Source organism: Hemiscyllium ocellatum, chromosome 32 (assembly GCF_020745735.1).
Source record: "Hemiscyllium ocellatum isolate sHemOce1 chromosome 32, sHemOce1.pat.X.cur, whole genome shotgun sequence".
NCBI lineage: Eukaryota > Metazoa > Chordata > Chondrichthyes > Orectolobiformes > Hemiscylliidae > Hemiscyllium > Hemiscyllium ocellatum.
In genome coordinates, this window is record NC_083432.1 from 51,038,569 (window position 1) to 51,110,657 (window position 72,089).

At 43.4% G+C, this 72,089-nt stretch overlaps 2 protein-coding genes across 5 annotated transcripts; both read right to left on the reverse strand.

Moving 5' to 3' along the window:
• Window positions 1-922: 922 nt before the first annotated feature.
• Window positions 923-11,119, reverse strand: mreg (melanoregulin). The gene is made up of 6 exons (XM_060848924.1): window positions 11,037-11,119; window positions 9,139-9,141; window positions 5,911-6,070; window positions 2,495-2,585; window positions 2,011-2,171; window positions 923-1,194 (listed from the first exon to the last, which is right to left on the reverse strand). Exons 1-6 carry the CDS (start codon window positions 11,117-11,119, stop codon window positions 985-987), a joined length of 708 nt encoding a protein of 235 aa, XP_060704907.1. The 3' UTR covers window positions 923-984.
• A 6,635-nt stretch (window positions 11,120-17,754) lies between these two features.
• Window positions 17,755-51,819, reverse strand: stard3 (StAR related lipid transfer domain containing 3). 4 transcript variants are annotated; one of them, XM_060848762.1, is made up of 15 exons: window positions 51,764-51,819; window positions 45,357-45,601; window positions 40,443-40,520; window positions 40,271-40,348; window positions 38,977-39,033; window positions 37,660-37,777; window positions 36,882-36,980; window positions 36,428-36,483; window positions 34,034-34,126; window positions 33,094-33,156; window positions 25,491-25,586; window positions 23,384-23,463; window positions 22,323-22,427; window positions 19,786-19,879; window positions 17,755-18,593 (listed from the first exon to the last, which is right to left on the reverse strand). In XM_060848762.1, exons 2-15 carry the CDS (start codon window positions 45,549-45,551, stop codon window positions 18,483-18,485), a joined length of 1,323 nt encoding a protein of 440 aa, XP_060704745.1. In that variant the 5' UTR covers window positions 45,552-45,601; window positions 51,764-51,819; the 3' UTR covers window positions 17,755-18,482. The 4 variants fall into 4 exon arrangements, with proteins under 4 accessions (XP_060704745.1, XP_060704744.1, XP_060704746.1 ...); XM_060848761.1 differs by lacking the exon at window positions 51,764-51,819 and adding an exon at window positions 51,610-51,755; XM_060848763.1 differs by lacking the exon at window positions 51,764-51,819 and adding an exon at window positions 51,596-51,755.
• Window positions 51,820-72,089: the final 20,270 nt, after the last annotated feature.

Genomic DNA, 72,089 nt, shown 5'->3' on the forward strand with positions numbered 1-72,089 from the left:
CTTATTTTTCTAAACAACCTTCATCTTCCCTATAATCCGAATTGTCCTGGTAAGTACAAGACAAAAAACTTCAACAAAAATACATTTCCCTCTTGCTCTATACTTCCTCTCTCAGTTCTAATCTGATAACACACGGTGCTTTCACTGGGATCTGAAACTTGCTTGTTCTAACCTAGCAACTTCCAAACTGTGTCCCACAAAGACTGAGAAAGAATCAAAGTCGTCATTAATCATGCAGGAATCTCTCACCTCACGGAACATCAAATACTAGGGAAATGATTCTCTCTTCTCACTCTCACAAATATGAAACCCCTTCATCTCCCAGTGACACACAAAATTCACAGTATTATTTTCCTTGTAGTTGGTTCCACTCATGTTAAAGACAAAAAAGACGAGGTTTACATTTTTTAATGTATTTTATTTACAGCCAGGGGTTAATGGCTTCGAAAAAAAGCAAACAGGACATGATATAAAACCAATCCTGTGAAACTCTCACTTTCTCTCTCTCTCTCATTCTCCCTCACTCTCTCACACACAGTACCTCATCCAACTCAGCAACCTGCATTTAAAGAGCATCTTGAACTCTTACTTTACCAGATCTGTTGTCATTATTACGGAGTTCAATTGACCCTCCCACTTTTCTTCTGGGGTCAGGGCAAAGATCAGTGACATTGATTTGGAAACAGAGCAGAAAGAGTTCCTCCAGTACCCTGCTTAAATTTTATCCCCAATTAACATTTAAAATAGATGATCTCATTACTCTTTGTGGGACCTTGTTACATATAAATTGGCTGCTGTGTTTCTAACACTATTCTTTAAACTGTCCTTCACTGGTTGTAAAAGCACTTTGGAATATACTGAGGTTGAGAAAGAAATGCAATTTCTTTCCATTTTTACCTTACATAAATACCAATAGGGCAGATGAAGAATTATTGCTGCAATCTTTGGAAAACATGAATCAGAAATTCTGAGGTGCACTTATGATCACAATTCCAATGATCTTGAGAGTAGAGCATCTTCATCGATTTCTTCCAGTTCCTCATCGGTTACCAAGTTGATTTCATTTGATTTTTTAATGAGAACAGCAGCTGAATCCTCCCCCTCAGTCTCCAGCTCAGGGCTCTGATCTCGAGGATAATAAGTTTTGGCCTTTGCCAGAAAGTCTTCTGCAGCATCCAGTGTGATCAGTCTGTCCTGTGTACACACAAATCATCAATGTCCTCTATTTCAGACAATCATAACTCCATACTCATACTGGCTACAGTTTGACCCACTACCTGAAGGAGCTTTCTCTTCACCTGCCTTTGTTGATCTGACCCTAGCTCTGTCTGAATATCCACAGTCACAGGAGTCATAGAGACATACAGCACAGAAACAGACCCTTCGGCCCAACCAGTCCACACTGACCATAATCCCAAACTAATCTAGTCCCATATGCCCATATCCCTGCAAACCTTTCCTATTCAGGAACAAATCCAAATGTCTTTTAAATGTTTTAACTGTACTTGCATCCACCACTTTCTCTAGCAGTTCATTCCACAGCTGAACCACTCTCTGTGTAAAAAGGTTGCCTCATGTTATTTTTAGATCTTTCGCCTCTCCAAATCATCACCAACTCACTGTCTGTCCAGTTACTGCATATAAGGGAGATTCTCTGCTACTGAACACAGGATCCTGGCACTGTTGACATTTAAAAGAGGCAGAATGAACTGATTTGAACATGTCTGAGGAAAGAGCCAGCAGACCCAATGTGCTGAATGGCCTCCTAGTCATAAAAATTAATGTTTTTAAGTTTGGAATGTGCCAAAAAAACTTGACTTGATCTGGTTTGAATTACACAATGTCACCTCCAAAACTGAATCTATTGGATGCTCTCTGCCTCCTCTACCCTTCCCCCATCATTCCACATTTTCCATCCCCTCCACTCACCACCATCCCTCACCCGCCCATTTCCTTTCATTCCATCTTCCACCCATTCCCATCACCCACATTTCCCTCACCTTCACCTACCAGAACAAAGATGTACCTTTCCGCTGGAATTTTGTTTTCAAATATTGAGGTTTGTTGAGCCAAGTCGTCCAGCAGTTTTTTCGCCTGAGGCGCGTTTCGCATGCTGCTGTATAAGGTTGCAGATGTCACATTCAAAAGCATGTCAGACTCTGCATGAAAACCTGAAGAGAAAACATTCACCAAGATTGGGATTGTAACAGCATTGCAGCATGTAACCCATTTTGACTGGACGGATAGGAATCTAGACCAGATTCAGGGTCTGAGGGAGTACAGGGAAACAAAGAAATGTGAGATTATAGAGAAAGCAGGAAAGGACAATGACAGAGAAAGAGAGAGGTTGGAGGAGAACGGTTCAGGGGGAAGAGGAGAGCGCGGCTGGAAGAAGGGAGGGAGAGAGCAGGCAGGAGAGTGATGGAAGGAGCTGCAAAGGATTTATGGGGAAGGTAGAGGAATTCTCTCTTCAGGTAAGCGCTCTTTTATTTACCCAGGTTTTCTAAAAGCATTTTCCATTTCCCCAGAACATCTCTGCGTTCCTGGCGGACTGCGTGAATGTCAAAACTGAGGCGGCGGTAACCCTAGGAGAGATGATTCAGGGTTTTAACTGCATTCTGCTCTGCGGTTATTTACCATGGCTAGATCATTCTGCTGATACTCTCTGTTTTACTATATCAAAAGAAATAAACAAAATGTCCTCAAGACCTTGCGGGAAAAGGAGACAGTGGATCCAATCAAGTTGTTCCCTGAGCAGACTGTCAAAGTCATCTGGCAGAATGCCTCATTGCCAGAACTTTCCAACAAGCACATAGACATTACAGAGGAACTTTGATTATCCGGCATTTGATTAACTGAATGAAATACTCCCCGCCCGTGAATGTGGATAATCCAGGTTCCTCTGTACTTGGCTGTTGGTGAGAATGGCACTGCCCATCAGCTCCTTCATGTAATCTAGAGGAGATACTTGTTAGGAAGGAAGATGTGTTGGACATTTTGAACAACTTGAGGATAGACAAGTCCCCCGGGCCTGACGGGATATATCCTAGGATTATGTGGGAAGCAAGAGAGGAAATTGCAGTACCGTTGGCAATGATCTTTTCGTCTTCACTGTCAACGGGGGTGGTACCAGGGGACTGGAGAGTAGCGAATGTTGTGCCCCTGTTCAAAAAAGGGAATAGGGATAACCCCGGGAATTACAGGCCAGTTAGTCTTACTTCTGTGGTAGGCAAAGTAATGGAAAGGGTACTGAGGGATAGGATTTATGAGTATCTGGAAAGACACTGCTTGATTAGGGACAGCCAGCACGGATTTGTGAAGGGTAGGTCTTGCCTTACAAGTCTTATTGAATTCTTTGAGGAGGTGACCAAGCATGTGGATGAGGGTAGAGCAATGGATGTAGTGTACATGGATTTTAGTAAGGCATTTGATAAGGTTCCCCATGGTAGGCTTATGCGGAAAGTCAGGAGGCATGGGATAGAGGGAAATTTGGCCAATTGGATAGAAAACTGGCTAACCGGTTGAAGTCAGAGTGTGGTGGTAGATGGTAAATATTCAGCCTGGAGCCCAGTTAAAAGTGGAGTTCCACAGGGATCAGTTCTGGGTCCTCTGCTGTTTGTAATTTTTATTAATGACTTGGATGAGGGAGTCGAAGGGTGGGTCAATAAATTTTCAGATGATACGAAGATTGGTGGAGTTGTGGACAGTGAGGAGGGCTGTTGTCGGCTGCAAAGGGACTTAGATATGATGCAGAGCTGGGCTGAGGAGTGGCAGATGGAGTTCAACCCTGCCAAGTGTGAGGTTGTCCATTTTGGAAGAACAAATAAGAATGCGGAATACAGGGTTAACAGTAGGGTTCTTAGTCAGGTGGAGGAGCAGAGGGATCTTGGGGTCTATGTACATAGATCTTTGAAAGTTGCCACTCAGGTGGATAGAGCTTGTAAGAAGGCCTATGGTGTATTAGAGTTCATTAGCAGAGGGATTGAATTCAAGAGTTGTGAAGTAATGTTGCAGCTGTACAGGACTTTGGTTAGGCCACATTTGGAGTACTGTGTGCAGTTCTGGTCGCCTCACTTTAGGAAAGATGTGGAAGCTTTGGAGAGGGTGCAGAGAAGATTTACCAGGATGTTGCCTGGAATGGAGAATAGGTCGTACGAGGATAGGTTGAGAGTTCTCGGCCTTTTCTCGTTGGAACGGCAAAGGATGAGGGGTGACTTGATAGAGGTTTATAAGATGATCAGAGGAATAGATAGAGTAGACAGTCAGAAACTTTTTCCCCGGGTACAACAGAGTGTTACAAGGGGACATAAATTTAAGGTGAAGGGTGGAAGGTATAGGGGAGATGTCAAGGGTGGGTTCTTTACCCAGACAGTGGTGGGGGCATGGAATGCGCTGCCCGTGGGAGTGGTAGAGTCAGAATCATTGGCGACCTTTAAGCGGCAATTGGATAGGTACATGGATGGGTGCTTAATCTAGGATAGATGTTCGGCACAACATCGTGGGCCAAAGGGCCTGTTCTGTGCTGTATTGTTCTATGTTCTATGTTCTATGTACGCCCAGACTCTCTGCGCCACTGCACACTGCCTTCAAAGTGGCTGCGCTGAGGAAGAGACCGTCGCTCATCTCCTTCTGGAATGTGTCTTTGCAAAGAAAGTCTGGAGAGAGATGGAATGATTTTTGTTGAAATTTGTCCCGAGCAGCTCCATGACATAAGACTCCGGCCTTTGGTCTATTCCCCAGGACGCACACTGAGACAAACATCAACTGTGCCTGGAGGACCATCAATTCAGTCAAAGGTGCTCTCTGGTCTGCCCAAAACTTGTTGGTCTTCCAGAGCAAGGAGTTGACCTAATCTGAGTTGCAGACTGTCAGGACTATGACAAGGTCCAGGACTATGTGCTGAGGGACACACTAAAGCTCGGGCCAACTTCTGCCATGGCACAGTGAGGAAAGACCACCATCTGAGTTCTTTCTGCCAAAGTATAATGGGGGTCTGTTCATTGCGCTTGGTGCCTCAAAATGACTATAAATAGTTTCCTGCCTAAGTCGCAACATAGACAAACAGGAGGCTGGAAAAACACAGCAAGCCAGGCAGCTTCAGGAGGTGGAGAAGCCAACGTTTCGGGTACACCTCTTCTTCAGAAAAAAAACTCAGTAAGTCACAAGACTCTTGCTGCGTTAATATCCTGGAATTCCTTATCTAAGGTCTTTGTAGGTCAACCTACTGCTGGTGGACTGCAGCAGTTCACAAAGTCAGTTCTCTCCCACCTTCTCAAGTGCAATTAGGGATGGGCAATAAATGCTGGTCCAACCAGCAATGCCCATGTCTCACGAGTGAATAAAATAAAGTAGATAATGCCTTTGCTTTGCAACTGCAGAGAAGCTCTGAGAAATGTCAACATTTCAATTTTTGTTTGGGCTTTTCTCTCCAAAGACTGCACAGAACTGATTTGGAACCTTAGTATATACTTTTTTTGTGAATAAAGTATATTTTTGAAATTACAAAATGAAAGAAAATGAAAGAAAAGTAAATTACAGCTTGGACATATACAGATAAAGGGCAATCCATCACTTCCAACTTTACAGATCAATCCTAGTTCTATCGAACTTGTATTAAAAATTCTCATTTCAATTTTTAAATTCCTCCATGGCCTCACCCTAGCTTCACCAACCCAACAAACCCAAGCTCTCAACTCTCTGCTCTCCCATCTTCGACCTTTTGGATGGACAGCTTCCCTTTAACTCACCCCGTAGGACTGCACTTTGACCTATCTAAACCTTTACCTTCCTCTCTAACCCTTCCTCATGCCGTATTTGTGAAATGTCTTGGGACATTTGGGTTAAAATCATTCAATGAATGTATATCGGTGTCAGATGTAAAGGTGAAGTTAATTGAAACTCACAGCTCACCTGAGAGCCCCTCCGTGTCTTGGCTCTTTTCTGCAGCAAGTTATAAAGTTCCCGGTCATCATCTCTCTCCATGTGGGACGTATCATGGGGTTCACTCCACAAGTTTGCTTGTTCTGATCTCCTGCGCTGAGCCTCCTGGGCAAAGTAGAGCAATGTGTCGCTGTTCACACAAGAGACAAACCAGTTGGTCACTCTATTTACTTGTCAAAAGAACTACTGCATAAAACCACCCAATAGGGAGGCATCATTGAGTTGCTTCACTGATATGCAGTGATTTGACAAAGGGTCAGTTAGACTCCAAACATCAGCCCTTTTCTCTCCTTACAGATGCTGCCAGACCTGCTGAGATTTTCCAGCATTTTCTCTTTTGGTTTCAGATTCCAGCATCCGCAGTAATTTGCTTTTATACTGTATAGACTCAGTGGGCTGAATGGCTTCTGCCTGCACAGTAAGCATTCTGTGACTGAGAGCTCTCCATAACCTAGCGTCACTGTTTAGCAAAGACAGTTGCTGTAAAGAATCATTGTCAATCGCAATTTACAAAGAAGACCGGGATGTGAAGGTACATGTCAAAACTTGTGGATGCCACAAATGAGGAAGGAGGTTTGAAATGATCACAGAAGAGGACTATGATAAAATTCAGGAACGCATTTAATTAGCTTGTAGAATGTACAATTGTGTCAATGACAAATGAAGTTCATAAACTTAAATGTCTGGTAGTATATTTTGATAGAAAGATTAAGGAGACTGTGTATTTTTTGGAAATTAAGTACCTGTAGAGTAGTGAACCCATTTGTGACAGATTAATAAACAAAAAGCTGAGAGTGATTTCAATAAAGAAATTGAATTGACAAACAAAGAAGGTCCATTAAACCTGTACAGAACCTTAGTTTGATCTGAAGCACTGCAAACAGTCCTGGTCTCCATGTTGTGAGAAAGGATATCAACACACGGGAAAAGTTACAAACAGTAACTGACTGGAATTACACCAGAACAGAGAGGTTATAAGTACAGGGAAGATTGAATAGGTTGGGACTCATAGAACATAGAACAATACAGCACAGAACAGGCCCTTCGGCCCACGATGTTGAGCCGAACATTTGTCGTAGCTTAAGCACCTATCCATGTACCTATCCAATTGCCGCTTAAAGGTCACCAATAATTCTGACTCTGCCACTCCCACAGGCAGCGCATTCCATGCCCCCACCACTGTCTGGGTAAAGAACCTACCCCTGACATCCCCCCTATACCTTTCACCCTTCACCTTAAATTTATGTCTCTCTGTTGTACCTGGGGAAAAAGTCTCTGACTGTCTACTCTATCTATTCCCCTGATCATCTTATAAACCTCTATCAAGTCACCCCTCATCCTTCACCATTCCAATGAGAAAAGGCCTAGCACTCTCAACCTTTCCTTGTACGACCTATTCTCCATTCCAGGCAACATCCTGGTAAATCTCCTCTGCACCCTCTCCAAAGCTTCCACATCTTTCCTAAAGTGAGGCGACCAGAATTGCACACAGTACTCCAAATGTGGCCTTACCAAGGTCCTGTACAGCTGCAACATCACTTCACGACTCTTGAATTCAATCCCTCTGTTAATGAACGCTAATACATAGGCTTTCTTACAAGCTCTATCCACCTGAGTGGCAACTTTCAATGATCTATGAACATAGACTCCAAGATCCCTCTGCTCCTCCACCTTACTAAGAGCCCTACTGTCAACCCTGTATTCCGCATTCTTATTTGTCCTTCCAAAATGGACAACCTCACACTTGACAGGGTTGAACTCCATCTGCCACTCCTCAGCCCAGCTCTGCATCGTATCTAAGTCCCTTTGCAGCCGACAACAGCTCTCCTCACTATCCACAACACCACCAATCTTCGTATCGTCTGCAAATTTATTGACCCACCCTTTGACTCCCTCTTCCAAGTCATTAATAAAAATTACAAACAACAGAGGACCCAGAACTGATCCCTGTGGAACTCCATTTGTAACTGGGCTCCGGGCTAAATATTTACCATCTACCACCACTCTCTGACTTCGACCAGTTAGCCAGTTCTCTATCCATCTGGCCAAATTTCCCACTATCCCATGCCTCCTGACTTTCCGCATAAGCCTACCATGGGGAACCTTATCAAATGCCTTACTAAAATCCATGTACACTACATCCACTGCTCTACCATCATCCACATGATTGGTCACTTCTTCAAAGAATTCAATAAGACTTGTAAGGCAAGACCTACCCCTCACAAATCCGTGCGGCTGTCCCTAATCAAGCAGTGCCTTTCCAGATACTCATAAATCCTATCCCTCATTACCCTTTCTATTACTTTGCCTACCACAGAAGTAAGACTAACTGGCCTGTAATTCCCAGGGTTATCCCTATTCCCTTTTTTGAACAGGGGCACAACATTCGCCACTCTCCAGTCCCCTGGTACCACCCCCATTGACAGTGAAGATGAAAAGATCATTGCCAACGGTTCTGCAATTTCCTCTCTTGCTTCCCATAAAATCCTAGGATATATCCCGTCAGGCCCGGGGGACTTGTCTATCCTCAAGTTTTTCAAAATGCCCAACACATCTTCCTTCCTAACAAGTATCTCCTCTAGCTTACCAGTCCGTTTCATACTCTCCTCTTCAACAATACGGTCCCTTTCATTTATAAATACTGAAGAAAAGTACTCATTCAAGACCTCTCCTATCTCTTCTGACTCAATACACAGTCTCCCACTACTGTCCTTGATCGGACCTACCCTCGTTCTCGTCATTCTCATGTTTCTCACATACGTATAAAAGGCCTTGGGGTTATCCTTGATCCTACCCGCCAAAGATTTTTCATGCCCTCTCTTAGCTCTCCTAATCCCTTTCTTCAGCTCCCTCCTGGCTATCCTGTATCCCTCCAACGCTCTGTCTAAACCTTGTTTCCTCAACCTTATGTAAGCCTCCTTCTTCCTCTTTACGAGACATTCAAACTCCCTCGTCAACCAAGGTTCCCTCACATGACCATCTCTTTCCTGCCTGACAGGTACATACATATCAAGGACATGTCGTATCCACATTTCAACGACATCCTTCCCTGACAGCCTATGCTCCTCAGATCCTGTCTTGCAGCATTGTATTTACTCTTCCCCCAACTGTAAAACCTGCCCTGTTGCACGTACCTATCTCTCTCCATAACCAAGGTGAAAATCACAGAATTGTGGTCACCATCACCAAAATGCTCACCCACTAACAGGCCCATCACTTGTCCCAGTTCGTTGCCAAGTACCAAATCCAGTATGGCCTCCCCTCTGGTCGGACAATCTACATACTGAGTTAGAAAAGCTTCCTGGACACACTGCACAAACACCGCCCTGTCCAATCTACTTGATCTAAAGAGGTTCCAATCAATATCTGGGAAGTTGAAATCGCCCATGACTACTACCCTGTGGCTTCTGCACCTTTCCAAAATCTGTTTCCCAATCTGTTTCTCCACATCCCTGCTGTTACTGGGGGGCCTACAGTAAACACCCAACAAGGTGACTGCTCCTTTCCTATTTCTGACTTCAGCCCATACTACCTCCAAAGGCAGATCCCCCTCAAACTGCCTTTTTGCAGCCGTTATACCATTTCTAATTAGCAACACCACCCCTCCCCCCTCCTAATCTTACTGAAACATCTGTAACCAGGAACCTTCAACAACCATTCCTGTCCCTCTTCTATCCACGTTTCCGTGATGGCCACAACATCGTAGTCCCAGGTACCGATCCACGCTTTATGTTCACCCACCTTATTCCTGATACTCCTTGCGTTGAAGTAAACACACTTGAGCCCATCTCTGTGTCCGCAAGTCTTCCCTGTCAGTGCTACCTTCTCCACAACCTCCCTACATTCTTGGACATCCTGAAAAACAGCTAACCAACTTGCTGGACTACAAGTCCGGATCCCATCCCCCTGCCAAATTAGCTTAAACCGCCCCCCCACCCCGCCCCCCCGAAGAGCGCTAGCAAACCTACCTCCCAGGATATTGGTGTCCTTCCGGTTCAGGTACAACCTGTCCTGCTTGTACAGGTCCCACCTTCCCCAGAATGCAGTCCAATTGTCCCTTCTCTCGAAAAGAGATGGCTAAATGATTACCTGATTGCATTTATGATGAAAGACTTTTGCTTGGAGTAATTATTTTTTTTAAATTGTCACTTTCACACAAATCCAGGACCAGGGCCATAAAAATAAGTCATTCACTAATAAATCCAAATAGGAGTTCAGGTGAAACTTCTTTAAAAAGCAAGTGGTTGAGAATGTGGAGCTCACCCTCACAGCAAATAGTGAGGATGAATAATATAAATGCATTTTACAGGGAAGCTGCAGAAATAACTGAGGGAGAGAAGAATACTTAGAATAGAATAGAATAGAATATTCTTTATTATCATGGGGTGAGAGGTGGTAGGAGGTTCTCGTTGAGAGCTGCTCCTTCAACAATCACCTGATGAAGGAGCAGCGCTCCGAAAGCTAGTGCTTCCAAATAAACCTGTTGGACTATAACCTGGTGTTATGTGATTTTTAACTTTGTACACTCCACTCCAACACCGGCATCTCCAAATCATGTTGAGTATATTCACCAGTACAGACCTGCTGGGTCAATTGGTCTGTTTCTATGCAGTAAATAACTTGCAAGGCTTAATACTAAATTGCTGAACTTAACTGGAGCAGAAAAAGGAGCTCCAATTGATCTCATCATCTTGGACTGGGAGATGAAATCAAATAGCATTCCTTTTACTAAACACAATCTGACTTCACCCAATCTGATCTCACTTCAACCAAGCCAGTACAATCTATGTTACTCCGACCAATAAAACACAATGCAACCTCACCATTAAATTAATCTAATCTAATTTACACCAAGTAATTCAAAATAAATCTGGATAACTCCTGCCTCTCACTTGAGAGTGCATCTATCTCCTCCATAAGAAACCTTAAGAACCCATTTGCGTATCTGCTTTGTAATGAAACAATGGCTAGATACAAGCCACCAATTGTTAGGTACAGTTCTTTGTTGATTATTTATTTCACTTCAGCTTCCTTACCACAGCAAAGTTGTAGCTGGAAATCTTGCAAGTAAATCAGAATTTCTTTGTAATGTTTACCTGATGATTGGAGTCTTTTCTTCTGGTTCATCTCCTCCGCAGCATGAACAGCATATGCGATAAAATATATTCCTATCCCCCATTTCAGATAGTTAAATCTTAGTTAGAGCACACAAGCATAGAGATGCAGCCCTAGAAAACATACAGCAATTGGAGGCAAATCTACCACAAATGGGAACTCAACTGATTCATAAATTATCCTAAGATCGAGGCATTTGTCATTAGTGACACTCCTTACTGTCTAAAGAGGGTTTATATATTAAACAGATGGATTATACAATTATTTTCTGTTCAGAGAATCAAGTCATGGGTGGTCATGTGAAGACTGTGATGATTAACTCTCCCCTCCAGCCAAACAAAGAAACACAAAGCACATTGAGAGATTCAATAAAAACAAGCCCAATGTATGGCTCACCAACTTCAAAATTGCAGTAACACTGGTAGAACTTTTGAACATTAGAAAAACATTACTTGATAAAAATGTTTAAAATTAATCAGAAACAAAACTATTTATATTTGAGATTGGCAGTCAATATACTTGCGATACTAGAAAGCTGGACACTGCTTATGAGTACTGGCTCAATATTTGCCTCTTAGACCTTGGGTGTGGATAATGCTATCAGTTTATTTCTCTTGTCTTGTATTACTGAACAATTCAATACAATTGCTAGCCCACCATACAGGGCAACCCATGTTGGTGCAGTTTTGAAAGGACCTGCTGGGTCAATTGTTCTGCTTCTATGCAGTAAATAACTTGCAATGCTTAAAACTAAATTGTGGAATTATTTACAGAAAAAGGAGCACCAATTGATCCCATCATCTTGGACTGGGAGATGAAATCAAATAACATTCCTTTTGCTAAATACAATCTGATTTTACCCAATCTGATTTCACCTCAACCAAGTCAGTACAATCTATGCTACTCTGACTAATGAAACACAATGGAATCTCACCATGAAATTAATCTAATCCAATTTACACCCAGTAATTCAAAATAGCTATTTTGAATCCTGATGAAGGGCTTATGCTCGAAACGTCGAATTCTCTATTCCTGAGATGCTGCCTGGCCTGCGGTGCTTTGACCAGCAACACATTTGCAGCTATGTCTGAATAATACTTGAACTGCAAGCATTGCATTTTGGAGTATGGATTAGACAAATTTGCCTTGTATTCTTGGAATGTAAAAGGGGTGATATAGTCAAATTTTACAAACTATTAAGGGAAAAGATAGTGTTGATAAAAAATATTTAAACTGGTTGAGAATCTGTGATGCAAAACACATTCACAAGGAGTGGTAGAAATTTGGAACTATGTTCTGCAGAGTGCAATTAAAAATTGAAGTTATGTTAACTTTAAAAGTTAAATTGATAGATTTTGTTAACTGATTAAGCAATATTGAATATCACAGCATTCTGGTGTTCCCATTGTTCAGAAACTGAACTGCAACAGCCATTTAACCAAGTAGCTACAACATCAGGTCACACGTTAGGAAGTCTGCAGCAAGTGACTTACCTTCTGTCTCCCCAAAGCCTGTCCACCATCTACAAGGCACAAGTCAGGATTGTGATGGAACATGGCACGGTGGCACAGTGGTTAGCACTGCTGCCTCACAGTGCCAGAGACCTGGATTCAATTCCCGACTCAGGCGACTGTGTGGAGTTTGCACATTCTCCCCGTGTCTGCGTGGGTTTCCTCCGGGTGCTCCGGTTTCCTCCCACAGTCCAAAGATGTGCAGGTCAGGTGAATTGGCCACGCTAAATTGCCAGTAGTGTTGGGTAAATGTAGGGGTATGGGTGGGTTCCGCTTCGGCGGGTCGGCGTGGACTTGTTGGGCCGAAGGGCCTGTTTTCCACACTGTATCCAATCGAATCTAATCTAATCTAAAGTACTCCCCACTTGCCTGGATGCACCCAACGTCAGCAACATTCAAGAATCCCAAATCCATCCAGGACAAAGCAGTCCACTGCATTCACTCACTTCACCACCAATTCACAATGGCAACAGTGCATACGACATGCAAGACGCATTGCAGTAACTCACCAAGGCTTCTCAATCTGCATCTTCCAAAACCCCTCATCTCTACCACTTGAAAGGACAGGAGCAGCAGATAATGTACATGGGAACACCACCGCCCACAAGTTCTCCTCCAAGCCACTCACCATTCTGACTTGGGGCCATATTGCTGTTCCTTCAGTGTCACTGGGTCAAAATCCTGGCTCTCCCTTCCTAATATCATTAAAGGTGCTCTTACACCCAACAATTGCAGTGATTCAAGAAAGCAGCTCACCACCATCTTCTTTAGGGCAACTAGGGATTGAGAGAAAAGGTTGGACTGGCCAACAATGCCACATCCCCTTTAACGAACAACAAGAACAAAGTGGGTAAAGGTAGGTATACGGAGTTAGGTTACAGATCTACCATGATCGGATTGAATGGCAGAACAAGTTCGAGGGGCTGAATCACTTCCCCTTGTGGATCTAATAATTAGCTATGGTTTCAGCTGTGCACAACCCATTTTAAACATCCTTCTCTTTTAGTTGTGCTCCAGAATGGAGAAACCTGTAGACCAATAATCTAACTTTTTCGCTATCTTTAGCTAGCATTCCATATATAAATAATTCTATTATATCCTTTACCAGATTCTTGTATCTACAAATAATGTCCGGTTGTGACTCACTCATTTATTTGCCAATAACTTTGTCAGTTTCAATTCTCCCTTTCTTTCTTCACAATGATGAATCTTGACAGTGTTCTCCTGTTTCATAAAGACTTAACCGTAGGTAAATCCTTAAATATTTTGTATGTCAGGTATCAGTGGAACATTAACTAAGAGGGTAATGACATTCAGCTGTCTCCCAGGTGATCAGAACACAGATCAGTGTCTACGATGGACTACTTTGAGAGCACTGCTGCCAAGAAAACAATTGTTTTTTATATATAAACCAGAACAACTGCACTCTAGTCCCAACAATGTGGACTCTGTTCTGTCTGTCAGTGGAATGTTATTTAAAGGTCAGGTGGTTTGAAATGGAAGTATTTTAAGAGAATCGCCTGACTGTAACCACAATTTGTTGTGATTCTTAAATGACTTGCCTTTTGATCACAGTATTAAGTGCATGTTAGTGCTTCGATTTGCTTTACCAAGCCTTGGTTTAAAAGCTCACAGTTATTGTGTGTAAAGACCCCCATCTCCAGAAAAAGACCAGTCTGTTATTTTAAATATGAAGTTTTAACACAGATTTAAACAACAAATGACAGGAACTGGGAGGTTAAAAAGAGGAAGACAGGCCTAGATAGCAAGTCACCCAGCAGTAAATGGCAAATAGAGGGATGAGTGAACAATGGGCTCAGTGCTGCTAACACTCAGATTAACAAAATATTCAATTATCTGGGTAATGTGTGGGGTTAGTGGGTGCAAATCCTGTTTCCAATTATTTATCCGAGTGAACTGAGTCACCCTGCAAGTTACTGTTTGAATCAGAGCAGGAGACGGCAGCACTAGAGACTGACATAATGTTTCTGTTATACAAGCTACACTCACGTAGTTGTTTTTAAATCTTCTCTTCCACTTTAGCACCACTAAAAAGGGAGTTGGTGTCATAGTGGTAATGTCATTGGATTAGTAATGCAGAAACCCAGACTAATGTTCCAGTAACATGGCTTCAAATCCCATCATGGTGAAATTTGAATTCATTAAAATTCTGGAATCAAGCACTAGTCTAATTACAACAATCACTAATTGCAGCAAAACTCATTTGGTTTATTAATGTCCCTTTGGGAAGGAAATCTGCCCTCCTTACTTTACTCAGAAATAAATCTGTAGAAACTACGGCGAGAACCTGATCCTCTGGCATTTATCCATCACATGGGAAGCATTCTCCTCACATGGCCCTCCCCCTCACCAACACTCAACATCTCCTCCCCTCCACCCATTCTCCTAAAGGTCTGAAACACCAACTCTGTTTCTCTCTTCAAAGATGCTGCTTGACCTGCTGAATATTTACACTAGCATGCAGGTTTATTTCCTGGCCAACATGAGACTCCAGGCCCATTGCAATGTGGCTTTCTCAGAACAGTTCTCTGGGCAATGAATGCTGGACTAGCCAGCGATGTCAACACCCAATGAACGCAATACTGTTTTAAAAGTTAGCTGGCTGCACGTACTCTATATTTCAAGGTTACTCATTTCAACCTTGGATTCTGAGCACTCAATGTCAGCCAAGAATTTCTCAAAGGGGGATCTGATCAAATTATCTGCAACCCTCCACATAATTATTTCCTGGCAGCAAAAAATGCTGAACAGAAGTGGCTGGATCAGAAGAATGGTTAGGTTTGCTCTTTATCCTGTGCTCATTGTGACATTTATTCTTCCATAGAGTAATAATAACTGTGGAGCACAGGACATTTGCTCAGTGACTCTGGTGGTTCAAAGTCACATGGAAACAAATGACCTTTTTCATCAAATGGCTATTAGTTTACTCAGAAACATCTATCAGAATAAAGCTAGAATCCGATTATGCGGGCATTATTCAATCACACAAGAAGCATTTTCTTCCCATGTTCCCACCCACCTTTATTCTTCAGTCCTGATTAAAGATCTGAAACATTAATTCTGTTTCTCTCTTCAAAAATGCTGCCTGATCTGCTGAATATTTTTTTATTTCTATTTCAGATTTCACACATTTGCAAACATCTGGTTTGATTTCCTTTGTTTCAGCTCCTTGTTGCACTGTTCTTCAGTATTAAGCAGGACTCTGCTCCTGCATTCGGCAATTTCTACAGAGTTTCGAGTAAAACCACTTTTTCCAATTCTCTTCCCTAAATTTTAATCCAGAAGTGATGTGGAGACAAATTAAGTTCCTGTACTTTGTGAAATTCACTGTTTGATGCTTCTGGGATTTTTACTCTATAAATTATGGTAGAACAGGGTGAAGAAACATTGGTGGGAGAAAATTGAACTAAATTTAAAGCTTGCAGATGACACATAACTGAAAATTGCAATGAAAATAGTAACAAACTTCAGAATGATCAGCTGGGCCTGAGGAATAGGCAAATAGGTGGAAATGTCATGCAAAGAATTAGAATGCATGCATTTTGATGGGAAGACATCAATATAAACTAAATGCAACAATTTTAAAGGTGATGCAGAATAAGAAAGACCTGGGGGTGTAAGTACAGACTTATTCATAAGGTGCTATGATCAATTGAAAAGCGTATTAAAGAGGCTCATAGGATTCTTTGCTTTTCAAAAGAGAGGCATGGAGTATGAAAGCATAGAAGTTACAGTAAGCCACTATGAAACAATCAATGTCCAACTCTGGATGCTCTATGTTAAAAAAGATGTCAAGATCATAAAGATGAACTGAAAGGTACTGGAAACAACAGGCTTCAGTTACCTAGAGGCTTTCTAAAGGAGGTTAAGGGACGATTTCATAGAGGTGTTCAAAATCACATTGTAAAGAAATCAGTACCAGAGAGTGAGATTTAAGATATTTAGCAAAAATGACAGGTGAGATAATAAGAACAAGGATTGTTGAGATCTTAAACACACTTCCTGAAAGGGCAGTGGAAGCAGATGCAGTAATAACATTCAAAAAGGAGCTGAATAAATATTTGAAGGGAAAGTATTTGCAGGGTTATAGGCTATGTATGGAGACTAATTTGGTAACTCCTTTAAAGTGCTAGTATGGGCACAATGGACAGAATGGCCTCCTTTTGTGCTGTAGTATTCTCTGACTTTGTGATGGAGTTGAAACAGTTTAGTTTACAGCTCTGTTACGATGACTTTGAACAACCAAAAAGCATTTGTTTTTCCACTATCAGATTTTCCAAACAGTTTTCAGGCAGAAAATAAACACGCCATTTAACTATAACATTTTCTTAAAAATCAATTTTATGGTTTTATTCTGATTTAATACTTCCTTTTTTGCCTTTTAGAATACAGTCCAGTCCTAAGACAGGATGTTTTACCTTCATCAGATCTGTGCAGGAAACGTGAAACAAAACTGGAGTATGTCGCGATTCAGTGGTTGGCAACGCTGCCTCACAGTGCCAGGGACCCAGGTTCAATTCCTGCCTCGGGCACTGTCTGTGTGGAGTTTGTACATTCTCCCCGTGTCTGCATGGGTTTCCTCTGAGTGCTCCGGTTTCCTCCCAGAATCCAAAGATGTGTAGGTTAGGTGTTTTGGCCTTACCAAATTGCCAAGTCAGGGATAAATATAGGGTAGAGGAATGGGTCTGGGTGGGTTATTCTGCAGAGGGTTGATGTGGACATGGTGGGCCAAAGGGCCTGTTTCCATACTGTAGGGAGTGTAATCTAACCTAACCTATGTCAAGAATATGGGAAATAGGAATCAAGAAGAAGCTGAATGAGGAATTAACATGGTTAATCATGAGAAAACAATCACACATCTACTAAACAGTCCCTCATCTGCTCAATGCAACAGTTACATTTGTACATCCAGCTATGACTGCTAACAATGCTTTCCCAGCTAAAGTAGAGTAATAGTTGATCATATGATATCTCAACTTTCCTGAAGACAGAGACAATTGTCACATACAGACTTGATTCACAATAAACTTCCTCTAGTCCCTCATTCCAGTGAATGGCAGGAAGATATTCCTGCAAATGTGTTGCTGGTCAAAGCACAGCAGGTTAGGCAGCATCTCAGGAATAGAGAATTCTCTATTCCTGAGATGCTGCCTAACCTGCTGTGCTTTGACCAGCAACACATTTGCAGCTGTGATCTCCAGCATCTGCAGACCTCATTTTTTACAGGAAGATATTCCACCCTGAAGGACCTCATCGTTGATCCTTCAGCTGTAAACCACTCACTCAATGGACAGTTATCAACAACAGAATTCCAGCTGTTTCTCCAGCTCAGGCCCAGTGTAGAACATGCAATCAGCAGGACGCATGATCCTCCTGCCCCTGGGAGCTCAGATCCAGGCTGGATGGTGAAATAGCCCATTGAGCTAGGAGAGGCTGCTATCCACTATTAAAACAAATAGGAATAAACAATCCGTCACAAATGAATCTGCCGCTAAAGCAGCACCTAGTGGATGCAGCAAATATTTCAGCCTCGCAGCACTCAGTGACCCTTCTGTATCAGAGAACCGCAAAGCTGTTGTCAAACAGCTAATATTTGGTTCTAAGTGTAAAACTCCCATAGCAGCAGGATTGTACACAGAGTTAAACAACACAATACAAAAAAATGATATAATATAAAAAATAAAATCGTTCAGTATTATATCTCAATTCCTTTTGGCTCTTCAGGTGAAAGTTCAATCAGCATAGCCATGTGAAGAATAACTTTAAAACAATCTTTCAATGATTAGTACAATGATGAGTAGGTGTTTGTTAGTCAGTAAGTTGATCTTGGTTTGTAATTGCTGACTTAGACACTGTTTTCTGCAGATGGAGTTGATATGATGTTTTATGTTGCAGTCAGTATTGTGATGCTTCCCTTATATCACTGATTCGTTGCCTCAGGTGTGCAATGAACTCGAACATGGTGGCTGCGAGACTCTGCTGGATCAGGTATCGGGGCAGCCGGCCCTGCACAAGGAACAGACACAAGGTTACAAGCCAACACTGGGAAGAAATTGAACTGGACCACACAATCGAAAATCAAACAGGACCTCTTGCATTAAATGCCCAAAAAATGAAACACAATCTCAACATTTCACCTGCTGTGCATGGTCAATGTGTGAGAGAGAAGCCCCTGATTTCTTTTAAAATGGAAAGGTAGCTGTTTGAAATAATATATTAAATGGTAAAGGAATGTTGCAGGGAAGAGGGAGCTGCAGGGATGACGTACAGTTTCTAAACAACTGCTGTCCAAGAAAGGCCTGAAACACATGAACTAGTCAGTCTCTAATAACAACTCAGATCAAGAGGGGGATATGGGATGGCCATCAAAACACATGAAGACAGTGGGCAAACATCCCCTCCCCTCCACACCCCCAAAATTGTCAGGAAAATTATGGCAGTGGCATCTGCCAGGGGACTACGAGGCTCCAAAGGCTTGGGGTGTAGAAAGGGACACTGCAAACGACAGAACATTTTAAAATCTGTCATCAAAGGATAACTCAACTAGCCGTGAACCAGAAAATCTTGAAATCATTAAGGAATCCTTTGAAAATTAACAAAAAATTTCTAGATTATGGTCCCTGATGGGAGGTAATGGAGGCAGGGAGAGGAGCAGGGAATGGGAGCAGTAAGGAGTGAAAGGGGCAGGAAAGAACGGGAAGGGACAAGGGGAGATGAGAGAAGGAGATCTCTCTCTCTCTTTATTAGGAATCACAGAGTGCAAGAACAGTGGCTACTTTGTGAACAATCACTATTGCAACACATTTCCCTCTCAAGTTGCTACTTTCTGACATCACTCGGTCAGCACTCATGTTCCAAGTAGGAAAATAACCCAAAAGCCAGCCTTCATGTTGGACCCTGGGCAGGGAGACATACATTGTCATTCCCATAAGTGCATCCCTTATGTCCCCTCATTCGTGTGCAATACACACTGTAGTAGAAACCAAAGTCTGAAGAAAGTGATCTGGAAGTACACTTTACTGTTCAGGTTAGATTTTTAGTAAACTAGGGAAGACATCTAGAGTTTCTAAATAATTGAAAACCTTATCTAGTCTTTAGACAAATCCATGCAATTTGCTCATTACAGTAAGAATTGAAACCTTCACTGTCCCCAGCAGCCTCAATCAAGTAAACCCCTTGGTAGAATTTTAATACTTGCCTTAAGATCTGTATTCAGTATCCAAAGAAAGGTGCAGACTCTGGGGTTCTGAGGAGACTTCAGCACCACAAACCCTCCAGGCCCATTCTCACCTCTGTAAGAGATTTAAAGGGATCAGTGAAGACTTTTGATTACTGACAGAACAATACATGGAACACAATGCTGCCACCTGCTGTACAGTAATGAGATATCAGGATAAAGCCTTCTCCTAATTTCTGCTCTAGACTAAGTCAGAAGCCACACACCAGGTTATAGTCCAACAGGTTTATTTGAAATCACAAGCTTTCGGAATGCTGCCCCTTCATCAGGTGAAATGAGAGAGAAGAACACACAAACACTGAATTTATAAGGAAAAATCAAGGGGAGAGAGATCAAAAGATCATACAATTCATGAGAATGGAGTGTTGAATAATCCTGATGAAGGGCTCTGGCCTGAAACGTCGAATTTCCTGTTCCTTGGATGCTGCCTAACCTGCTGTGCTTTAACCAGCAACACATTTTCAGCTGTTGAATAATCAGTCTCAACAGGTGACCAAGAGTGTTAGACAGTGTGATTAAAGTATCAATAGCTGAATTACAAGTGAAAGATTAGATTAGATTACTTACAGTGTGGAAACTGGCCCTTCAGCCCCACAAGTCCACAGCGACCCGCCGAAGCGCAACCCACCCAGACCCCTACATTTACCTCTTACCTAATACTACAGGCAATTTAGCATGGCCAATTCACCTGACCTGCACATCTTTGGACTGTGGGAGGAAACCGGAGCACCCGGAGGAAACCCATGCAGACACGGGGAGAACGTGCAAACTCCACACAGTCAGTCGCCTGAGTCGGGAATTGAACCCGGGTCTCTGGCGCTGTGAGGCAGCAGTGCTAAGGGATGACCTATAATCCGATTAAATGAGGCAGAGAGGCAACTACAAAAAAAATTTAAAATAACGTGGTGCTGGAGACAAACTAAATGACCGGAATAACGTTATAAGGATAAGAATTGCATGCCAACGGTCTAACCAAAGTAATAAGTAATCCAAAACTGTACAAACTAATTAAGGTAGAGAGATCATAATTTATCAAGGTGATGGTGTTAAAACAGGACAATAAGGAAGAGTTTACAGATATAGAACACTATGGTGGGGTTACATGTAGGACAACATGATACCATGATCATAGTTCAGGCCGTCTTCATGGGTATTGAACTTGGCTGTCAGTTTCTGCTCAGCAATTCTGGGTTATTGTGTATCTCGACGTCCACCTTAGAAGATGCTTACCCAAAGATTGGAGGCTGAATGTCCTTGACCACTGAAGTATCCAAGATGGACTTCGAGATACACAATAACACAGAATTGCCGAGCAGAAACTGACAGCCAAGTTCAATACCCATGAAGACGCCCTGAACCATGATTTTGGCTTCATGTTGTGCTACATGTAACCCCACCATAGTGTTCTATATCTGTAAAATCTTTCTTATTGTCTTGTTTTGACACCATCACCTTGATAAATTATTATGATCTCTCTACCTTAATTAGTTTGTACAGTTTTGGATTACTTATTACTTTGGTTAGACCGTTGGCATGTAACTCTTATACCGATCCTGTTATTCCAGTCATTTAATTTGTTTCCAGATCCACTTTATTTTTAATTTTTTAGTAGTTATCTCTCTGCCTCATTTAATCAGATTATAGGTCATCCCTTCACTTGTTATTCAGTTATTGACACTTTAATCACACTGTCTAACACTCTTGGTCACCTTCAGAGATTTATTATTCAATTCTCACACCAGTTGTATGATCTCTTAATCTGCCTATAAATTCTCTTCTCTCTCACTTCACCTGACCAATGGGCTGCACTCTGAAAGCCTGTGATTTCAAATAAATGTTTGGACTATAACCTGGGTGTGAAGTGTGACTTTGTTCACTCCAGTCCATCAGCGGCACCTCCACGTCACCTGCTCAACTCTGGAATACAATGTAATATACAAAAGTAAAGGAGATTTAAACAGCCATGAAGTTTCACACAGGCTTATTCTCCTTTTGCCAATACTGTACCTGAGAGTTCAGTCTTTCTTACTGAATTTTTATTAGCGAATTAACTTCAACCTGACAATTCAGTTGCAAATGTTTCTTTAAAACATGTATTTCTTAAACAGAAAATCACACTGCTGCTCAGGTCACTGATCACTTTGCCCTACGTATCCTTCACTCCACATCCCCAGGTCTATGTCCAGCACTGTTCCATATACTTCACCCCCTCGGTCTATATACTTTCTCTTGGTCTTGCTGCTTTGGGGCCCACTTGTTCCCAGTCCAGTTCCTCCCAATAGTCACAGGGAGCTCAGGACTTTTCAACATGTTTTGGACAGGTCAGCTTATTGACTACACAGTACAAAGTAACATTGTTCCACATGTCATTTTATCAGTTACTCTTTTTAAGTATGTTTAAAGTGTTATCCCCTCTCATCCTGACACAGTATTAATGTTGCTGTTCTCTTTCTCTAATATAACACCTATTGCCTTGGTTTCACTCAGCTGCCTCATACCTGACGTATTTGTTCTGTGGAGGTCTGGAGTTGTGTGTAGTTGACATACCAGAAGAAATATACATCTCTTTCTTCCTCTCAATACGACGCACATTCACAAAGTCCCTGCAAATTGATTGTCACCATTATACATTTGGAATGATCATACCATGTATTTTACAGGAAAAAAAAATGAGAAATAACATTCAGAAAAACTTCCAGCACTGTGGCACTTCAAGGAAGCCATTATTCAACCTCAGTATATAGAAAGCAGTTAACACAAGCCAGGAGATGAAACCTGGACACCTGTCCCTTTAAGAGTGGCCTGATCAGCAACCCTGCTGGTTTGCTAGGTATGTACAGAGTCTGAGTAGCAGACACTATCCTGGTCTGCTGGCTAAGACAGGGAACAAAAATCAGTTGAGGTTTATGCTTTTGACATCCACTCCACTGGCATCTGGTGGAAAGTGTGTGCCCATGCCCATGCTGGGGAAGGGGAAAGGTGGCATTTGCTGCAATACATCTTGCAGTTGAACAGGATTCCAACATGAACTCAAGAAATGAATACTAAAACTAACTTCAGCAGAAAATTGAAGTGAAATAAAAAAAAATGTATCTGGGCGAACCACCTTACTCTCCTGCACTAAACTGTGCTTCACTCCTCCAGCCATTCCCTCACACTCCTGACTTATGCCTTGTAGACAGTGGTCAAGCTTTGGGGAGTCATGACGCAAGTTACTCGCTGTAGGATTCCCGAGCCTCTGGCTTGCTCTTGTAGCTGTATAGTATTTGTGCAGCTGGTATCGTTCAGTTTCTGGTCAATGATAATACTTGGATGTTTTAGTGGGGGCTTCAGCAATGGTAATGTCATTGAATGTCAAATTGCAATGGTTACACTGTTTCTTATTGGAGGTAGTCATTACTTGGCACATTCTGGTCGACTCAAATCTGAATGTTGTAAAGGTCTTCCTGTATATGGACTCAAATTATTTCATTATTCAAGAAACGTCAAATAGACTTGACGTTATGTAATCAGCAAATAGCAGGCACAAAACAGACATACGAAGTTCCTCAATTCTGACCTGGGAGAAACAACCCCTCCTGCAGCTCCTGCTGAAACATCATAGGTGATTACAGTGTTATCATCAACCCGCTGGAGAACCTGAAAAACCAGGATCATCAACATCACAGTTACTGCCCTCATTCCCAATAATTCAGGCAATGAAAATGCTGAACGAGAAACATTGTTAAACACAGCATGGGTGGGGGAGGGAGCGGTGATTCTGATAACCGTCATTGAGACTGAAGCTGAAGTCTAAGTAATACATAAGTAATGGCTTTCCATTTCAAACTCTTACTCAAAAGACATTTGCACAACAGTGACAGCCAATGTTTGGAACTGACAACCCAGTCAGGATTCACGTGGATGGGACTGATACCCCAGTCAGGATTCACGTGGATGGGACTGATACCCCAGTCAGGATTCACGTGGATGGGACTGATACCCCAGTCAGGATTCACGTGGATGGGACTGATACCCCAGTCAGGATTCACGTGGATGGGACTGATACCCCAGTCAGGATTCACGTGGATGGGACTGATACCCCAGTCAGGATTCACGTGGATGGGACTGATACCCCAGTCAGGATTCACGTGGATGGGACTGATACCCCAGTCAGGATTCACGTGGATGGGACTGATACCCCAGTCAGGATTCACGTGGATGGGACTGATACCCCAGTCAGGATTCACGTGGATGGGACTGGCCCAGTCAGGATTCATGTGGATGGGACTGGCCCAGTCAGGATTCACGTGGATGGAACTGACAACCCAGTCAGGATTCACGTGGATGGGACTGATACCCCAGTCAGGATTCACGTGGATGGGACTGATACCCCAGTCAGGATTCACGTGGATGGAACTGATACCCCAGTCAGGATTCACGTGGATGGGACTGATACCCCAGTCAGGATTCACGTGGATGGAACTGATACCCCAGTCAGGATTCACGTGGATGGGACTGGCCCAGTCAGGATTCACGTGGATGGAACTGGCCCAGAGTGGGAATGGAACTGCATCCTCAATAAGAGTCAGTGTATGTACAACCTGTACTCCAGTGTGAGAGATCGTATCCCAGGCAGGATCAGGGCAGTGAGAGTCAGTGTGTGTGGGACCCATACCCCAGTGAGAGTCAGTGTGTGTGGGGGGACTGTATCCCAGTGAGACGGTGTGTGTGTGTGTGTGTGTGTGTGTGTGTGTGTGTGTGTGTGTGTGTGTGACTGTGTCCCAGTGAGGTGGTGCATCTGTGTGGAATTATACCCCAATGAGAGTCTGTGTGCGTGGGACTGCACCCCAGTGAGAGTCAGTGTGTGTGGGACCCATACCCCAGTGACAGTCAGTGTGTGGGGGACTGTACTCCAGTGAGAGTCAGTGTGCGTGGGGGACTGTACCCCAGTGACAGTCAGTGTGTGGGACCCATACCCCAGTGAGAGTCAGTGTGTGTGGGACCCATACCCCAGTGAGAGTCAGTGTGTGGGAGGGGACTGTATCCCAGTTAGATGTTGCATGTGTATGGGACTGTATCCCAGTGAGACGCTGTATGTGTGTGGAACTGTAACCCACTGAGAGTCAGTGTGTGGGGGACTGTACCCCAGTAAGAGTCAGTTGTGTTGTGCCCAAACCCCAAAGAGGATCAATACCGATGGGACTGTACATGAGTGTGAAAGAAAATTAAGTCAAACTACCATCTTAGATGAAAGAATGAAGGTCTAATGCCTGAAATATTGATTCTCCTGCTCCTCAGATGCTGCCTGACCTGCTGTGCTTTTTCAGCATCGCAGTCTTGACTCTGATCTTCAGCAATGCAGTCCTCACTTTCTCCTACCATCAGTGTTGAAAGAACGGTAATGAATGAAAGGCGTGACTGGTCAAGGATTGGAAAAGTTAACACCCTAGATAACAAAATCTGAAACCCAAGACTATCCTAGCCTGATTCTGTAGTCTACCTGAGTCCAGAACACACTTCATCACAGAAAGCATTGCTCAGTCGTTTATAAATACTTGATGGTTAGCACTGGTGCCCTCAATTCCTACTGCTGTGGGAAGTTAGTGTGGATTGGATCCTCTCAGCTGAACTGCACTGCAATTAACCATTTCTAAGAGAACAGTGTTTTCAGACAACAGCAGTACCTGGCAAACAGTAACTGTTCTGTTCCAAATGACCACCTTCTCAGGTTGAAGAATGACTTCCTGATATATCAGCTCAGCAGGGCATTGCAGGAACGCCTAAAGGAGAAACACATGTTAACACGGACACCACAACCTCCCAGGTTCAGGTGTGTGGACACAGGGAAGGCTTAATGGAACCTGGATAAATCATAAACGTGGTCAAGCAGACCCAACTGTACATGACACTGACCCAGGGACAGCCCTCCTCACTACTGTACTCTGACCACTGAGTGAAAGAAGGCTGAACCACAATCCAGCTCATGCCAAAGTATGGCTCGTTTGGGAACTGTATGGTTTGGTGTGAAATACAGACCCTCATCTGACAGGAATGCTACAAATAACTATATTTGATATGAATTCAAATGAGGGAACTGTGGACATCAAACATTCCAAACCAATGGTTGGGGTTAGATACAGCATAAACTGCCCTCCACTCTTTTAAATGAAAAGTATAGCTACCTCTACTCTTTTAAGATCATAAGAAATACGAACAGATGCAGGCCATTCAGCCCCTCAAGACTGGTCCATTCAATAGGATCATGGCTAATCCAATACACATCACATCCTGAGTATTCCCTGTAACCCCTGATTCCCCTATTTATCAAGTTTCTATGTATGTCAGCCTTAAATATACACAAGACCTCACAGCTCTCTGTGACAAAGACTCTCAATCCTCAGAGAAGAAATTCCTCCTTATCTCAGTATTAAATTTGCACCCCCTTAATTCTGAAACTATGCCCTCTGGTTCTGGACTCTTCCATGAAGGGAAACATCCTCTCAACATTCACCCTGACAAGTCCCTTGAGAATCCTGTATGTTTCAATGAGTTCACCTGTCACTCTTCAAATTCCAATCCAGAGTCGTAAATTTAACGTAAACTGAAAGCAAGGCTTCCTTCACGCTCCCCATCAAACACTCCCAAGGTACGGACAGCATGGGGTTAGATACACAGTAAGGTTCTCTCTACACTGTCCCTATCAAACACTCCCATGACAGGGACAACACATGATTATAGAGTAAAGGTCCTTCTAATTTTTTAAACTGAAGGTACAGCTTCCTCGATACTGTCCCCATCAAACATTCCCAGGACAGAGACAGCACTGAGTTACATTAAGAGTAAAGTTCCCTTTTGAATTGAAAGTTAAGTTCTATCTACATTGCCCCATCAAACACTCAATGACAGGTCCAACATAGGGTTATAAAGAGTACAGTAGCTTTGATTCTTTTAAATTGAAAATAAAACTCTATTAACACTTACCCCATCCAACACTCACCGGGCAGGGACAGTACAGGGTGAGATACAGGGTAAAGCTATTTGTAATCTTCGGAACTGAAAGTAAACAGTTTCTCCTACACTGTCAAACACATACAGGACAGGTACAGCATGGAGTATGGCTCTCTCTATTCTTTTAAACTTAAAGAGTAAATAAAGCTGCCCTTACACTGTTGCCATCAAACATTCCCAGGACAGAGATAACATGGATTGTGAGGCAGTGTTAAGCTCCCCCCACTTTTCCCCCATCAAACACTCTTAAAACATATACAACACAGAGTTATGTACAGAATAAGGCTCCTCCTATTCTTTTAAACTGAAAGTGAAATTGCCTTTCCACTGTCCCCAAACACTCCCAGGAGATGGACAATTTTTTTGTCAGATCACAGTAAAGCTCACACTATACTGTCCTCTCAAACAATCCTGGGTACAGGGATAGCATGGGGTCAGATACAGATTAAAGCTACATCTTCTCTTTTGAATTGAAAGTAAAGTTTTCTCTCCCCTTCTAAACTGAAAATAAAGTGTCCTCTGCTTTCTTAAACTGAAAACAGGAAAGGAAAGGAAAAGAAAGGAAGCTGTGTAGCTCTGATATTTGAGGACATTAGAGGAGTTAGTTAAGATATCTGGGAGCAAAGACTATATAGTGGGACAATGAGGAACAGTGGAGGACTTTCAAAGCAATTTTTCACAGTGCTCAGCAAAGGTATATAGCAGTGAAATGGAAAGACTTTAGAAAAAGGAATAATCAGCCATGGATGTCTATGGAAATAAAGGAGGGTATCAAATTGAAAGCTAATGCATACAAAGTGACAAAGATTAGTGGCAAAATGGAAAAATTGGAAAATTTTTTCAAGGTCAGCAGAAAGCCATGAAAAAAGATATGAAGGAAGATAAGATAGATTATGAAACTAAACTAATTCAGAATATAAAAACAACAAAACTTTCTTCAAATATATAGAACGAAAAAGAGTGACTAAGGTAAACATTGGCCATTTAGAGGATGAGAAGAGGGATTTAATAATGAGAAATGAGGAAATAGCCATAGAATTGAACAGATATTTTGTGTCGTTCTTCATAAAGGAAGACATAAATAACATACCAAAAATTAATGACAAGGAGGCTGTGGAAGGTGAGGATCTAAAAACGATCATTATCACTACATAGATAGTTTGGGCAAGCTAATGTACCTAAAGGTAGACAAGTCTCCTAGCCCTGATGGAATCATCCCAGAATGTTAAAAAAAGATGGCAGGAAAAATAGCAAATGCGCTTATGGTAATTTACCAAAATTCGCTGGACTCTGGGGCAGCTCCGGGATATTGAGAAACAGCAAATGTGACGCCACTGTTTTAAAAAGGAGGTAGACAAAAAGTGGGTAACTATAGGCCCATTAGCTTAACTTCTGCAGTGGGGAAAATGCTTGAATCTATCATCAAGGAAGAAATAATGAGACATGTGGATAGCAATTGTCCCAACAGGCAGATGGAGCATGGATTGATTAATTAATTATTTACTGGAATTTTTTGAGGACATTATGAACGTGATGGACAATGGGGATCTAGTGGATGCAATGTATCTAGATTTCCAGAAACCATTGGTCAAGGTGCTGCAAAAAAGGCCGCTGCAGAAGATGAAGGTGCACGGCATTGCGGGTAATGTATCAGCACAGTAGAGGATTGGTTAACCAAATGAAAGCCAACACTGGAGATAAATGGGTGCTTTTCTTGTTGGCAATCAGTGATTGGTAATGTGCCTCAGGGATCAGTTTACAACTGCTTACAATTTACAAAGATAAATTGGAGTTGGGGACCAAGGGTATTGCATCAAAGTTTGCAGATGACACTAAGATAAGTGGTAGAGTAAAGTGTGCAGAGGACACTGAAAGTCTGCAGAGGATATAGATAGGCTACGTGAGGGGGCAAAGGTTTGGCAGATGGAGTTCTGTTGGTAAATGTGAGGTCATCCATTTCGCTAGGAATAACAGCAAAATGGACTATTATTTAAATGGTGAAAGATTACAGCATGCTGTACACTGGGACCTGGGTGTCCTTCTGCATAAATCAAAAAAAAGTTGGTTTGCAGGTTCAGCAAGTAATTATCATAGTCATAGACTCATAAAGATGTACAGCATGGAAACAGACCTGTCGGTCCAACCAGTCCATGCCAACCAGATATCCCAACCCAATCTAGTCCCAACTGCCAGCACCCGGCCCATTTTCCTCCAAACCCTTCCTATGCATATACCCATCCAGGTGCCTTTTAAATGTTGAAATTGTACCAGCCTCCACCACTTCCTTGGCAGCTCAGTCCATACACGTACCACCCTCTGTGTGGAAAAAGTTGCCCCTTAGGTCTCTTTTATATCTTTCCCCTCTCACCCTAAACCTATGCCCTCTAGTTCTGGACTCCCTGACCCAAGGGAAAAGATTTTGTCTATTTATCCTATCAAGGCACCTCATAATTTTGTAAACCTCTATAAGGACACCTCTCAGCCTCCGACGCTCCAGGGAATACAGCCCTAGCCTGTTCAGCCTCTCCTTATCGCTCAAATCCTCCAACCCTGGCAACAACCTTGTAAATCGAATATTGTCCTTCATTGCTGGAGGAATGGAGTTTAGAAACAGGGAGGTTATGCTGCAGCTGTACAGGATGCTGGTGAGGCCACATTTGAAGTACAGTGAACAGTTTTAGTCTCCTTACTTGAGAAAGGATGTACTGGCACCAGAGAGGGTGCAGAGGTGGTTCACTCGGTTGTTTCCAGAGTTGAGAGGGTCGGTTTAGGAGGAGAGATTGAGTAGACTGGGATTGGAATTTAGAAGAATTGGGGGGGGGGGGGGGGTGGATCTTATAGAAATATATAAAACTCTGAAGGAAATATGTAACTTAGAAGCAGGGAGATTGTTTCCATTGCTGGGCGAAACTAGCACAAGGGGCAAAGCCTCAAAACAAAGGGGAGCAGATTAGGACTGAGTAGAGGAGGAACTTCTTTACCCAAAGGGATGTGAATAAGTGGAATTCCCTGCCCAGTGAAGCAGCTGAATGTTTTTGAAGGCAAAGATAGACAGATTTTTGAATAGTAAAGGAATTAAAAGTTATGGTGAGTGGGCGGGTAAGTTGAGCTGAGCCAACAAGATGATCAGCCATGATCTTATTGAAAGGTGGAGTGGGCTCAAGGGGCCACATGGCCTACTCCTGCTCCTATTTCTTATGTTCTTATAAAGCTCCCTCTATACTTTCCTTATCAGACACACCTTGAGCAGGGACAATATACAGTTAGATACTGAATAAAGCACTTTTACTCTTTTACACTGATAGTGAAGCTTCTTCTGCATCGTCCCCATCAAACACACCTTGGATAGCGACAGCATGGGGTTCAATGGAGAGTAAAGTCACCTCTACTCTTTTGAACTGAAAGTAAAGCTTTTTCAATCCTTTTAAACTGAAAGTAAGGTGCTTTTCTAAATTGAAAATAAAAGGTCCTTCTACATTTTCCCATCAAAGACAGCCAGGAAAAGGATAGAATGGGGTTAATTACAGAGTGAGTTCCTTTTAAACCATCCTCATCAAACACTCCTAGGATGGATGCAGCACAGGGTTCAATACAGAGTTTGTAAGAATAATCTAAGCACTTAAAGAGTAGTCAGTTTAACTTCACTAGTGGAGGAAAGTTCTTGAAACAATTACTTAGGATCAAAAACACTGTGACTTTGAAAATGGGGCTTAATTAAAAAAGACTGTACAGATTTGTCAAGTGAAAATTGCGTTTAGCTAACTTGGGAGGTTTTTTTTGGAGAGGAAACAGATCGATTGATGAGGGCAATACTGTCAGTCAATGTGTTGTATATGGGTTTCCAAATGGTGTTTGACACAGAACCACACAACAGATATGAAAATAGTTGTAGCTCATGGAATGAATGTGACAGCAGCAACATGGACACAAAATTGGCTGAGTGTTGAGATCCAGAGGAATGATTAATTTTTTTCGATTAGATTAGATTATTTAGTGTGGAAACAGGCCCTTTGGCCCAACAAGTCCACACCGACCCGCCGAAGCACAACCCACCCAGACCCATTCCCTCACACTTACCCCTGCACCTAACACAATGGGCAATTTAGCATGGCCAATTCACCTAACCTGCACATTTTTGGACTGTGTGAGGAAACCAGAGCACCCGGAGGAAACCCACGCAGACACAGGGAGAATGTGCAAACTCCACACAGTCAGTCGCCTGAGGCGGGAATTGATCCCGGGTCTCTGGCACTGTGAGGCAGCAGTGCTAACCGCTGTGCCACAGTGCTGTGTGTTTGGGCTCGAGGAACATTGGCAGCGGAGTTATTTGCAGGAATCATTATCGAGACTCTTACTTTTTCATTAATATGTAATCTAAACCTATGTGTACAAAGGGCAAATTCAAAATTTGCAGATTTGGAAACACTAAACTGTGAGCAGCGCTGGGTATATCTGCAGAAGGACACTGACAAGTTGGAGCAATGGGCAGATAAGTGGCAGATGGACCTTTATAAAGAGAATGAGAGGTGATAGATCTTCATAGAAAGAACATGAAAACAAAACATGAAATAAAGAGGATTATCCTAAAAGGTGTGCAGAAGCAGAGATACTTGGATAAGTCACTGAAGTAGCAGGACAGGTACAGTGTGTGAAGAATAAAGCATACCATATCCCACTTTATGAAGAAGGTAAAAGATTACAGGAATAAGATTATGCTGATCTTCTATGAGATATTAGTTAGAACTCAGCTGGAGTATTGTGTACAGTTCTGGATGCCTTATTGTAGGAGGTTAAAGATCATACAACACCAGGTTATAGTCCATCAGGACAACCACCTGATGATGTGCTTCGAAAGCTAGTGCCTCCAATTAAACCTGTTGGACTGTAACCTGGTATTGTGTCATTTTTTACTTTGTCCACCCCAGTCCAACACCAGCACCTCCAAGGTATTGTAGGAAAGATGTGAATGCATTGCAGAGAGTCCCAAGATGTGTATGAGAATGATTTCAAAGATGAAGCTCCTCTGTTACGACTATTTTCCAAAGAGAGAAAGTTAAGCAAAATCTGAAAGTAGTTTTCAAAATCAAGAGGGAGTTGGACCCAATGGATAGAGGGAAACTGCTCACTCATAAAAAGGATGAAAATGAGAGAGCACAAAAACAAGTGTGATAGGAGAATAAATCTTTTTACATTGCAAGTAGTTGGGTTACAGGAATGCATTGTCTAGAAGTGCGGGACACACAGATTCGATTGGGACAGCAAAGGATATTTAAAATATAAATAATATGTAGGGTTTCAGGGAAAAGAGAGATGAATGGCACTGAGGCATAACACTCATTCAGAGAGTCAGTATAGAAACAATAGGTGAACGGCCTCATAGTCAGGTGTCCTTTACACCATCCGCACTGGACGTTCCCAGCACAGCCTGGAGTTAGATATAAACACCCTCTGATCTTTTAAACTGAAGGCAAAACTCCCTCCACATTGACCCCTTCAAAAACTGTACTCCCAGGACTATACAGAATGGGGTTAGATGTAGAAAAAAACTCCCTCCACAATATCCTCATTAACAACTCCAGGGCAACTATAGTTTGGGTTCGATACTGCGTGAAACTCAGATTAGTACTTTCTCAGTGTCTCACCACCCGGTCACTGAACCGGGGGAGAATTTTTCATCTCCACATCAGTCACCCTGTGGCTGTTCTGACCAATGTCCTCTTTTGTACTGGAAACCAAAATTATTAAGCAAATTCCACTGAAGACTTCCATCCAAGCAGCCATCTGTGTTAAGGTCACTGGATAATTCCAGCTGCAAATCCTGCATTGTAACTGCATGTTCAATCCACAGCTCTGCTTTGGAGTTGCAACCTTCTGCACTTTACTCAGTCAAACCACACTACCTCTCAAAATTCTCCTCCCATCCCAGTTTTAGAATCAAGGACAGCATGTGAGAACGTTGAGGGATTGAGAGTGCCTGTGGAATGTGAGCAAGGAGGTGGAGGCTTGGAGCGCCTTTCAAAGCAACTGCTACCAGCAATAAATTCACTCAGTGCTACAGCACCAAGATCAACTTTACAACTGCAGCCCAGTGACAGATTTGGAACAAAATAACTTTCCTTATTAATTCTGCACACATGGAGTGGAGTCAATCTGTTCATACAGCGAAACGGAAGATGTTGCTGAATTGGTCATTTTGAATACTTTATGTTTAATAATTTTATTCGGGAGCCACATCCTATCCCGAACTACATCACTGTGCTTCAACATCCAAGTTCTTACCTTTAGAATGAAGCTCCTGCCATGATATGGGACTTCAAATGTGTAAACAACATCATTGTATTCCTGTAACAGAGATTCCAGATTAGCAAGGTTCTTTAAAACTCAGTCCAATCCCACTGAAAGTGTTTGCAGAACTGCAACCTCAATCAGGCTCCATCCAACCTGCAAACCTAAGAGACCAAACAGCAACCATTCTCTGACTGGGCTGTGGAGTCACTTGGACCAAGCCAGAGTGTACAAGACAGAAAAAGAGCTAAATACCGTATCAGCTTCCAGATTCGAATCCTGACCAGCAACATCATGGAAGCTTAACCACCACAAAGCACAGAATTCATTAACATTCAGGATAACAGGTACTTGACAGTTAATAAGAGGCTGCGATCTAATCATAGAACAATCAACAAATGTGCTCCCTGATTTCTAAGCTTCATTCTTTAGGTGAACACAAGTTCCCTTTGGACCATTCGAGGTACCATATGAACTGGGCACACCTTCACCAACCCAATGGTGATCAAACCAGAAAAGCTCGGCTGGTGCTGTCGAGCATGTCTTGTGCTCAGGAAGTTGCAGCATGTCTGGAGAATCTAAGGGCAGAAAGGGGCAGGAACATATTTAAACACAAACAATGGAAGAGTTCTCAATTTTTAATCATTCCATTGTAAAATAAAATGTTACAATTAACAGGGGTCTTTTTATTTAGAACATCAGTATTCATGATTCTGCTGCGATTAGTAAATGAATTTCACCTATTCTGCTGCTCAGGACAGCAGTCTGCGTTTTTACAGTCCAAAATACTACTTTGGAATGCTCAATCTTTTGTCAGTTACATCCAAGCATGCTCAACAACAAGTCTGTGAAAGATTAAACCACTGCTGTAAAACATACATCCCAGACCAAGAATGGGTACAGGAGATCATTCTGATCACAACCACCTACTCACATTCGCTTTCTCAAACTTCCAGCATGCCTCCTGTCCCAGTATTTGTTCCATCACTTGCATTGCCTCTCGACCCTGACACACATACTCCTTTTCCTGCAGAAAGAAAAGAGCAGTCAGTTATTTTCTTGATGACAGTCAGCCCATCATCTGCTCAGGAGAAAGTGAAGACTGCAGGTGCTGGACAGTCAGCATCTGCTATCACCCTTTGGCCCAACTGGACAGTTAACCCTCGCATACCTGGTCATTTAACCACTCACCCAACTCACCAGTTTTTCTCTGGCCCTCTCATCTGCAGGCACTCACTCATTTAACATGCCTGTCATCCTCTGGCATAATTGGACAGTCACCTTCCTGCCCAACTGGTCAGTTAACCCATTCATCTGGTCAGCGAGTCCCTCATTCTCTTATCCAGTCAGCCTCTGGCACAGCTGGTCAGTGCTTAATGATGGAGTGAGCCTGTATAATGCATTTCCAGCTGGTGACGTGAATGTGGATTAATTACATCACCTTCAAAAAGGAGCTGGAACAATTCTGCTCTGGGGCAGAAATCACATCATGTCGAGAATAAGGGTGGAGATCATATTCAATCTGTGTGATCTCCTGGACTGGTGTCATCACCTGAGGAGTTGAAGTGGAAGTCCACAGACTATCTCCCAGATTACTAGCCATCTTGCTTTATGCTTAGGAACTGCTTGGGATTCTCCTGCTCCTCAGATGCTGCCCGATCAGCTATGCTTTTCCAGCTCCACACTTTTCGACTGCTTTGGAACATTGGAATAGAAGCAAGCCATTCAGCCCCTCGAGCCTACAGTCCCATTCAATAAGATCATGGCTAGTCTGTGGCCTAACTCCATATGCCTATTTCAGCCCATATCCCTTGATAACCTTGATTAGTAAAATATTGCCTGTCTCAGATTTAAATGTAACCACTGAATGAGCATCAACTGCCATTTGGGGAAGAGCTCCAAACCTCCACTACTCTCTGTATGTAGAAGTGCTTTCTAAATCACTCCTGAATGGCCTGCTCCTAAGGCTTAGACCACACCCACAGTTCTAGAGTCTTCAACCAAAGAAAATAGTTGATCTTTATCCATCCTGTCTATCCCTGTTAATATTGTGAAGTTGGTTATATTATCCCTTATCTTTCTAAATTCCAGAGAATAAAGGCTTGACTTGTCTAATCTCTCTAGGCTCCATCACGACCTATCGTTTACTCCTCTCCCACCCCATCTTCTGCATATATACCAACCTTTTCCTAATTATAATAATTTCTGAAGAATGGTCACCAAAACGTTAACTCTGCTTTCTCTCGACAGATGTTGTCAGACCTGCTAAGTTTCCTCAGCAATTTTTGTTTTTGTTTCTGATTTCCAGCATCTGCAGTTCTTTTTTTAAATGTAACATGTTGGGCTGGGGTGGGGAGGAAGTGGGAAGATGGGGAGGGATTGAGAGGTGTTGTGGTTTTGTTCGCTGAGCTGGGAATTTGTGTTGCAGACGTTTCGTCCCCTGTCTAGGTGACATCCTCAGTGCTTGGGCGCCTCCTGTGAAGTGCTTCTGTGATCTTTCCTCCGGCATTTATAGTGGTTTGAATCTGCCGCTTCCGCTTGTCAGTTCCAGCTGTCCGCTGCAGTGGCCGGTATATTGGGTCCAGGTTGATGTGCTTGTTGATTGAATCTGTGGATGAGTGCCACGCCTCTAGGAATTCCCTGGCTGTTCTCTGTTTGGCTTGTCCTATAATAGTAGTGTTGTTCCAGTCAAACTCATGTTGCTTGTCATCTGAGTGTGTGGCTACTAAGGATAGCTGGTCGTGTCATTTTGTCGTTTCACCAACCAGCCACGAAATGACACGACCAGCTATCCTTAGTAGCCACACACTCAGATGACAAGCAACATGAGTTTGACTGGAACAACACTACTATTATAGGACAAGCCAAACAGAGAACAGCCAGGGAATTTCTAGAGGCATGGCACTCATCCACAGATTCAATCAATAAGCACATCGACCTGGACCCAATATACCGGCCACTGCAGCGGACAGCTGGAACTGACAACCGGGAACGGCAGGTACAAATCACTATAAATGCCGGAGGAAAGATCACAGAAGCACTTCACAGGAGGCTCCTGAGGATGTCACCTAGACAGGGGACAAAATGTCTGCAACACAAATTCCCAGCTCAGCGAACAGAACCACAACAACGAGCACCCGAGCTACAAATCTTCTCCCAAACTTGGGAGTGAGAGATCTTGGGAGGAGGGTGAAAAACTTAGTGTGAAGAAAAGCAATACTGAAATTCAGAAGCAGTACTCCTCCCAACTGGCTCTCCCACCCACCATTAACTGCAGTTTATTATCTCCATTTAGAATTTGATTCACACATTTCAAGTTAGCCCTTACCTGTGGTGTTACTGCTCTCCTTTCAGTACCTTCACCTTCATACTCATCTTCAGAGCCTGTCAAGTGAAGCAGGTTTACAACAGGAATGCAAGAAAATACCAGCACAAAAGAAGGCCTGAAAAGCTTGCTTATTTTATACTAGAACACTCAATAAATATGACAGAGTCGTTCGGTATCTGTGGCCTAATTCAGCACTAAGTTTAACATTTAGAAACTTGGCACCTTTTAGATGTATAGAGAACCCAAAGCAATGAAAACCCAGAATTCCACTTGCTGTTCAGTTTCCACCATCAATCCATCTTTTGCCTTTGACCAGCCCTCATCCCACCTTCTCTCACTGTTTCACTCACCACCAAAGTGCCCAAGCACCTCTTTCCCATTATCCTTCTCCCACTAGCCCAGTGCTTCTTTGAAGGGCTGTTATTGAGTAAGAAACTGCCACTCAGTCAGGTACCTGCAAAGGACTCTGGAGGAGAATAGAATTGTCCCTCGGATATACCTCTGGGATACAGAAGAGGTGAGTGCACAAATGCTGCGTGAGATGTCTGGTACACTGAAACAGATAGAGATAAATTACAATTACATCCACAAGAAGATTACAATTAACTGTGGTGACAAAGATATCTTAGTGGTCACATGCACAAAGTCTTGGCAAAGTAAAAATAAGACAATATAAAATTAGAACTAATGTACAACTTTCACATGGGCACTGTGAAATACTAGTTCTGGTGTCCTGGGTTAATTATCCTTCAGTTGGATACAATTATCCCCTAATTCCTATGTGCAAGACCGTGGGACATCACAGAAAACAACATTAAAATCTGTGACATTCACAGGTGACCTTACAGAAACATGGCAGACAGTTTGGGCTGTTGCCATAAAGATCATTTAATCAAAAAAAATATATCAAATAAACTGTAATCAGTGTGGTTAGTATCTATATAATGTTAAAGACAGGCATAAAATGAAACCATGCAGTGTTGCCATTTAAGAAATAAACCTTGCATGTTTTATCAATTACAACATTTTGCTAATAATTTCAGGGAATGCCCATTCAGTCAGATGATTCTGCCATAATCATTTGCATCCAATTGTTATTCTCATTTTGATCAACAATTATTAGGGAATGATAGCAGACAGGAAGCGTTTTACACCGGAGTCAGTCAGAGAGAGGCAGAGCAAAGAAAGCTCAATTTCATTTCAAATAAAAGGAAGACTGAACATCTACTCACATCGCTCATCTTCTGCCTCTTGAATTAATACTTTGAAATCAAGAAACCAGGTCTCCAGCCAAACGAGGACAAAGGAAACAATTGGGAGAACATAACCAAATGCACCCCTGGTCTGGAACTGTACAAAAAGTGGATCTATTAAAATGCCATCCTCACTCATACAGGAACAGCAGAGTGACAGTGTATTGCAGCACAATTAAACAGCCCATCCAGTTGGTAATATTCAGCTCAGGAAATTATATGTTACAGGCACGCAAGCAACCAGGCTCTCCACTAGCAACAAATCCAGAACTGTAGAAAAACTGTCCTTGAGGACAGGCAACTATCTTCCTCCAACTAAGATTGCTTTGCTCTCTGATTTGCCACTGGAGTGTAACAAATAGGGTAACCATTTAATCACTGGTCACTTGCTTTGTTATGGATGTTAATTCCTATTGCCCTTCATCTGCTCAGTGGCAGCAAGACCAGGAATTGGAGTAAGGAAATCCTGTGGCCTTGATCTCAGACATAAGCAATCTGAGTCTCTTTGAGGCTGCACTGGACTAACAGTAAACAAGATGATGAGTTCACGAAGAGAAAGGTAATGATTGGTTCCTACGTACTATGTTCAGTGCTTTCTTCTACAGTAGATAAAATGTACATAAAGCACAGAGAATGACAAAAGTCACTGGCTCCACTCAGTACATCTGTTCATGCTGTTGCAGAACGAAGGAGACTGTTCACTCACCCATTATGAATCTTATTGAGGTAGCAACAGGCTTTCTGCACTGTCTGTACTGATGACTGTGCAGAAACAATTTCCCCTCTGCACATTTAGTATCCCAACACAGATCTGAAACCTTACCTCTCTTTCTTTCCACAGATATCTGACCTGATAAAGAACCTGCATCATTTTCTGTTTTGAATTCAGATTTCCAGCCTCTAGTATATTTTGCTTTTGCAAAGACAACACCTGATTACCTTCAGGCAAAAGATCCAACATGTGTGTTGGATCCTGATGTTGAACAAATGGCCACAGAACCCTGAACTGTAGCAGGATGCTATGAGCAAACCCGGGCTGTTCAAAACTTCCAAATATTTTTTTTTTAATGGGGCACGTCAGAAAGCGGGTGGTATTCTAAAGAGGAATTCTCAGTGGTTTCCTTGAAAAATCCAAGTGCAGAGCAGGTCAGTGGGACATCAGACCTGATAGCAAGGGACTCTGGGGAATTCAGTTACAAACTAAAAGGGTAAAATCCATCCCCCTAGGGAAGCAAATGGAGCACAAAGATCAAGTGGGGCAAGAGAGAAATTATTGCAAAATTAAAGTCTCCCTACCGGAATTGAAAGAATGACTTTTACAATTAAAAAGCCACTGGTAATTAAAGTAGTGACCTGTAACAAAACACAAAAATCAATAACAGTGCTGATGAGAGAAATTTAGACAATTTAAAACAGTACGGAGTTAACAATAAGCTACCAGTTAAATTTTCTTGCTGTGTGTCACAGTCATATCCCTCATACCCAGACTAACCCTGGAAGTCAGCAGGGGATTTTCCTGCCTGGACAGTGATTTCTGAAACCAACACATCCTTTTTCTTTACATAACCTTACAGCACCAGCACAGGAGACTGTCAGCTGACTGCATCTGTGCCAGTTATTTGAAAAAGCTGTCTATTTCATCTCACTCCTCCAGGTATGATTCCTGAATCAATCTGTTTAGAGATGTCATTACATACATAGCTGTGAAGCAGATGGGACTCAAATGTGGGCATTCTTGCTTCAAAATAGGAACACTACCACTGTGCAACAAAGGTCTGATTTACCATTCCAATCTGGGACTAACTGAAGAACAACAGGAGCTCCGTTTATACATTATAGGTTATTAATTGCCCTCACTAAAAGTGCACTGGACTAATACAAGACAATTATTAATAATTAGTCATTAACAAGAATTTTTGATGTGCTGGACATTTACTGAACATTATTCTAATAGAACAGCCTCTATCTAGTCAGTGATAGTATTGACTGAAGTTAATGCAGCCTTCCCACACTCCCAAACTCTCTCCCCACAAGAGGTTAACTAACTTAGATAAGGAATGGAATCTGGCACCTCAGTGCACTATCTCAGTAGTTAATCCATGAGGAGACCCAGCAGATATCCAAACTTTTAAATCAAACACATCAGCAAGCACCTGTTACAACACCAAGTCAGTCTGAAGTCAGTCAACAGAGAGGGAACAATTAGTCAGATGCTCAATGAAACTCTCATGGAAACTTGTTCTTTGGTTCAGGTCACACCTTGAAATGCAATTAAAAGGAGAAAGCGTGGGAATATGTAGGCCAGTCTGTATCTGTAGAGATTATACAGGGACAGATTAATAGTTTGTGTGTGCTCACAGATCAAGCTGATTAAAACACTCATTAACGTCAATTCAGACTGACCTGTTGTGTATTTTCAGTGCTTTCTATTTTTATTTCAGCTTATGTGGAGTTGAGTGAGACATTCCCTTAATCTTTTGCTTCACTGTCTGTTGTAAATAACATGAATTGATTCACGGCTCATGCTCCGAAACACCAGCTTTCACCGTCCCACCCCATATATGGGTACACAGAGGCAGTGATTCCTTACCGCAATCACCCACCAGTGACGGAGTCTCAGAAGGGCATAGGCAAGCAGCAATACCAGGAAGCGAAACACAGCCAGTGACTGCAGGAAGCAGAGGGACAAAGGTGAATTATTGTTCAGTGAGGCAGGGTAGAAGGGTCTAATTCTGGATGGATAGATAGAATACATTACTTACAAATATGTCAAAGAATGAGGTTCTGAAGTCATAACTTAATATTTCACCTTCTAGATTCTCTTTAATGCCACCATTTGTCTGAGAAACAAGGAATATATTAAAATTTCAGTATCAGTAACTACTTCCAAGAGAAATGCAGAGAGATCAGAAATTATATTATCAAAAACTCCTCAGACATCTGCTCACTGAAAGTCTAAGGCTGACTGTTCAGGCTCCAGTTCACTCTCTGCGCCAGGAGACTAAGGAATCAGCTGATTATTCATGTGACCAGTGGGATTAGATTCCCTACAGTATGGAAACAGGCTAACAAGTCCACACCGACCCTCTGAAGAGTAACCCACCCAGACCCATTCCCCTATCCTGTACTTACCACTGACTAATGCAGCTAACACTATGGGCAATTTAACATGACCAATTCACCTGACCTGCACATCTTTGGACTGTGGGAGGAAACTGGAGCACCCGAAGGAAACCCACGCAGACACGGGGAGAATGTGCAAACTCCACACAGACAGTTGTCCGAGGGGGAAATCTAACCCGGGTCCCTGGTGCTGTAAGGCAGCAGTGCCAACCACTGAGCCACCATGCCGCCCTGTGAATGTGAGAATTGGATGGTTTTGAGAAATGAACAGGAAAAGACATAGTAGATAAAAAGAACCTGGGGGCGCGGGGGGGCACAGTGTAAGAATTAGGGCCAGGCCATTCAGGAACATTATTAGAGAGCACTTCCACACGCAAAGAGTAGTGGAGGGTCTGGAACTCTCCTCCTCAAACAGTAGTTGAAGCTAATTCAATGGTTGAATTTAAATCTGTGACAGACAAATCTTTATCAAGGGATGTGGGCAAAAAGCATGGAGTCAGGCCACACATCAGCCATGATCTTATTGAATGGCAGAACAGGCTCAAAAGGCTAAATGACCTACTCCTGTTCCTGTACAGATACTGACCCTTGCTTCCTGCCCATTTGAATATAAGTAGGTCACACAAGCTTCACTCGAACCTAGCCAGGCACCAGAAAGATGTTCAAGCTAATTAAAAGTGGTTATGGAAGAAAAATGGAAGATGGAGCCTGCCAGAATAAACCTTCAAAAATCTTTCTTCAAAAAAATACATTTTAAAAACTCCAAACCTGAGCTCCTGCTTAGACAATTAATCCTGAGATCTGAAATGAAACATTTTAAAGTGATTTCTGTTGGCAGATTCTGCTCATTATTAGAAGGACAGAAGATGTTTTTTGTACAACTAAACCAGTTTCTCCAATTGCAACTTTAGTTTGGAAAACATCTGTCTGTCATTTCCAAGACTAGATTCGTGATTGGTTAAAAAAGACGGCAGAGGAAACTACACCAAAGACATTTCCTGAAGGAACATTTCAAAGCAACAAACCAACACAACTTCAGCTGGAGAGTTATGGAGAGTTTCAAGATGCAACCCAATCATTAATGGCTCCTGTAGATATTAAAAGGCCTGGCATAACAACTGGCAGCATGTTAAAATTCCATGCGAATCATGTAGCATCTACATCATCTGCAGCTCGGATGGGAACAGCAGCATTTGTCGCATGTTTTGTGCTCATCACGAATAGGAGCACGACTTGTGACTGATACTCCTTCACACTGGGTGGGCTGCCATTGGAAACTGGATCCTGTGCCATTAACTTGTACGACATAACACAATCGAAAAGGAATGTAAGAGATGAATGGAATTCAAGCAGAAAAAAATACAGGAGAAAAAAGTGGAGAGAGAATGGAAAAAGAGACAGATATAAGACCAAAGAAAAGAGAGTGAGGCCATTCAGCCCATTGAATCTGCTCTGCCATTTGATCATGGCTGATATTCTCCTGCCTTCACCCGGTAACCCATGATCCCGTTACTAATCAAGAACCTATCTATCTGTCTTAAATACATTTAATGGCTTGGCCTCCACAGCCCTCTGCAGCAATACGTTCCATAGATTAACCACCCTCTGGCTGAAGAAATTTCTCCTCATCTCCGTTCTAAAGGACCATCCCTTCACTCTGAGGCTGTGTCCTCAGCTCGTAGTCTCTCCTCCAACTGGAAACCTTCTTCTTCACACCCACTCTATCGAAACCTATTGGTAATCTGGAAATTTCAATCAGACCCCACCCACCCACCCACACAGTCATCCTCCTAGACTCCATCCAGTACAGACCCAGTGTCTCAACCACTCCTGATATGATAACCCTTTCATCCATGGGATCATTCTTGTAAACCTCCTCTGAAAATAGCTCATCTTTCTTAAGATACAGGGCCCAAAACTGCTGATAAACATTCCAAGTGCCTTATACATCCTCAGCAGTACATCTCTACTCGTATTCTGTCTGTCTTGAAATGAATGGTAAATTGCATTTGCCTTCCTAACTGCCAACTGAACCTACGTTCTAATGTTAAGAGAAAAACTGAACTAGGACTCCTAAGTTCTTCTGTATTTCGGGGTGCTTAACATCACACATTTTCCACATATTACATCAACTTTTCTTTGCTCACTCACCTAGCCAATCCAAGTCCTTCTACACCCTCCTCAAAGCTACTTATTCCTCCACCTACCTTTGAGTCTGCAAACTTAGCAACAAAGGCCTCAGTTCCTTCATCCAGTACATTAATGTATAACATGAATAGTGTGATCCCAATACAGACCCTTGCGGAACTCCGCTAGTCACCAACTGCCATCCTTGAAAAGATCCCTTTATACCTACTCTCTGCATTCTACCAGTCGATCCTCTGTCCATTCCAGTACATTGCCCCAAAAACTATGCGCTCTTATCTTATTTAATAGCTTCCTGTGCAACACCCTGTCAAAGGCCTTATGGAAATCCAAATCGATCATGTCCACTGGTTCTCCTTTGTCTGATTTGCTCAACATCCCGTCAAAGATTTCTAACAGATTTGTCAGGCATGATCTCCCAATGACAAAGCTGTGCTGACTATGCACTTCCAAGTACTCCACAATCTCATCCTTAATAACAAAACCTAAAATCTTACCAAGACCTGAGATCAGGCTAACTGGCCTACAGTTTCCAGTCTTTTACCTTTCTCCCTTCTTAAACAGGGATAATACATTAGTGATTTTCCAGTCCTCTGGGACCATCCCTAATTTCAGTGACTTTTTTTTAAAAATGATTTATCCACCTTCAGAACTTTCAGCTTCTGCAGCACCTTCTCCTTAGTGATGGCCACTAAACTTGTCTCTGCCCCCGAATCTCTAAAAGTTCTGGTATGCTGTTGGTGTCTTCCACTGTGAAAACTGATGCAAAGTACCTATTCAGTTCTTCCACCCATTATTACTTCTCCAGTCTCATTTTCCAGCAGTCTGATGTCCACTTTTACCTCTCTCTTGCATTTACATCTCTAAAGCCATACAGCACAGAAATAGACTATGTGGTCCACCTGGTCTACAGTGACCATGTCCTCAAACTAAACTAGTCCCAACTGCCTGCATCTGGCCTATAATCCCTCCAAAACTTTCCTAATCATGTACCTATCCAAATATCTTTTAAATGTTGTAACTGTACTTGCATCCACAACTTTCACTGGTAGTTCATTCCACACAGGAATAAGCAGTGTAAAAATGAATAAATCTGTAAAAACATTGCCCTTCATGTCCTTTTTAAATAATTCTCCTCTCTCTTGCAATCTTCTTTTGTATTGTTAGCTAGTTTACTGTCATATTGTCACTCCTTTTTTTATTAGTTATCTTCTGATGGGTTTTAGGCTTCCCACTAATCTTCACAACATTGTATTTTTTTCTTTCCTTTGAAGCTGTCCCTGATTTTGCTCATCAGCCGGGGAGCAGTGAGTGATTAAAAACTAGCTCATATTAATGAACTTGATGACAGATTACTGTGTGTGGAAGGTTAAAAAAAAGTTTTAAATCCTTGATCACCAAGATCTTTAATATTAACCTGTTGCCACTTCTGGTCCATGTGTAAATCACATAAGTATGAAGCCAGCTAATCTTGACTAGTAAGACAATCAGTCCCAAGTTGCAAATACATAGACAGACCAAGGAGGAGGTACTTTAATGTAGCCCAGCCCAAGAGCTCCTTTAACTATTTAGGCTGGACATAATAGGATAAGATTAATTCACAACATACATTGTCAGTACCAAGGGTTTTGCTCATTTTTAGAGAAGTTATTTTGTTCTTGGTTCTCCCCACAGCTGCTGTGTGACAGGAAGACTTAAATAGCTCTCCATTTTCTCACTCTTAACCACTAAACCATTGACAGTAGTGACATCATGGTTCAGATCTGCAACAGTCAATAGGACCACAGCTTTGTTTACTCCTATAGCACTAGCACAAATAGGTTCTGGTCTATTAATCTTGTATGAACAGTTTATGTAATGAATATTCCCCTCCTGAATAAGCTCTGACTCTGTAGGGTGGCATGGTGGCACAGTGGAGGGTGGCACGGTCGCACAGCGGTTAGCACTGCTGCCTCACCGCGTCAGAGAACCGGGTTCAATTCCCGCCTTGGGCAACTGTCTGTGTGGAGTTTGCACATTCTCCTTGTGTCTGCGTGGGTTTCCTCCGGGTGCACCGGTTTCCTCCCACAGACCAAAAGAAATGTGCAGGTTTGGTGAATTGGCCATCTAAATTGCCTGAAGTATTAGGTGTAGGGGAATGGATCTGGGTGGGTTGCTCTTCGGAGGGTCGGTGTGGACTTGTTGGACCGAAGGGCCTGTTTCCATAGTGTAAGAAATCTAATTTAATTTGTACAGTTACAGGATAGATTAATTTATACTAAAGTTCAGTTTTAAATATAGAAAGCTTTCTGAATTGTATTCGTATACACTGCTTATAATTTTAGACTGAGAACATCAAATAAAATAAGTGTCTGAAAACAATAGTGTTCCCAATTCTGTTCCTGTTTCTGTGAAGACGAAAAACTCACATTCAACTCGATTATCCACAAGAGTGAAACAAACAGCAGGTCAAAGGTTACAAACAGGCAGAAAGTCCTGCGAACGTCAGAAATTGCTTTCTTTTCGTCAAGTGACTGACATCGTGCCGGCAGTCCAGGCTGGCCCAGAGACTGGGATGTATTGATCGAAGCAATGGTTGGGAGATGCTGCTCAAGTCGTTCCATCCTGGTTCCTCCTTGCTATCAGACATCGGGTCCCTGAGTGAAAAGTAACTCTGCAGAGCAAACAAAATCCATGAGAACATAAGAGATCCACACTGAGAGGGAACATTGAGTCATTCTGATCCTGCCCACACAATGCTTCCTTCAATTGTTCAATCAAACTGCTGTGGAAAATCATTGTTTAACTTTAACCCCTGTCTTCAGTCAGTGTTCACTATTTGCGCAGACATGGTCCCAGCTCATTCAAGGCTCTGAACCTGCCTGGTTTATACTCATTGTACTTCAGAACTATGTCATTAGCTGAAACAATTTCACAGTTTTTTTTTAAAAAAACAAAGTATTTAAGAATACAAGTATTGGTATAATACTTCGGTTAACACAAGCAGTAAAGTGCGTTCAACCAAATCATAACACCTCATCTAGGTAAATATGCTGAAATCTAATTGGTGCAAATGTGTTGCTGGTCAAAGCACAGCAGGTTAGGCAGCATCTCAGGAATAGAGAATTCGACGTTTCGAGCATAAGCCCTTCATCAGGAATAAGAGAGAGAGAGCCAAGCCGGCTGAGATAAAAGGTAGGGAGGAGGGACTAGGGGGAGGGGCGATGGAGGTGGGATAGGTGGAAGGAGGTCAAGGTGAGGGTGATAGGCCGGAGTGGGGTGGGGGCGGAGAGGTCAGGAAGAGGATTGCAGGTTAGGAGGGCGGTGCTGAGTTGAGGGAACCGACTGAGACAAGGTGGGGGGAGGGGAAATGAGGAAGCTGGAGAAATCTGAATTCATACCTTGTGGTTGGAGGGTTCCCAGGCGGAAGATGAGGCGCTCCTCCTCCAGCCGTCGTGTAGTTGTGTTCTGCCGGTGGAGGAGTCCAAGGACCTGCATGTCCTCGGTGGAGTGGGAGGGGGAGTTAAAGTGTTGAGCCACGGGGTGATTGGGTTGGTTGGTTCGGGCGGCCCAGAGGTGTTCTCTGAAGCGTTCCGCAAGTAAGCGGCCTGTCTCACCAATATAGAGGAGGCCACATCGGGTGCAGCGGATGCAATAGATGATGTGTGTGGAGGTACAGGTGAACTTGTGGCGGATATGGAAGGATCCCTTGGGGCCTTGGAGGGAAGTGAGTGTGGAGGTGTGGGCGCAAGTTTTACATTTCCTGCGGTTGCAGGGGAAGGTGCCGGGGGTGGAGGTTGGGTTGGTGGGGGGTGTGGATCTGACAAGGGAGTCACGAAGGGAGTGGTCCTTGCGGAACGCTGATAGGGGAGGGGAGGGAAATATATCCTTGGTGGTGGGGTCCGTTTGGAGGTGGCGGAAATGGCGGCGGATAATACGTTGTATGCGCAGGTTGGTGGGGTGGTAGGTGAGAACCAGTGGGGTTCTGTCTTGGTGGCGGTTGGAGGAGCGGGGCTCAAGGGCGGAGGAGCGGGAAGTGGAGGAGATGCGGTGGAGGGCATCGTCGATCACGTCTGGGGGGAATCTGCGGTCCTTGAAGAAGGAGGCCATCTGGGTACCACCCCACCAACCTGCGCATACAACGTATTATCCGCCGCCATTTCCGCCACCTCCAAACGGACCCCACCACCAAGGATATATTTCCCTCCCCTCCCCTATCAGCGTTCCGCAAGGACCACTCCCTTCGTGACTCCCTTGTCAGATCCACACCCCCCACCAACCCAACCTCCACCCCCGGCACCTTCCCCTGCAACCGCAGGAAATGTAAAACTTGCGCCCACACCTCCACACTCACTTCCCTCCAAGGCCCCAAGGGATCCTTCCATATCCGCCACAAGTTCACCTGTACCTCCACACACATCATCTATTGCATCCGCTGCACCCGATGTGGCCTCCTCTATATTGGTGAGACAGGCCGCTTACTTGCGGAACGCTTCAGAGAACACCTCTGGGCCGCCCGAACCAACCAACCCAATCACCCCGTGGCTCAACACTTTAACTCCCCCTTCCACTCCACCGAGGACATGCAGGTCCTTGGACTCCTCCACCGGCAGAACACAACTACACGACGGCTGGAGGAGGAGCGCCTCATCTTCCGCCTGGGAACCCTCCAACCACAAGGTATGAATTCAGATTTCTCCAGCTTCCTCATTTCCCCTCCCCCCACCTTGTCTCAGTCGGTTCCCTCAACTCAGCACCGCCCTCCTAACCTGCAATCCTCTTCCTGACCTCTCCGCCCCCACCCCACTCCGGCCTATCACCCTCACCTTGACCTCCTTCCACCTATCCCACCTCCATCGCCCCTCCCCCTAGTCCCTCCTCCCTACCTTTTATCTCAGCCGGCTTGGCTCTCTCTCTCTTATTCCTGATGAAGGGCTTATGCTCGAAACGTCGAATTCTCTATTCCTGAGATGCTGCCTAACCTGCTGTGCTTTGACCAGCAACACATTTGCAGCTGTGATCTCCAGCATCTGCAGACCTCATTTTTTACTCGAAATCTAATTGGACCACGTTGTGTGTATCGACCAAACAGGCTTCCAGTTTTATTTCACACAATTGTGTGCTCACACAGAGTACACAGAAAATTGGCATTATTCCAGTTTCTGTTTGCACAATCTATTGCAAGGACGTTAATACAAGATTAGCAAAGAAATTGAGAATGGATGTCTACTGTCATTGTCAGGTTTCTGACAAACCAGGACTGAAATTAACCAGTTACTGCTGACAGTCTCACAAGTCCGGAAGCTGTGGACAGCCTGGCCTGTGCTGCAGTGCTGGTAGACACTCAGGATTGGCACAGGATGATGCCACACACATGGGTTCCTTACAGTGACCATTTTAGGAACTCAACCACTGTTAGCAGCTCCTCATTGCAATGACATCTGAGAGTCCAGAGTCTGGAGTTAAAAGCACAAACAAAGCGTCAAAAGTATGGTGCTGGAAAAGCACAGCAGGTCACGCAGCACCTGAGGAGCAGGATAATCGATATTTTGGGCAAAAGACCTTCATCAGGAATGGTGAAGTCTTTCCTCACGTAAGCAGAGAGCCTGGCACCAGCGCCTGTGTATATGGACTGCCTGCTCTTGACTCTAGCACAGTTCAGCTCAGATTCTCACACAGATTCCAACTGAAGTTCCAGCCATCCTGTTTCAAATCCACCCAAAGCTACACATACCTCCAAGAGGTGTAACACTCCTCAGATAGCTGCAGCCTTCACATCCACACTCAATGCCATGCACCACCAAATGCACACAATCAACTTTCCTCACCACCAGCACCACTTCAAACTGTGCTGAACCCTGGTTCTACTTCATTCTTCATCTCATTTGACACTTCAATCAGAAATATTTTCTCCTATCGCAAGCTTCAAAAATCCTCAGTTAACAACACCCCTTTTGATTCTCCCTCCCGTCCCCTTCAACTCCATTCCTTCTTCTAATCCAAATCTTTGCTATGTATTCACTAAAGTCTCTGATCATCTCCTCTCTGAGGCACAGAGTAATCAGTGCTCGGCAAAGGACTAAAGTTTTCCTCCTTTATGCCCCCACCTCAATGCATTTTGAACATGACATGACATTGAATTCTTCAGTCATCTTTGCCACCATTCCTATTCCTTTGGACAGGAGCACTCTCCCCATCACACAGACCCTTCACCCATCTCCAATGTTTCCCCTCCAGCACGGTCCCTATCTTTGGCCTCTTTATTGGGAACTGTCAACGTGGCATCAGCTGCCTTTATTTCTCTACTCCCCTCCTTCACTCTGTCACCCTTTGAACTTACTGCACTCTAGTCTCTCTTGTTATCAAAACTCTGATAAGGATGGTGCTGTTGTGGGCTAGCGTGCTGACTTCTATCTGGCAGAGGCTGAGTGCCAGCTCCCCCAGATCAAGACCCCACCAGTGAACATCACGCTGCCAGTTCCAGGACTGTCACTTACCTAATTTCCTCTGGAGATTTCCCCTCCACAGCTTCCCACCACATAGTCCCCCAAAACCCACAGAGCCCACTTCTAAAACAAAGAACTGCACATGCTGCAGATCTAAAACAATAACAGAAGTGTTGGAGAAACTCATCCGGTCTGGCATACATGTGGGAAGAGAGCAGAGTTAACTCTGAGTCACAACTCATCAGATACTAAAGCAGTCCATGTCGAAATTCAACAAAACCTGGACAGGTTTGGGTTGACCATGTGGCAAATAATATTTATGCTACACAAGTGCAAGCAATAACCATCCAGACAAGAGAGAACCTAACCTTTACTCATTGACGTTCAATGGTATTTCCAACTTTGAATTCCCCAGAATCAACATGCTGAAGTTAATCATTGGCCAAAAACTGAAGGAGCCTCACAAACACTGCCTGGATGGGTGCCTCTCTAGCAACACACAAGAAGCTTGACACATTGCAAGACAAAGCAGCCCATTTGACTGATACCACTACCACATTTACTCCTTCCACCACCAACATTCAGTGGCAGCAGAGTGTACCACTTACAAGATCCACTGCAGAAATTTACCAAGGCTTCTTAGAAAGCATCTTCCAAACACACGACCACTTCCACTTAGAAAGACAAGAGCAACAGATAATGGGAACACTACCAGCTGCAATTTCTCCGGCAAACCACTCACTACCCTGACTTGGAAATATGCCACTGTTCCTGGTTCAAAGTCCCCAACAGCATTGCTAATGTATCCACACCGAATGGACTGCAGTGGTTCAAGAAGGCAGCTAATTACCACTTCCTCAACTTCCTGAATAAAAAAAACTTTTGTTCCGCCTCCCCCATTTTCAACAACATAAAAAAAAATTCAAAGTCTGTGAGAAGATTTGTAGCTCGGGTGCACGTTGTTGTGGTTCTGTTCGCCGAGCTGGGAGTTTTTGTTGCAAACGTTTCGTCCCCTTTCTAGGTGACATCTTCAGTGCTTGGGAGCCTCCTGTCACAAGATGTCACCTAGAAAGGGGACGAAACGTTTGCAACAAAAACTCCCAGCTTGGCGAACAGAACCACAACAATAAAAAAAATTCATTTTGGAAAAGTAGTAATATTTGATTGGGGGAGGGGTGGGGGGAGAAGGTAGGGGTGGGGGTGGTGAGGGTGGGGCAGGGAGGGTGAGGGTGGGGGAGGGGGTTGTGATGCAGGAGGGGGGTTGGGGAGAGGGTTGTGATGGGGGTTGGGGAGGGGTTGTGATGGGTGAGGGGGGTGGGGGAGGGGGTTGTGATGGGGGAGGGGGTGGGGGAGGGGGTGGGGGAGGGGGTGGGGGAGGGGGTGGGGGAGGGGGTGGGGGTTGTGATGGGGAGGGGGATTGGGGAGGGGGTGGGGTAGGGGGTTGTGATGGGGGAGGGGGGATTGGGGAGGGGGTTGGGATTGGGGAGGGGGGATTGGGGAGGGGGTGGGGTAGGGGGTTGTGATGGGGGAGGGGGGATTGGGGAGGGGGTTGGGTTGGGGTGGGGGAGGGGGGATTGGGGAGGGGGTTGGGGTAGGGGAGGGGGGATTGGGGAGGGGGTTGTGATGGGGGAGGGGGGATTGGGGAAGGGGTTGTGATGGGGGAGGGGGTTGTGATGGGGGAGGGGGGATTGGGGAGGGGGTGGGGTAGGGGGTTGTGATGGGGGAGGGGTGGGGGAGGGGGTGGGGGTTGTGATGGGGAGGGGGGATGGGGAGGGGGGGGGGGGGTGGGGTAGGGGGTTGTGATGGGGGAGGGGGGATTGGGGAGGGGGTTGGGGAGGGGGTTGTGGTGGGGGAGGGGGGATTGGGGAGGGGGGGTTGGGGTGGGGGAGGGGGGATTGGGGAGGGGGTTGGGGTGGGGGAGGGGGGATTGGGGAGGGGGTTGGGGTGGGGGAGGGGGTGGGGTAGGGGGTTGTGATGGGGGAGGGGGGATTGGGGAGGGGGTTGTGGTGGGGGAGGGGGGATTGGGGAGGGGGGGTTGGGGTGGGGGAGGGGGGATTGGGGAGGGGGGTTGGGGTGGGGGAGGGGGTGGGGTAGGGGGTTGTGGTGGGGGAGGGGGGATTGGGGAGGGGGGGTTGGGGTGGGGGAGGGGGGATTGGGGAGGGGGTTGGGGTGGGGGAGGGGGGTGGAGTTCCGCAGACAAAGGAATGGAAATCAGCCCCCACCCCCAAGCCAACACCTCAGTCCGAACATTCCCGAAAGCGCACACTGTCCGGTCCGGCGGCCGGAGTGACCACTGATCCCGGACAGAGTCTGGCCCAGTCCATTGGCTGGAACCGCTCAGCCTGGATGGGGCCTGGTCCTCTCCCCAGGCCTCGGCTGCTCCTTCTCACCTCACCCGCGGCTCCACTTCGCTCTTCCGTCCCGGAACCTGAGCCCGAGACTCACCCGGAAGCGGATCTGGTTGCACCGCCCACAACATGGGATGGAGCGGTTTCAGATTGGTGTCACCGCCGTAACAGACCCCCGGTTTCCGGCAGCAAACGCGCTTTCTGCGGAATGAATGCATGAAACCGGTAATAAAACAAAGAATTGCGAATGGAAGTCTGAAAGAAAAACAGAAAATGTTGGAGACGTTTTGCAGGTCTGACAACATCTGTGGGAAGAAAGCCACGTTAACATTTCGAGTCCGGTAATTCTTCATCAGAACAGATGAAGTTCAGACCTGCTGAGCTTCTCCAGCATATTTTGTTTTTTTTTCGCACGAAACCTATCCTTACAGTCATGATTTGGAGAGGCCGGTGTTGGACTGGGGTGTACAAACTTAAAAATCACACAACACCAGGTACCTCCACTACCACCTGATGAAGGATCGTCGCTCCGAAAGTTAGTGCTTCCACTTAAACCTGTTGGACTATAACCTGGTGTTGCGTGATTTTTAACTTTATCCTTACAATGGCAGACAACTTACCAGTACAAAGTTTCAAAATAAATTATTTCATTTTTTAAAGGATCTTTGACATTAATTTATGTTTTTACACTACTGCCGTCACTTTTGAAGTAAACTAGATTCTAAGTATAAAAGAACTTTCAAAATATGTTTACTTTTATTCTCTCATGGGATTTGGGCATCACTTGAGCTATCATTTATAACCCCTCCTTAATTACCTTTAAGAAGGTGGTAAACTGCCTTCTTGGACTACTACAGTCCATGTGTAATATATATACACGATTTTACAGTGAATCTTTCTCAGTATAGCAATATATTTTAGGACAACATCTGTAAACTCTATTGGTTGAAATTGAAATATTAGTAGTGGATTTAATGTCTGTGTTCTTATCAAACCTCCAAAAACAGGTGAGATTCAATCCTGTCCCAAGATTTCTATACTTTAGTGGCTGATTTCATGATGGGAGGCAGTGTAGAGCCAGTTTTCTTCCTAATCATGTGAGTATCAGTGTGTCGAAATCCTTCTCTATGTTACTGTGTCTAATGATGAGTACTGACCCAGCCACTGAGTGTTTTTGACCATTGATAAGTTAACACATTGCATTGTATTCTAAGCCTGAAAGATGACTGGGGAGTTTTTAAGAGCCATGAAGACAATGATTTGGAGCAGAGTTGGGGACTTGGGGTTACATCGAGGGAGAATGAACAGGGCTGAATTTAGCTGAAACTTGGAAACAAGAAAAAGTGTGAGTTCAAAGAAATTACTGATCATATCAGTATTCACTAATATTAGAATAACTACAGGGAGAGACCAGAGATGGCAGAGGTGATGGATCATTTACCATATATTTTTTGTTCAGTGTGGTAGAGGTGCTGAAAAAACAAATCAGACATAGAATTGATATTTAAGAGTCAAAAATCATAGATTTTAAGATGTTTTAAGGTGAAACAAATGTTTAAGACAAAATGAGATACCAAGCTTCTTGGAACTTCAGTGATGTGTGAAATACATTTGTGATGGGGGGACTAGTAAAGCCAAGAATACTGATAGACGAAGGTCAGAGTATAACCATCAAGGGCAGATATAGGAGCAGTTGGTTAGTTCTATATGAGGATGAGAAACTCATTTTAAAAATTAAAGGAATAGACTTTTATTGCCCATTGAAGGAAAGGAGCAATATTTCAGTTCCTGCACCAAGGGAACTGCATGTTGTGAGTGTTGAGTTTGGGAATTGAAGGGAACTCAGCGCAAAGTGAGGAACAGTAGTAAAGTGGATGATGTGAGGGAACTTATTCATTTAGAGAAGATACAAATTTGAGCACAGATTCCAAGGAAGTCTTACATGAATGAGGATCAGACACAAACTACTACCCAAACAAATCAATGTGCAAGGAGATGTGGGAGTCTCAAGCAGAGTTTTGGTGGAAGGCTATGTGATGAGAACATGTTTGGAGGTGTAAGTGCCAGAAACTGTCAAAAGTTTTGAAGACAGTCAAAGAAACAAAGAGGCTTTACCAAAGTGTTAAATCACTGATATTATTCAGAGTATTAGAACAAAAAAAAATGACATTACAGATCTGATGAAATTTTTTCTCCAATCAGATTGTTCTGGGTCCCTTTCAATCTGGGTTCTTGTTTGCCTGTGAATCCACTGCTGCAAACAAATTGTGGAGCTTTGCTTTTCAGTTGTCAGGGGGTTCCTGCCTTGCAGAAGGCATGTGCTCAGAAATATGACCCAGTTACTCTCTCCCTGTTTAGCTTTTAAGGTGTCTCAAAAAAGAAAGTAGAGGTATTAAAAGAAAGGAAAGAATTTCACCAAATTTGTTTGGATCTTTCACCACTTTCTAAATCATCACAAGTTGCCTCTTGAAAGGTTACTTCAGGAAATAAGAGCTAATGGTGTAGCGTAAAACATATTAGTATTACTAATGTAATATATTGTACGAATTACTGTTAGTGGCTAACTGAGGATTGGCTGGGTACAGAAAACAGATACTGGACATAAATGGACTATTTCAGATTGGCAACATGTAACCAGCAGAGTGCCACAAGAATTCATACTGAGCCCTCAACTATTACACTCTATATCAATGACTTGGACAAATAGCTTGGACCTAATCTATATAGAGTCATAGAGACGTACAGCATGGAAACAGACCCTTCGGTCCAACCTGTTCATCCTGACCAGATATCCCAACCCCATCTGCCAGCACCTGGCCCACATCCCTCCAAACCCTTCTTGTTCATATACCCATCCAAATGCCTTTTAAATGTTGCAATTGTATCAGCCTCCACCACTTCCTCTGGCGGTTCATTCCAGATACGTACTACCCTCTGTGTGAAAAAGTTGCCCTTTAGGCCTCTTTTATATCTTTCCCCTCTCACCTTAAACCTATGCCCTCTAGTTCTGGACTCCCGACCCCAGGGAAAAGACTTTGTCTATTTACCCTATCCATACTCCCCATAATTTTGTAAACCTCTATAAGGTCACCCCTCAGCCTCCGACGCTCCAGGGAATACAGTCCCAGCCTGTTCAGCCTCTCTCCATAGCTCAAATCCTCCAACCCTGACAACGTCCTTGTAAATCTTTTCTGAACCCTTTCAAGTTTCACAACATCTTTCTGATTGGAAGGACACCAGAATTGCACGCAATATTCCAACAGTGGCCTAACCAATGTCCTGTACAGCCACAACATGACCTCCCAACTCCTGTACTCAATACCCTGAACAATAAAGGAAAGCATACCAAACGCATTCTTCACTATCCTATCTACCTGCAACTCCACTTTCAAGGAGCTATGAACCTGCACTCCAAGGTCTCTTTGTTCAGCAACACTCCCTAGGACCTTACCATTAAGTGTATAAGTCCTGCTAAGATTTGCTTTCCCAAAATGCAGCACCTCACATTTATCTGAATTAAACTCCATCTGCCACTTCTCGGCTCATTGGCCCATCCGGTCCAGATTCTGTTGTAATCTGAGGTAACCTTCTTCGTTGTCCACTACACCTCCAATTTTTGTGTCACATGCAAACTTACTAACTGTACCCCTTATTCTCGCATCCAAATCATTTATGTAAATGACAAAAAGTAGTGGACCCAGCACCAATCCTTGTGGCACTCCACTGGTCACAGGCCTCCAGTCTGAAAAACAATCCTCCACCACCACCCTCTGTCTTCTATCTTTGAGCCAGTTCTGTATCCAAATGGCTAGTTCTCCCTGTATTCCATGAGATCTAACCTTGCTAACCAGTCTCTTATGGGGAACCTTGTCGAACGCTTTAGTGAAGTCCATATAGATCATATCTACTGCTCTGCCCTCATCAATCCTCTTTGTTACTTCTACAAAAAACTCAATCAAGTTTGTGAGACATGATTTCCCACGCACAAAGCCATGTTGACTATCCCAAATCAGTCCTTGCCTTTCCAAATACATGTACATCCGTCCCTCAGGATTCCCTCCAACAACTTGCCCACACCGACGTCAGGCTCACCGGTCTATAGTTCCCTGGCTTGTCCTTACCACCCTTCTTAAACAGTGGCACCACGTTAGCCAAGCTCCAGACTTCCGGCACCTCACCTGTGACTATCGATGATACAAATATCTCAGCAAGAGGCCCAGCAATCACTTCTCTAGCTTCCCACAGAGTTCTAGGGTACACCTGATCAGGTCCTGAGGATTTATCCATCTTTACCCATTTCCAGCACTTCCTCCTCTGTAATACGGACATTTTGCAAGGTGTAACCATCCTATATCTTCCATATCCTTTTCCACAGTAAATACTGATGCAAAATACTTATTTAGTATCTCCCCCATTTTCTGCGGCTCCACACAAAGGCCACCTTGCTGATCTTTGAGGGGCCCTATTCTCTCCCTAGTTACCCTTTTGTCCTTAATGTATTTGTAAAAACCCTTTGGAGTCGCCTTAACTCTATTTGCCAAAGCTGTTTGACGTTCCCTTTTTGCCCTCCTGATTTCCCTCATGAGTATACTCCTACTGCCTTCATACTCTTCTTAGGATTCACTCGATCTATCCTGTCTATATTTTCTAAGTTAGCTGAGGACACAAAGGTAGTTAGGAAAATAAGTTTTGAGAAGGACATAGCAAAACAGTAAAGGATAAACTTAGGTAGGTGAGTGAGTGAAAATTTGACAGATAGAGTATAATGTAGAAAAATGTGGCAAAAGTGAGGACTGTAGATGCTGGAAGTCAGAGTCTACATTAGAGTGGTGCTGGAAAAGCACAGCCGGTCAGGCAGCATCCGAGGAGCAGGAAAATTGACGTTTCGGGCAAAAGCCCTTCATCAGGAATGCTCCTCAGACACTGCCTAACCGGCTGTGCTTTTCCAACAACACTCTAATGTAGAAAAATGTGAACTAGTTCACATTTGCAGAAGGAATCTTTTTAAAATTATATTACTTAAATGGAGAGAGAGATTGCAGAAACACAATATAAAAAACTAAAAATATTTTATTATAATTGTTCTGGGCATTGATGAGATTACATTTAGAGTACTATACACAAGTTATTCTCTTTATTTAAGAAAGGATATAACTACTTTTGAGGTTGCTTAGAGACGATCCATTTCACTGATTTCTAGGATGAGGGGTTTATCTCATGAGGGGAGGTTGCACACATTGGGTCTGTATCTAATGGAGTTCAGAAGAATGAGAGATAATCTTATTAAAACATACATGATCCTGGGAAACTTGGGTACTTGACAGGATGGTTACAGAGAAGATGTTTCTTCTTGTGAGATGGACTAGATCAAAAATGTAGAGTAGAGGTTTCCCATTTAAAGATGGAAATTAGGAGAAATGTTTTCTCTCAGAGGATCGTGAGGATATAGAACTCCCTTCCCCAAAGAGCAGTAGAGAGTTAGCCATTGAATACTTTAAAGGCAGAGATAGATCGATTTGTTGACTGATTAGGGGATCAAAGCACATTGGGGATAACTAGGAAAATGAATTTGAGACCACAGTCAGATCAGCCATGATCTTATTGAATTGTAGTGGATCTGGCTCGAGGGGTCAAAAAGTCTACTCCTTCTCCTAATCTGTGTGTTTGTATGTATCACACATTCTCCTAACTAAAAATCATAACTTCAAACTTACAAATTAATGGTTTGACTGGTGTTGATACATGTATCAGTTGGTGATCTCTGTTGAACTCATTCAAGTAAATGCAGGGCACAAAATGAGTGGTCTAAGCAGATTTTATTGCTTTAACCCGTACACTCATTCAAAATGCAGAGATGAATTTGACAGCTTGATATAAGAACCTTTGTGGAAAAGTATTGAGGTTTTTGATAGATACACCCAATTCCCATCCCACCATTCACCAGGTATCCTAATTGCTATATTAAATAATGACCACCATTGCAGTGACAATATAAAGCAAGGACCTCAGTTAATGAGGCGGTAACAGGGTTGAGAAGCAAGGTACTATGGAGTGAGGAGGAATATACCAGAGCTCTGGTAATGTTGCCTGCTCAGTGACCTGAGCCATTACAAGTGAACATCAACATTAACAGGGCTGGTGTGGAGTTAAACCTGCAGTTTCAAAAAAGATTATATCCCAATTGGGTTGGTCCTCATGCCATTTGAGTTATTAATTGAGTTAAATAGATTTTTAAAGGAGCCATGCAGAGGTGAAAGATGAGCAATGCTGTCTAAAGATCTCAGAATTTGAAATGTTGTTTTCACAATATTCACTTCAACTTTATAAAGGCCTAGCTTCAGAAAGTCAGCTATTCCTTGTATCTTTGTGATACAAAAGCCAACATTAATCATTCACTGGGTCAGTTACATTTAAACAATAGACTCTGTGCATAGGAGAGAGGGATGAGTTACTGATCAGGGAACTTAGGGTTGTTGCCTCCTTACAACTTCTTCTACCTGCTCAATATTGCCCATGTGCCGTCTCCTCATATTTCCATGTGAGGGTCAGCTCTGGAATTGAATGCTTTCAGGCATCTTCCTGCATGTGACACTGAGATAGAAATATCTCTCATGGCTGTGTACCTTTTTGATCATAGATGGGAAAATAATAAATAAAACATCAACTGGCAAAGTTAAACATGACTTGCATTTCTATACAACTTCAAACATGCTCAGGATATCACAAAGCATGTTACAGTCAATCAAATACTCTTAAAGTGTAGGCAGTGTTATAATATAAGGAAAATGACAGCTAATGTGCCACCCTTACCTGGTCTGTCCTACATATGACCCCTCACCCACAGCTATGTGATTGACCTGGAACTGCCCTCTGGGCAATTAGAGATGGACAATAAATGCTGGCCTCGCTAGTAACACCCATATCTCATGAATGAAAAGAGACAGTTGTGTACAGAAAGCACCTACAGACAACAACGAGCAAATAGTCTATTGTCATTCACAGAGGGAAAAACATATTGGGCAGGACATCAACAAGAACATCCTTGTTCTACAAATTATTGTCTTGGTAACTTTCATATCTACCCAGGAACACAAACTGGTTCTTTATTTAATATCTCATGTGAGTTATAGCATTACTGGCAGTGCAGCAGTACTGACCCTCAGAAGTGACCATATGACAGTGTGGCACTCTGTCAGCACTGACCCTCCCACAGTGTAGTACTCCCTCAGTATTGCATTAACAGGGCAGACCCAGAATGAGTTCAAGTTCCTAGGGCAGGAATTAAACCCATGATGAAGAGGGTGTCTTATGTGGAAAGACTCAGCCAGTATCCATTGGAGTTCAGAAGAACAGGAGGTGATCTTTGGGAAATGTATGAGATTCTGAATGGATCTAGTGGGACAGTTGCTGAAAAGCTATTTCCCTGTGAGAGGGAAAATGAAAACTAAGGGACATGGTTTAAAAGTAAAGGGTCTCCCATTTAAGATGGAAATAAGTTCTTTTCTCCCCTTAGAGGGTCATGACTATGTGGGATCCTCTTCACCAAACAGCAATGGGGGCAGGGTCATTGAATATTTCTAAAGGAAGAATTACATAGATTCTTAACTCACAAATGGAATACATAGCATTTGATTTCTATACAGGCAGTCACCAGGATGTCAATGGGTTCCATTCTAGAGCAGGTTGGAGCACAATGCAGCACAAAATAAAGCAGCCATTTGTAAGTACAAGAATTGTTCCTATTGAGTCTTTAAAATTATACCCCTATGAGTCCATATTCATAAGTTGGACATTTGTAAATTGGGGACCCCTTGTATATATATTTAATTGCTTTTATTTTAGATTTGCGCTTTGAATTTTATGAATGCACTATATGGGTTTTCTGTGATTTGGAAGTTAAAACTTAAGTTGTAAGTATTTCTGAACCCATGGTAACAGCTCTATGACATCTTTATGACTATGGAGTCATGGAGATGTACAGCAAAGGAACAGACCCTTTGGTCCAACTCATCCATGCCGACCAGATATGCTAAATTAATCTAGTCCTATTTGCTAACATTTTGCCAATATCCCACCAAACCTTTCTATTCCCATACCATCCTGATGCCATTTAAATTCTGTAATGGTACCAGTCTCCAACATTTCCCCGGCAGCTCATTCCATACACACACTACCCTGTGCAGGAAAAGTTACTCCTCAGGTCCCTTTGAAGTCTTTCCCCTCTCACCTATGTCCTCTAGTTTTGGACTCTCCTACCCTAGGGAAAAGAGCTTGGCTATTTAGCCTATCCATGCCCCTCATGATTTTTCTTTAAGAAGTCACCCTACAGCCTTTCATACTCCTGGGAAAATAGCCCCAGCCTATTCAGCCTCTCCCCATAGCTCAAACACAACAAAATCCTTATAACTCTTTTCTGAACCCTTTTAAGTTCAACATCTTCCCTAAAGCAGGGAGACCAGAATTGAACGCAGTATTCTAAAAGTGGCCTAACCAATGTCCTGTACATCTGCAACTTGACCTCCTAACATCTATACTCAATGCACTGCCCAATATAGACAAGTGTACCAAATACCTTCTTCGCTAACCTATCTACCTACACCTCCACTATCAAGGAACTATGCACTGCATTCCACATTCTCTTTGTTTGGCAACACTCCCCTGCTAAAACAGTTTGTGAAGGCTACTTAGGCATACTTTGTGTTTACTTTAGGATTACTTTGGGATTTTATTACTTATTAGAGCGAACCACTGTTTTTTTAAGGCCTGTTGGACATATTTCTAGATTTAGGAGATTTTTTTACCTTAACAAAATTGCCCATAGTTCAGAGGGAGAGGTTTTTGTTTTAGTTTTACTTTGTTTTGGGCAGTTCTGTGAAGTCTTTGGTTAACGAAGATTAAATGGCACAGCCCTCATGAGAAGGGGAGAGTAAAATGAAACTAGATCACCCCAGACTAAGGAATTAATGATATTTCCAGGCCAGAAATGTTGGGATAGAACACTGAAGAGGACCTCAAGTTGAGTTTGTTTAAACTTAGGTGTATGATAGCTCCAGGGATAAGATATCAGAATTTCCAGCTAGGATTTAAGGACACAGATACCATATACCTATTGAGGTGTTGGTAAAAGGATTCTGGTGAGAGTACTGAACAAGAATTGCTATTTCCCGTTAACTACAGACCAGTGAGCCTGATGTTAGTGGTGGGAAAGTTGCTGGAGAAGGTACTGAGGGATAAAATCTATTTATATTTGGAAAAGAATGGGCTTATCAGTGATAGGCAGCATGGTTTTTGTGCGGGGTAGATCGTGCCTTACCAACTTAATAGAGTTCTTTGAGGAAGTGACCAAGTTAATGATGAAGGAAGGGCTGTAGATGTCATATACATGGACTTTAGTAAGGGGATTGATAAGGTTCCCCATGGTAAATTAATGGAGAAAGTGAAATCACATGGTGTGAAGGGTGTTATAGCTAGGTAGATAAAGAACTGGTTGAGCAATAAGAGACAGTAGTAGTTGAAGGGAGTTTCTTGAAATGGAGAAAGGTGACCAGTGGTGTACCACAGGGATCAGTGCTGGGGCCACTGTTGTTTGTAATATACATAAATGATCTGGAAGAGGGCATTGTTGGTCTGATCAGTAAGTTTGCAGATGACACGAAGATTGGTGGAGTAGCAGAAAGCATAGGGCACTGTCAAACACTACAGGAGAATATAGATAGACTAGAGAGTTGGGCAGAGAAATGGCAGATGGAATTCAATTCAGGCAAATGTGAGGTGATGCATTTTGGACAGTCTAATTCTAGAGCGAACTATGTTGTAAATGGAAGAGCCTTGAAAAAAGTTGATGAGCAGAGAGATCTGGGAGTTCAGGTCCATTATAGCCTGAAGGTGGCTGCACAGGTGGCTAGAGTGGTCAAGAAGGTATGCTTGCCTTCATCAGACAGAGTATTGAGTATAACAGCTGGCAGGTCATGTTAAAATTGTACAAGACTTTTGTTCGGCCGCATTTAGAATACGGTGTAAAGTTCTAGTTGCCACATTGCCAAAAGGATGTGGATGCTTTGGAGAGGGTGTAGAGCAGGTTCATGAGGATGTTACCCGGTATGGAAGGTACCATCTATGAAGAGAGGGAGAGTAGGTTTAGATTGTTTTCATTAGAAAAAAGGAAATTGAGGGAGGACCTGATTGAGATCTATGAAATCATGAAGGGTATAGACAGGATGGATAGAGATAAGCTTTTTCACAGGATGAGGGATTCAATAACGAGAGGTCACGCATTCAAGGTGAGAGGCGGAAAGTTAAAGGAGGATATCTGGGCAAGTACTTCAAACAGAGGGTGGTAGGTGCCTGGAACGTGTTACCAGCAGAGTTGGTAGAGGCAGGCACAGTAGATTTATTTAAGGTGCGGCTGGACAGATGCATGAGTAGGTGGGGAGCAAAGGGAGACAGAGGCTTAGGAATTGATTAGGTTTAGACAGTGGAGTTGGACCGGCTCAGGCTTGGAGAGCCAAAGGGCCTGTATCTGGGCTGTAAATTTTCTTTGTTCTTTGTTCTCTATTTAGTACTGCACAAGGGAATTTATTTTTTGTTCTGAATATTATAAAAAGGTATGTTTTGGGATTAATGGGATTATACTTTTACTGTGTCAAAAACTCTTTCAATTTACAAGTAACTAGATTAATCAATTCTATTTTATCTTAAATTTCTTTTGCTTAATAAACTATTTCATTGTTAAGTAGAATCTGCAGTAGTGTGTGCTTGTCTCAGCAAGAAACCACTTCCTTAAAACCAAACCAAAACAAGTTTGATCTCTCAAATCAGATTTCAGTCTGGGATTAGATTTGTCTGATAATAACACCAGTTGAGATCGTAACACATAGGAATCAAAGGATGGGCAGAAAGTAGAGACCATACTGAGATCTTATTGGATTAATCCTGTCCTTAATTCGAATGATTGTTAAATCTCCACACTGAACTGTTTTGGAGCCACTAAAAAATTCAAAGACAAGGTAAAAATCCAAAGGTGTGATTTCAGTTTGATACAGAAACTTAATTATAAACGGGATGATTGTCAACAAAGCTACTCAGACAACACAGGCAAAGCACTCAAGTTGAAGGTGAGCACCGGGTCACAAAGCCTCTGGCTTGTGTCAGGGCATCTCGCAGTCCTGTTGGTCAGTGAGTGTCCACCGTCTGCATTGTGCTTGGGATTTCTCCACCTCTGTCCCAGATGCTGCAAATCAGAACAGACCGTTAGTCCGAGGAACAGGGATGGTGGCATAAACAAACAGTATCAGACAAAATTGCCACAGGATACCCTGTACCCAGTCAAAGCCATTCCAGAACCTGGGGCTCTCCAGCATTCCTGCACTCCAGTGGATAAGAAAACATCATTTCAATCCATTGAAGAATATCTGATAACATCAAGAATGTATCATGTGCAAGAAATGCAACATAATCTATTTTTAAAATTATGAAACCTGAAGTAAGATTGGGACAGGAATTTGGGGAGCAGCCCCTTTAACTCAGACTTTACTGGAAGAGATGTGGGTGGAGCTAATGTTCCTTTAATCCTGTGTCAGTGATGCCTGTCCAGAAGCTCCATTGGAAAGGAAGGTAGAAACAGGGAATTTCTATTCTATTATTTCTCCCCCCCCCAACCCCACCTCACCCCCACCACCGCACTCTCTCTCTCTTTCCCCACCTCTCTGAAGCACTAAGGATCTGAGGATATGGATACAGAATAGGATTGTTTTTTCCAATGTTAGTGGTAAGGATGCCTGCACACTGTGCCTCTCTCTTTCACTGATCACCTTTGTGTGCTACCAGATCTTTGTCCATCTCTCTACCTTGCTGTGGAGCAGTTTCTCTCTCCCCGTTGGCAGGTAACCACGCTTAGATAGCTTTTGGCCATTCCCATGATGTTCCATGGGTATACTGATCCTGCCCAATACGGCCCAATTCCAAGGTGAGAATCCAGCAGAATGTGTTCAATGAGATCTGTGGTCTCAGTGTCACACAGATTGTCCAATATCCAGAACCCATGTGTGTAGATCATTTGGGGACATTTTCAAACTGGGTAGGTTCTGTTGGAAGTGCAGTGACAGCTCGATTTGAACAAGTTGTTCTCTAATTTACCAAAATAGCAGGTGATCAATTGGAATGAGAAGAAACTTCTTCTCTCAAAGTTATGAATTTTTGGAATTTTCTGCCCCAGAGGCTTGTGGATGTTCCATCACTGAATATATTTAAAGCTGAAATCAATAGATGTTTGGTCGCTCAAGGAATCAAGTGACATGAAGAGCAGACACAAAAGTGGATTTGTTGTTAAAGATTAGCCATGATAGTATTGAATGATGGAATGGTTTCAATGGGTAGAATGACTTCCTCCTGCTCCTATGACTTATATTCTTACAATAAAACTTCACGTTAGTTAACTGTGGTGAGGAAACTTAGCCCCTGGACTTTAAGGATATTGGTTTGTTCTTTCAAACAGAGACTCTCTGACCAAGATCCACACCAGATGGACTCTGCATGTCCCCAGGGCTCAATTCTCACTGTCAGTCACAGTGCAGTTTCTTGCTGTCAGTGCATGATTTCATGATGTCCATTCTTCCCACTTACTGGCAGTGCCCACCGCTGGTGTTCTAGGGCTGGGTTTTGGCCATGCTTTTTGGTCTGTCCGCGGATCTTGGCCTATTTGGAGCAGGTCCATTTCAGAGGAATCAGAGACAACACTGTCACACTCTGCCACATCTGAGGGGGTATCATTCAACTGCAAACATGTGGACTCAGCTCCAAGCTGGGATTGCACAATGTGCTGAACAGCTGAAAAATACATGTACATATAAACACACAATCTAATCCCGAAAGGGTTCAAAACACAAAACAAACAAATTCACATATACAATACACACATACACACACAGCACACAATCAGCATGGAAAAGCTTTTAGCTGTTAACTTTACTGGAAATGAAAATGATGTAAGATGTAAAACCAATGATTCACTCAGCCCCCATTTTACAACAATCAATCTAACTTCACCCCAAATGCGTCAGGATCCAAGAAGTAAGTGGAACTCAGTGACAAATAGAGTAACAGTGAGAAGGCCAGGATGGGGGAGGCTGAGGAAAAGGACGATAGGATAGGGTCTGGATAATGGGCAGTGAGATGGTGTCTGACAGGCTGACAGACGGCTGACATTGAGAGTGTCAGCTGAGATACAAGTGGATGCAGGAAATTAGGTAACTTTGTCACCAGGCTCACATCATTTCAGAGTTTGAAATCCATTCAGGTCCAATAACTTGTTGAGATTTAACACAGACAACATCATCCTGAAGGAGTGTGTCCGGCCTGGAGTGGAATCAGTGGAAAGGGAGCAATGTTTGTGATTAGGGTCAAAATATCTAGTATTTATCTGAAGTAAACGTTGACTCATCCTTGACATGATTTTAGGCCAGCAACCTGACAGCACAGAATTGCTGGTGGCCACGTCCAGATCAATTCCATCAGACAGAGACACAAGGACCGCACCTCTATTGTCAAGTTAACAGTGAGAGTCTGCATTGAATGGGAACTGAGGCTGGAGTCTAGTCAGTTATAGCCTCATTGTTCTGGTTCTCTCCACATTTCGTACACCTGAAGTCAGGTCACTGCTATCTTTCAGAAGAGTAAATCTGTACACAGTCTCTAGATTTAACCATGTCTCTTCCTGCAATGTACAAGGTGCAGAGAACAGTATTGATGGAAGACATACCTTTTAATGAGGGAGGTGTGTATGAGCAGGATGGAGTGGCTCGCTTGGATTTCAGAATCTCACTGTCAGTGGAGGGCAATCTCTGAAACAATAAACATCCTTTACATTTGCATTTCAACATGACCTTGTCAACCAAGTTCAACTTACAGGAGGTCACTCAGGGATGTTCCACCATCCAGTTTAAATAATGGATGATCTTAACTTCATCAATCCATCTTAACATACAACATTACAACACAGCACAGGCCCTTTGGCCCTCGATGTTGCGTCGACCTGTGGAACCAATCTGAAGCCTATCTATCCTAAACTATCCCATTATCATCCATATGTTTATCCAATGACCACTTAAATGCTCTTAAAGTTGGCAAGTCTACTATTGTTACAGTGTGTTCCATGCCCCTATACTCTGAGTAAAGAAAGTACCTCTGACTTCTGTCCTATATCTATTACCCTTCAATTTAAAGCTATGTCCCCTCAAGCTCATCATCACTATCCAAGGGAGAAGGCACAGGGGCTCCGTGGTTAGCAATACTGTCTAACAGCACCAGCAACCCAGGTTCAATTTCAGCCTTGGGCGACTGTGTGGAGTTTGCATATTCTCCCTGTGTCTTCTTGGGTTTCCTCTGGGTGCTTCGGTTTCCTCCCACAATCCAAAGATGAATTGGCCACACTAAATTACCTATAGTATTAGGTGCATTAGTCAGAGGGAAATGGGTCTGGGTGGGTTACTCTTCGGAGGGTCGGTGTGGACTGGTTGGGCTGATGGACCTGTCAAGGACCTGTTTCCACACTGTAGGGAATCTAATCTAATCTGAGCTGCCCTTGAACTGAATGGCTTTATGGCCATTTCAGAGGGTAGTTTGAAGGTAGCCATATTACTATGGGTATGGAGTCACGAGTAGGTCAGACCAGGTAATGTTGGTACATTTTCTTTTCTAAAGGATGTTAATGAACCAGATGGGTTTTTACAACAATCGCTGATAGTTTCATTATGGAGTCTAGTTTTTAATTACAATGGGATTTGAATCCCTGTCCCAGTTAAACTGGGTGTCTGGGTGTCTACTCTAGTAACAGTCTCACTTTGCTGTTGCTTCCCTCAATCCATTGGGAGGAGAAGAGCCCTGAACAGTGTGTGGAGGTGAGGCCCAGGGACAAGAGAGCACCATTGATGGGGATAAGTGAGTGGTTTGTGACTGGAGGGGATCAGCCAGGTATTGCTCAGAAAACAGACTCCATATAACCCAGTGGAAAGTCAATAATATCAGACTGACCTGGTAGAAAACTGGCTCCTCTTCTAGAGAAAAAATAGAAAGGAAACAATGTGAGCGGTTTGTGATATCAGCAGAAGTGCAATGTGATTTAATCAAACTTTTTCACTGGATAGTGACATTAGACCTGACTGAGGCCATGAACCAGACTGAGAAACATTGGTGCTAATCATACTTCCCTTTTCTGCTGTTAGTGCGTCACCCGGCATTGGCCTCACGCTGCTTTTGGCTTAAAACTTGCGGTCTGATTGAAGGAAGTGGCTAAAGTAAAGCAGTGATTGTGATCAGGAAGGTGCTGCCTGAAAAGATGATGAAATCAGATACAATCAAAACTTTCAAAAAGGGAAATACTGGAAAATGAGAAACACTGAAGACCCTAGTGACAAGGTAGTAGGCTAGGACTTAATTGCTTCAAAGGGTCAGCATAGCTACAATGGGCCAAATGGCCCCGGTATTCTCTGAAAGAAGGTGCACCTTCACAGTGAAGTGAGATCCCTCTGAGACAGGGTCACAGGGCAGCGGAGTGAGTGCCAGTTTTCCAAATGCCAGTAGACCCCCCCAGTCCAGTGACAGATATTCCAGTTTTGGGAAAGATGTTGAGATGGGGAGCAGGTGGGGTGAGGAACAGAGGAGTGAAAGGAGGTGAGGTGTGAGAGAGGCTGGAAACAGCAGGTAAGGGAGGGAGGAGGGAGTGGGTGCTGTTCCCTCATTGCAGCTGCCCTGGTTTCTGGTCTCATATTAATCAGCAAGTGATGCCAGGCTATAAGAGAGCTCTGTCCTGAAGGTGGTTTCACTGCTGATGCCATGACCATGTTACCTGGTGATGACTGATCAGAGAGTCTGAACAGTGTCGCTGGAGTAGGTCTCCGTCTACGAATCTATAGAAATAAACAGGAAGAAGCTGTGATCAGAAAATCACCTCGAACTTCAAATGCTGGTCAGGAATTTCATTACTTTCAAAGTTCACCAGCTTTTTAATCCAGTCGCAGTGTGAACATGGCTGAGACAGTGTAAATGGACCAGTCCCCACCACATCAGAGTAAACTGAATTCAAACAGGGCCCGACTGGTAATGATCTTCCCCAGTCCACAACCTCCAACTTCTTCCCTAGAGCCAACTGTGTGATCCCTTTCCCAGTTCCTCCCACCCCTGGACCCAGCCGCAACCCCCACTCCAGCTCCCCCAGAACTCACCTCTTCCCTTGACCCCACCACTCCCCCCAGTCTTCCGTGTGGTTGGCACTACTGCCTCACAGCGCCAGGGACCCGGGTTCAATCCCAGCCTCGGGGTGTTTGCACATCCTCCCTGTGTCTACGTGGGTTTCCTCCCCCACTCCAAAGATGTGCAGGTCAGGGTGGATTGGCTATGCTAACTTACCCCAAACTGGTCAGGGAATCTGTAGATCAGGTCGGTTAGCAATGGGACCCCACCGTGGGGGGGGGGAGATTACGAGAGGGTGTAGTGGCTGTGATGCTCTTCGGAAGGTAGGTGCAGACTCAATAGCCTGTTCCGGCATTGGAAGGATTAAACAATTCAATAAATACCAAATTCCCATCTGCTAACCGTTCTCGTGAAGGGTCACTGGACTTGCAATGTTAACTCTGCTCTCTTACCTCAGAGAGCTGCCAGACTTGCAGAGTTCCTGCAACAATTTCTGTTTCTGTTACAGGTCCAGGGGATGGGGTCAGGGACTGGGACTGTGGTTGGAATATCCGAGTTTGGGATTGTGTGTGGGGGATGGGCTGAGAGTGGGGCTTGGGGAGTGTCAACATGAAACTAAAAAAGGTTTTGATGCTACAAGGAATTTTTAAAAATTATTTTCGCGGAAATCCGCCGATCAGAGAATAAATCTCCAGCTCAGAGTCTTGGAGAGATTCTGTCTCCGGTTTAATGCGGACTAACTGGAACATTTCTGAAACCACACAGAGGAGTTTACAGAATGGAACAACCCACATCACAGTGTTACCTTCTCCACTGCTCTGGTATCCAGGTGACTGGATCTTGAAGGCACCGAGAAATTGATCGTCTTCCTGCCTTTTGGTTCCATGTTTCTCTCCAGGGTCTGATTGTCGGGAACTGTGACCCTCGGTCAGTTCTCACCCGGCTCTCCCTCACCCTCACCCTCACACACACACACACACACACACGGCTCCTGCCCACAGCCTGAAGCCGATGGACTGTCCTATAGCTGTCCTGTCCTCCACCATCATCAGCACCACACGCCTAGCCACAGGAGACATGAATTATAGATCTGTGACAGAGAGTCGGGCTGGTAATGAGCTTCCTTGGGGAGAGGTTGGAGGGACTGTTTAAACCCCGGAGCAGCAGCCTATTGTCTGAACCCAGGAAGTGTCAGATTAGAACAAGAGCAGAATAATTTGTTGCATCGACAGGAACCTATTCATTAAAACTAGCGGTTACTGCAGGAATGGGAGGTGAGCTGGGACCGCTGACCTTTATCAGATCAAAGTGTCACAGGAAGTGCCCGGGAGAGCAGCAAAGAACATGTGGCGAAACATAGCAATTAGATAAATGAGAAAAACAGAAACAGTGCCTGATCCTTCCTCCGAGACTCGAGTCTGATTGCAAAGCAGGGAGTGGACTCAATCTGACGAAAACTGCTTCAGCGCCAATGTCGCACTGACCATACCCACTGCAGATTCTCAGAATGAAGTGCATTCGGGGGGAGAGCCACTCCCCCCCAACCAAAATACAAAGTGTAATTGTTTTCAATTAGTACAATCAGGTATTAACCACCGCCCACGTGTGCTTGTGTGTGTGGAGGGAACACCTATGAGCATCACTGAAACACCAACATTATGGGGGTTACCATTGACCAGAAACCAGAGTTAACAAAGTGTTGATCCCAAGATAACTGGCCTGTAGTTTCCTGCTTCTCTTCCTTTTTGAATTAACAAATTACATCAGGTCTTTTCCAATCACTGGCTCTTTCTTTTATGATCGAAGATGAGACCCATCAGGATCAGGGAACTTGATCAATTTGTTTGTCATCTCTTTATCCTTCATGACCAATCCCCAGACTCATTTTCCAGACGATCACCATCCTGAGTTGAAAAATATTTCAGTGTTCCTTCAGTATTACTTGGTCAAAATCCTGAATTTCCTCTCTAAGGGCATTGTGGGTCTACCCACAGCCCATGGACTGCAGCGGTTCTAGAAGGCAGCTCACTATCACATTCTCTGGGATAATTATGGGTGGTCTATAAAGCTGGCCCAGCCAATAATATCCAGACCCTGTTAAAGAAAAAAAAACTTTTCTGGAACTAGGAAAGGTCCTTGCAGTCTTTTCTGAATCTCAGTAGTGTCTATGTTTCCTTCATCAGGTGACAGTGAGGAGGCTGCTTCCTAGAAGGTTTCATTGTTGGACGGTGAGTCCCCCATGTTTCAGTCTCACACTCTGGGCATAATCATCTGCCTGTCAATTGGTTTTGGGAGTGAGGGCATTTCCAAGTGTGGAAGCCACACAGAGCTGCAGTCTATTATGAGTTCACCCCCTGAACTGCTCAAATCCAGTCTGTCCCTGCACTGGATACAAATTAGGATTGTGTGACTGTTGCATTTCTGAAATGGGCTCCTGGGGAATACATCCACCCATTATCCTCAAACACACCTCCACCTCCAACCTCAATTTGAACAGAGGGTGAAGGGGATTGAATGAAGGGAGCATGAGGCTTTACCATCAATGATCATCAAAAGCCCATTGACCCTTTGTCACCAGCCAGATAGAGTCCAAATTCTATCCACTGCAGGAGAGATGTACAACTAGGAGAAGGAACAGTGACCTTAATTCTGCTAATTTCTAATGAACAATTTTGTAAACATAAATCATGAATAAAATCTACATCACAAGGCTTTAAGTGTGTACAAGAATAGCCTCCAATCAAAGAAAACCAATAGTAGTGTTGGATTAATGTTTTGGGAATGTATCTGTTGCAGTGGAAGCCCTCAGCCTAGAGTTAAAAAGCATTCTGTAAAACCATTCACTCAAGATAAAGGCTTATGGAATAGGGAGAATGTAAATGCATGAATAGAGGATGGGCAACAAGCAGGGAGCAGGGGTAAACTTTTAAATGTTGATGTTGAGAGAGGCTTGGGTATTTTCACACAAGGAATGAAGAAAGTTAGCATGCAGACTTGGTAAGCATGAACCAGAAAATTTGCATATTGCAAGGCGGCTGGGGACCACAATAAGAGATTGTGCTCCAGTTGTACAAGGTTTCAGAGAGATCATGGTTGGAGAACTGCGAGCAGTTTTGGTTTCTATATCTAAAGAACAATAACTTGCTTTAGAGATAGTACAGTTCAGGATCACTGGACTGGGCCCTGAAATAAGAAGATTGTCCTATGATGAGATCCTGAATAAAGTGGGGTCTCTCTAGAGTTTGGAAGAATGAGGTGATCTCATTGGAATGTACACAATTCACTGACAGGTGCAAGAGAGTGGGCACTGAGAGGGTGCATTTTCAGGACAAGGGACCAAATATTTAGGAACGCAATGAGAATGAGCTTCTTCCCTCAGAAGGTTGTAAATCTTTGAATTTTCTACCTCCAAAACTGCCATCCTTACTTGGTGTGGCCTACATGGGATTCTAGACCCACAGCAATGTAGCTGACTCTTACCTGCCCTCTGGGAAATTAGGAATGGCACAATAAATGCTGGTCAAGTCAGTGACACCTACACCTGATGTACCATAAAAAGAAAATAATCCATCTCTAATCTTCTAAATTGAAAATTTAATGCAGAACTGTTTACTTTGTTTGCTCCTATACTCTCCCAATGAAAACAAACCTCCATCCTCTACCATGAACATGCTCCCTCACTGTTCATGGCTGCTGAAGTACCCACAAGTTAATCATTAAACCTCTTCAGCCACAGAATAAAACCACTTGTTAGTTGAAATCCAATCTCTAAATAATTGTTATTAAAATGTAGATAAATCATACACTTTACATCACAAATCTTTTGCAAATAATTACACTAATAACGCATTGCATTATATTGTAGAATTTATGATTTGGAGATGCCGGTGTTGGACTGGGGTGTACAAAATTAAAAATCACACAACACCAGGTTATAGTCCAAGAAGTTTATTTGGAAGTACTAGTTTTCGAAGCGCTGCTCCTTGGTTAGGTTAGTAATTGCAGAGAAACAGAATTGTGTGTGTCTCCCTCCATCTGCAACCTCTCCATATAACATCTCTTATATGCTATTTTCTACAGTCAATACCTTTTTGTATTGGCTGGAATTCAAATTTTCCCTTTAATATATTAGTACTGAATGCAAATTTCTTCCAGATTATTGGCTGAAATTCAAACGTAGTCG

What these genes read in the sequence shown, in the direction of transcription:
- stard3 (XM_060848762.1), bottom strand. Translation starts at nt 45,551, where the DNA reads ATGGAACGACTTGAGCAGCATCTCCCAACCATTGCTTCGATCAATACA. An exon ending in CCTCATTCTTTGACATATTT is followed by an intron (nt 40,349 to 40,442) that starts GTAAGTAATGTA and finishes TGCTTCCTGCAG; the next exon opens with TCACTGGCTGTGTTTCGCTT. An exon ending in AAGTCATTCTTTCAATTCCG is followed by an intron (nt 37,778 to 38,976) that starts GTAGGGAGACTT and finishes CTTTTTGTACAG; the next exon opens with TTCCAGACCAGGGGTGCATT.
- mreg (XM_060848924.1), bottom strand. Translation starts at nt 11,119, where the DNA reads ATGGGGGATAGGAATATATTTTATCGCATATGCTGTTCATGCTGCGGA. An exon ending in AGACACGGAGGGGCTCTCAG is followed by an intron (nt 2,586 to 5,910) that starts GTGAGCTGTGAG and finishes CATCTCTCCTAG; the next exon opens with GGTTACCGCCGCCTCAGTTT. An exon ending in AATGCTTTTAGAAAACCTGG is followed by an intron (nt 2,172 to 2,494) that starts GTAAATAAAAGA and finishes TTTTCTCTTCAG; the next exon opens with GTTTTCATGCAGAGTCTGAC.